The 72,089-nt window shown below is 36.0% G+C and overlaps 9 protein-coding genes across 9 annotated transcripts in view; 5 read left to right on the top strand and 4 right to left on the bottom strand.

The window, feature by feature from the left end:
• The window catches only part of LOC148215538 (olfactory receptor 14I1-like), a 912-nt gene extending 867 nt beyond the window's left edge, over positions 1 to 45 (top strand). The window contains exon 1 of the mRNA XM_088143051.1: positions 1 to 45. This exon is cut by the window's left edge and continues 867 nt beyond it. Within this exon, the coding sequence (XP_087999177.1) occupies positions 1 to 45 (45 nt within the window).
• Positions 46 to 3,770: 3,725 nt separating this feature from the next.
• On the top strand, positions 3,771 to 4,733 carry LOC148215537 (olfactory receptor 14A16-like). The gene has a single exon (XM_088142934.1). The coding sequence runs from the start codon at positions 3,771 to 3,773 to the stop codon at positions 4,731 to 4,733; it is 963 nt and encodes a 320-aa protein (XP_087999060.1).
• Positions 4,734 to 13,177: 8,444 nt separating this feature from the next.
• Positions 13,178 to 14,200, bottom strand: LOC148215536 (olfactory receptor 14A16-like). Its single transcript, XM_088142933.1, has one exon. It carries the CDS (start codon positions 14,198 to 14,200, stop codon positions 13,178 to 13,180), a length of 1,023 nt encoding a protein of 340 aa, XP_087999059.1.
• Positions 14,201 to 17,878: 3,678 nt separating this feature from the next.
• Positions 17,879 to 18,841, top strand: LOC148215535 (olfactory receptor 14A16-like). Its single transcript, XM_088142932.1, has one exon. The coding sequence runs from the start codon at positions 17,879 to 17,881 to the stop codon at positions 18,839 to 18,841; it is 963 nt and encodes a 320-aa protein (XP_087999058.1).
• A 7,405-nt stretch (positions 18,842 to 26,246) lies between these two features.
• LOC112543269 (olfactory receptor 14A16-like) lies at positions 26,247 to 27,179 on the bottom strand. The gene has a single exon (XM_025177509.2). The coding sequence runs from the start codon at positions 27,177 to 27,179 to the stop codon at positions 26,247 to 26,249; it is 933 nt and encodes a 310-aa protein (XP_025033277.2).
• A 4,492-nt stretch (positions 27,180 to 31,671) lies between these two features.
• On the top strand, positions 31,672 to 32,637 carry LOC148215534 (olfactory receptor 14A16-like). Its single transcript, XM_088142931.1, has one exon. It carries the CDS (start codon positions 31,672 to 31,674, stop codon positions 32,635 to 32,637), a length of 966 nt encoding a protein of 321 aa, XP_087999057.1.
• A 5,412-nt stretch (positions 32,638 to 38,049) lies between these two features.
• Positions 38,050 to 42,945, top strand: LOC148215533 (olfactory receptor 14A16-like). Its single transcript, XM_088142930.1, has 2 exons — positions 38,050 to 38,948; positions 42,862 to 42,945. The coding sequence occupies exons 1-2, from the start codon at positions 38,295 to 38,297 to the stop codon at positions 42,943 to 42,945; spliced, it is 738 nt and encodes a 245-aa protein (XP_087999056.1). The 5' UTR covers positions 38,050 to 38,294.
• A 3,776-nt stretch (positions 42,946 to 46,721) lies between these two features.
• LOC148215532 (olfactory receptor 14J1-like) lies at positions 46,722 to 48,607 on the bottom strand. Its single transcript, XM_088142929.1, has 2 exons — positions 47,640 to 48,607; positions 46,722 to 46,782 (listed from the first exon to the last, which is right to left on the bottom strand). Exons 1-2 carry the CDS (start codon positions 48,605 to 48,607, stop codon positions 46,722 to 46,724), a joined length of 1,029 nt encoding a protein of 342 aa, XP_087999055.1.
• A 7,449-nt stretch (positions 48,608 to 56,056) lies between these two features.
• LOC112543030 (olfactory receptor 14L1-like) lies at positions 56,057 to 56,980 on the bottom strand. Its single transcript, XM_025177112.1, has one exon. The coding sequence runs from the start codon at positions 56,978 to 56,980 to the stop codon at positions 56,057 to 56,059; it is 924 nt and encodes a 307-aa protein (XP_025032880.1).
• Positions 56,981 to 72,089: the final 15,109 nt, after the last annotated feature.

Below are 72,089 nucleotides of genomic sequence, written 5' to 3'. Positions count from 1 at the left end.
AAGCACATTAAAATAGTTCTTACAAGACTTCTTGGTTTGAAGTAATTCCTTTTTAAAGAAATATGAGTGGTATAAATATCTATGTATTTCAATGCAAAATTAAAAGAGCAGTAAGAGAGCTTAGATAAATTGTGCTATAACACATGTGTTCCCTTCATTTTGCATATTTTTTTCATTTAGAATACTACGCTTATCTATGTCAATATATTTATGGACCCAAAAATTGTCTGTTATGTGACTTTTCAGCCTTAGAGATAATCCTCAAGACACCAATATGTAGTTAAGTAACATAATAAGTTAAATAAAAGATAGTAAAATGTGTTTGAATGAGACTGATTTTTTTTTTATCCAAAACCAGCAGATAAAAATGTTGTATCAAAGCTGGTTTGTGATATGCTTCTTAGAATATTTATTCTTACTATTGTTCAAAAAAGACATATATTTGTATTTGGTGTATCATTATAATTTTGGGAAATCCATGTGACATGTTAACCACCAACAACTTACAGGTATGTATAGATTAGAAGACATGGACCCTCTCTGAAGACATTAAGAAAATCTTCCTAGTGCATTTATTATGTATTTTAAAGGTTTCGTTCTCTTATTTTGATTGAGTGATCTCCAAAGTATTTTTTTTTTAATCAATAGCAAATCATCTTCAGGAACTGTCCTTCTTGTAGGTGCCTTTATTCTATTGGATGATAAGGAAGATCTGAATACAACACATTCTGTTCTGCCATCCTAAATGAACTGGTCGCTCTGCCTTCTGGTGTCTCTGGATGAGGCAATGTTGCTTGGCACAGATGTCTTTCTTCCATAAACTTTTGGTTCATCACACAAAACAGATCTCCCTTTTCTTAATCCTCCCTCCCTCCCTCCCTCCCTCCCTCCCTCCCTCCCTTCCTTCCTTCCTTCCTTCCTTCCTTCCTTCCTTCCTTCCTTCCTTCCTTCCTTCCTTCCTTCCTTCCTTCCTTCCTTCCTTCCTTCCTTCCTTCCTTCCTTCCTTCCTTCCTTCCTTCCTTCCTTCCTTCCTTCCTTCCTTCCTTCCTTCCCATTTATATGCCACTGCTTTCCAAATGTTCCCTGAAAAATTAATTTTACAAATAGATAGTTCGTCTTCAGAATCACTACAATCTAGTGATGAAATATGGGGAAGATTTGGGGCTACTGTACATTGTAAACAGTTGAGAGGCATATTGGGCCACAGGATGTGCATTTCTAAAAACAGTAGAGTATCTAGACAAATATAATTTAATTTTATGGTTTTCAAATTTGGTAACTATATTGTGGTTTTGGTTTGCATTTCTCCTCTTTCTCTGCTCTAAGGATTCTACTTCTCAGAAAGGAAATCTTCAAGGGCTGAAGGCCACAATATTCATCTCTACCTGGATTTACAGAGAGAGTCTTCAATCTGCAAATTGTGTTAAGCCTAGTTTAGACTTGACTTTACATGAATTTGGGTGTACCTGGCTAATTTTTATTAATATTTACTTATTTTGTAATATTATATAGAGTGCAAACTAATCAAAATGTACTCTGGGCAGAGTAAAAGTATCTTGCTGATTCGGGTTTTTTTTGTTTGAGTGTGTGTGTGTGTGTGTGTGTGTGTGTGTGTTTAAAATACCTGTAAAATAGGGGTTAACCATACTGTCAAAGGGAATGTTCCATAAAATGGAGGCCATGACTGAGAAGTCTTGCTTCCTGGCCTACACCCTGAGCCTTACAAGGAGGGAGTCGTAACAGGCCATCTCTAGATGAAAGGACAAGGTGGGCCCATTAGCTATGCATTGCTAGAGGTACCCTAGTGCTGCACAAAGGGTTTTTAACAGTTATAGCCATTTGTACTGGGTTCAAAAGCCTACTGGCAACAATGAGGAGACTTCAGAATAGGTGTTCCTCTAATTTGATGTGGAGATCATCCATCAGGAATCTAGCTGCCACCTTTTGTATGGCAAAATATTGATGCCTGGGATCACATCTCTATCACAAGTCATCTTCAACTGCCCTGAATGTCTACAACACAGTGCTAAGAAGCCTTTACACCCGCCCCTTATCTTTTTCAGGAAACCAACACTGTTAGTTTGACCAAGCAGCTGGCAAAGGAAATGGTCCCTCAGGCCAGTATATCTATCCATATTGAAGAGGCAGAAGTTTTGTTAACATCATTATTAGCCTACTAACAAAAGCATTTCACTTTATTGGGGTTTCATTCTTCTTCTCATGCAGAGTTATGTTTCATGGAATGATGTAATGGTGCATTGAAAAACAAAACTTCCAAGATTTGTAGTCAATCCAAATTTTGGTAAAATCAAATGTTGGTAGAAATTTGGCAATGAGGATACATTAAATCATCGTGGGTGAGAGACTGTTGGATGGAAAAGATTAAATTATTTGCTAACAACTTTATATGTCCATGTATACAAAAAGAACTTAATGTTGATAAATGATACTTCAAACAGGATGCTAGTGGAGGCCCAACTCCGGGTCCTATGAACTATTTAATGCAGCCAAGGATTTGTACTCATCTAATAGACTACTTTTTTTTAAGAACACTCAACATCTTGCATCATGTCATAACAGAATGAAAGAAACAAAATGCTTTAAAAACTGTTCTCCATCTGATATACTTACAGATTTCAGAAACAAATTGAGCGTTCAAATTTATTAAATTTATTTATTTATGATATAAATAAATTTATTTATTTATAAAATAAACTGAAATTTTTTAAAAAATACTGTCTTTAACATAGACAACCTTGAGAGACAAACTGAGTCAGAAGCAACTGCAGTCAGGGGTGACAAAAGTCCAGATATGATTAAGGCTGTTCTCCTTTTGTGTATGTATCACACAATCATCTTCACTTTTTGCCTCCTGTGGATACTCCTGGTTAGATTTCTGGTGTTAATATGATCCAACTTTGTAGTGTCCTTCAAAACAATAATAATAGATTTTCAATTGCCTTCTTATCAAATTTTATTGATATGTCTACTTTCTGGGTGTGCATGTGGGTGATTTCTTTATGTATTGTACACTAGGGACAGTTTTTCTCAAACCTGGCAACTTTAAGATAGGTGGACTTCAACTCCCAGAATTCCCCAGCCAGCATTTTTGAGAAATACTGCTATAGAAATTGTGCAAAGGGGGCAATCTATGGTACTGTTAATAAAACAAGCAACTAAATTAACAAGTGTTTGACTTCCCTAATGGGCAACTCTGAAGCACTTTGCCTCTCCCTCACCCCACCCCACCCCCCAAAAATCTAGTTCTCACAGCCACTTTATCCTTGAAACAAAGGGAATCATAGAAATTATCTTGTGCTACAGTTATGACAATCTGAAGGCCATTATACTCCTTACTCTTTGGATTAAAGCCAATTTCAACAAAACTCCAAGGTCCTTCTCACACACATTTTTGTTGCAAAGATCCCATAGAGAAAAACTGTTTCTTTAAAACTTTTAAAAATGAGGTGAATTCTCTTGTGACCTAATTAAAACAATTTGAAGGCCCATAGAGTAACTGTTATTTAGATTAAAACCAATGTAAAGAAAGTTCCAACCCCATTCTCACCCATATAATTTGATTCAGTGCTGCTAAACTCAGAAGGTATAGTTATAAGCATCCCATAGATAAAACCTGTTCTTTCTCTCTGGCACTGTCAGGTCAGAGAAAATGTTTTTCAGAGTGTTCCAATCCATCTTGAATAATGGTGCATGGAAAAAGAGTCTGATTTTTTAGTTCTTTCTACAGACTGCAAAGCCTGAATAGCACTATGGAAAATCAATCAAGAGATGGTGAATTCCTTCTGCATGGATTCCCTCATACTGAGGAGCTACGGATAGCCCACATCCTTATTTTCCTACTAATTTATTTGATGGCTCTCATTGAAAATCTCATCATCATCACTGTCATTGTTTGTAGCCATCAGCTGCATTCACCTATGTATTTTTTTCTAGCCAACCTTTCCTTCCAAGATCTTGGGTCCATCTCTGTCACAGTTCCTAAGTCAATGTTGAATTCTTTGATGAACACTGAAACTATTTCTTACTCTGGATGTCTCTCCCAAGTTTTCTTCTTTGTTTTCTTTGTGATGTCTCATCTCTTCCTCCTTGTTGTCATGGCATATGATCGTTATGTAGCCATCTGCAATCCATTACATTATGAGATGGTAATGAACAAAAAAGTCTGCATCCAAATGGTTACCAATGCATGGATGGGTGGCCTTTTCTACTCAACACTATATACTGGAAATTTATTCACAGTGGAGTTCTGTTCCAGAATCATCAATCAGTTCTTCTGTGAAATTCCTCAATTACTCAAGATCTCCTGCTCTGATTCATATCTCATAGAAGTCTGGGCTCTCATCTTTGGCTCTTGTTTAGGGTTCATACAGTTTGCGCTAATTGCTTTTTCTTATGTTAAGATCTTCAGAGCAGTTTTGAGAATCCCATCCACCCAAGGGAAGCAAAAGGCCTTCTCCACTTGCCTACCCCATCTCATAGTCATTTGTCTGTTTACGGTAAGTGGCACCCTTGCCTATTTCAGTCCAACCTCTGCCTCTCCCTCACCATTAGATCCTTTTATATCGATATTTTATTGTGTAGTGCCACCACTCATGAACCCACTGATCTATAGCATGAGGAATAAGGAACTCAAAATGGCACTTAGAAAGCTAATTCTCAATATTTGTCCTAATTCCTTATGCAAAAATCATTCTCAGTTTCAGCTATTTTAGTAAATGGTTGTCAAATCATGTTCTTGTCTAAAACATTTCTTTTAATCAAAAATGTATAAATACCATGCCAATGAGTAAATTCATCATATGTTTCCATTCCTGTTCTATGCATGTTCTATCAAAATAAAAATTATTTTCACCGGGAATAATTCCTCAGTAAATCTGCCCAGAACTGCAACATGAATCTCTTCCATTACAAGTACTGTATGCTTTGATATAGATTGATTAATGCTGCAGCATGGAATGCAATAATTTTATGGATAATGAGATTATTAATATGTTTTATGCTTAAAAATATGCAAGTATTATTTTTTTCTGTTTACTTATTTTTTAATGCTTTGGGGAAAATACATATCATTTTTGATTATGATATATAAATGTAACACCAGGAATGGTATCAAATAGTTGGATTGTTTTGCTTTCCCCCCTGCCCCCCCCCCATAAACCTGCACCCATATTAACTAAGTGGCAATGAATTGCCATGATGTTTCATTTATTGTGGAGATATTTCAGAGGACTTAGGCTGCCAAGCACATTTCTTATGGCAGAACCTGGAATATAGCCATGGGACAAAAATGTGGGGGGGGGGGGGATGCCTGGGAATATCAGGCGCAGAATATTGTAATTTATTTATTTGAGCCCGAAGTTTTGGAAGTGTAGAGTTGAAATGTTTGAACTATATGTATTTAAGCAGTGGTCTCTGAATCCCTATTTAATGTACCCAGGACCCTCTTCAGTTTCAGATTTTAGGCAAGTAGTAAATCAAAATCATTTGTAAGTACATTATGACTCAATGAACCTTCAGTTCTACTGGAAAGAACTACACAGCATTATTTATAAATAAATAAGCACAAAACATGAATTGAAACCTTAATTCTTTCTACTAGGGGTCTTTCCAGAACAAGTAAAAACCAAAATGACAAATTATTAAGATATATGCTGATAGTCACAAAGACTTATTTGGCCCAACACTTTGCTGATAATATCAGACTGGGAAACCAAACTTGGGAAATAGGCAACAATGGCAAAATTAGCAGTATAAATCCAGAGCAGAAGTATGACCACATTTAAGTAAGAATGGCTTCCATACATGTTACATGTCACAAAATAAGGTAAACTCAGATATTTAAAGTACAGTTTTTAAGGGGGAAATATTTAATGTAATGATAGTAACCAAAAGCAACTTTATAAATATTTTGATGTAATCCCTAATTAGGTATAATGGAGGGAATTTAGAATTTAATACTATTTATACTGATTTTTAACTATTTGTTATTAATTTTTTCTCCTCCTCTTCCTCTTCCTCCTCCTCCTCCTCCTCCTCCTGAAGATCATGTGCATTTATTTTAAGAATAATGATTTAATAGTAATACATTTCTCAGCCACTGTATATATTTACTTTCTTGTGTTGTGTTTTTAATCCATTTGAATTGATTTTATAATTTTTGGCCTCCCAGAGTCACTTATTTGAAATGGGCAGCCATATAAATCAAATAAATAAATAAACAAACAAACAAACAAACAAACAAAGAGAAAGAAAGAAAGAAAGAAAGAAAGAAAGAAAGAAAGAAAGAAAGAAAGAAAGAAAGAAAGAAAGAAATGTGGTGACATTAATATTTATAGATTAGTGTTTTGTAGTGATTTCCAATTGTTTCTGAAGATGATATGAGGTTAGTTTTATAATTCAACTAATTATTACAGTTGTAAATTCTCTGATAATTTATTTACTGCCATTTTGCTTTCCATCTGCTATGTCCTGTAAGATGATTTGGGCTGAGAGAGAGTGACTGGCCCAAAGTCATCCAGCCATTCTTCATGTCTAAGGGGAGGGCTAAAAGTCATTCATCCAGCACCTTCACCACTTCACCAAACTGCTTCTTTGCATACTGTATCTCCACCTTTGTTGTACACTGCCCAGAATCTTTGTATTAAAAAACTTGTAAAATGTATAAAGAAAGGGGAGCATTGAGGTTGAAATGGATGCTTCTGCAGCTGTAGCATGATCCTGAAGAACAACACCTTTGGTTTAAAGGGTTGCCAACCAGTGCTAGGTGCACACTCATGCATACTTTGAAATACCTTTCAAAGCTGAAGTGTTGCTGAGCTCTGCTTACCACCCCTGGTCATGTACTGTTTCATGGTGGTCAATATAACTAATCTTGAAGAAAAAGGCAAGCAAACAACTTCCCTACCCTGAAGCTATACCACTGTTCTACAGTCACAATATTTTCATCTCATCCCAAGATGGCAAAAACAGTATCTATGCTCTAATTAAAAGTAAAAGAAAAAAAGTTGTATTTTACTCCTATCTCACAGTACAGAAGCAGCAGATTATGTTCAAGGAAGGATGATAAAATGTTACCTTTAGCTTTATACTAAAACACAATAAAATGTAGACAACAGTTCTCTCCACTACTGGAAACTCAAAAAAAATCCAAAACTGTTCTTTACTGTTTTCATGCATGTTCTCTAATGTGCAAGAGAACCAAAAAGAAAATAATTTCTTTGCAAGTAGTTTTTTTTTTCTGCTAAGCCTGCAGTGACAATTCTCTGTTTCCAATGGAGATAGACTTTATACTGTATGTTGGAAAACAAAAATTAAAAAAAGAAAGAAAGATAAATTCTGACAATATGTAGAGATGATGGAGAATAAATGAAAATAAATATGTATAAATAAATATAGTAACTCATTCATTTGTTTTAGTAGGAAACACTGGGGGTTTTTTCACTCCCAACTTTCCCCAATAAATATTAATCATAGACTTTCCCACACTCTTCTTAACTGAATATAAAGTCTGAAGAGTAATGCACAGAAACAGATGTTACTGAGTGCCAATATCTGGTAGTGTAGCATCAGCCAGATATAAATTTCAGTGCTCAGAGAAAAAGGACATGTTATACCAAGCTCTATGTCATCACTGTGCTAACAAACCTCAGTACAACTGAATTTACAGTTAGTTGTAACATACACACTGAGATGTATGTGTTAAATGACATTTAACCTTTTTACTGCTCTGTTTCTATGAATATACCAATTTACAAAAAAAAAGAACCCCAAATTATTTTATTAATACGCACACACACAAAAAAGGTAATATTAACCCAAGAAGAAGGCAAATTAGAGGAATACATTCAGAACATAAAATATGTCTTATATTCATTAGTAAATTGATAATTTTTGGATACAGAATCAGTGGATCAGGCTCATGCTCTTTAAAAAACCCACTCTAATGGAAAGAAAGAAAAAGTTCCAGTAGAGTTTAGTTCAGCATTGTGAACTCTGGCCATCCATATAAAATAATTTGGTTACAAACGTTCCCATTCATTAGTCATTCATCCCCAGCATAAGGAGGGACCTTTCTAGCGAAGGGACATTCTGTCACTCCGCCATTCCAGATATACTACTACTGCAGTAGTGGACAGAATGCAGAACATAGATATTGTACATGAAACATTTCTAATCTGACATGGGCATGGCTCTTTATACACTGCAATCTTTGTCAAAGTCAAATGTCATTTAACATGTACAAAATTGGATGGGTGCACTGTGAATGTGTATAATTCTCCCAGTAATTTAGAGGTATCTGTTGATGGCCTGGGTGGCGGGAGGGGAGGGAGGACATAAACAGCATTATGATGGCATGATGGAAGCTTCACTGTTTTTGTTTTTGCATCGTGACATCATGCATTCCTACATGAACTCACGTCACTATGGAATCACACTGCTTTAATCGTTTTCATGAAAGCTTTGGATCCTGTGGATGGGTTTGCTCCATTTTATTGCATATCCTGCTGCATTTGCTATGTCCATAACAGGACAGCAAATGATGCACTGGACATCTAAAGATAATTTCGAAAACTACAGTCTTCCAATCTTCATTTTTCCTTCTTACAAAAATCAGTGAGTTGATAGAAATTTAGTGTTGAAGTTACTTGAAATTATAATTCTGTAAGTGTCTGTGGATGGGCAGAAGGCAGTTTAAATGATTACTTGTCCAAATATACAGTAAGGAGTTGATCTGCCAAATAATAATTCAGAAAGGATGTTCGTGGACAGCAGCCAAGGATTGGGACTCATCCAGTGGATTATGGGATTTTTCCCCCCCAAAGCAATCAAAATCCTGCCTCACATCATTTGATGAGGAAAGAAAAAACAAATCTTAAAAAAGGGTTTTCCATATGACATGATAGTCATTTCATAACTAAATAGATCATCCAAAGTACTAAGAAAAAAATACTTGATTATCTTTTGAATAGTGGCTTTAAAACCCAATAAACCTCCAGACGCAAAGAGAGCTTGACTGAAGGGGATCTGCAGGAGCAGGGCAAAAAACCAAGATGCCAGCTGTTACCATGTAATCAAAGGCCCACCTTCTTTTGTGTGTGTTGCAAACACCGTCTGGAATTTTTGGGCCCCCTGCAAATGCCTTGGTTGAAGTTCTGATGATCACGTATCTCATGTCAGGTTCGGTCAGCACGGGGCTTCAGGGAAGCTCGCAGACAGACCACGCGGAATCCACCGGCGGTAGCTAGCGAGGGAAAGAGGAACTGAAAGTGCTGCTAATTAACGGGCCACCTGCGCCCAGCCAAACAGGAAAACCGCAGCGGAAGCTTTTAACTATAAACTTATAACAGCGCGAGCCAGCAATGAACGGGGCCGCAGGCAGAGAAACAAGATCGCAACGCAGCACAGAACCCGCGGGCTTGCACGTAACGGGGAGGAACCAACCCAGCTGGAGGGGGACTGGCAATCAAGGACAATGGACCCTGACCGAACCTGCCATCATGGACAATCAAGGGGGATTATTGGGGGGCCGATAATCCGCAGCGGCAACGCGATCGCGGGGCGGGAAAAAAGCGCGGGAAGGGGGGAATATAACAAGTGATGCAATTGTACCAAGCCAGTCCTGGCTTTGCTTGTGACTGCTACGTTACGCATGAGTAAACCTTCTTTGTGAACCACACGTGTCACGAGAGTTTCTCTGTCGAATGGGGCAAACCTTACATTTCATCCATGCAGTTTCCTGTGAACAAATATAAACGCAGTTTTCATTGCTGCCTTCTCTCTTATTCTTTCACACGATGCAGTCTCAATTACATCTTGAGTATTGCCTGGTGATCTTCCATCTGAGTACTAAGGAGTGCTTACACTGAATGGGGAATCATATATTGGCAAGCTCAACTTCAACCCTAAGCTGTTCTACCTCATGTATACCTTTCTTTCTCGGTAGAAGGGCATTTTTACTATAATATTTATGTTTGTAATTAATAATTTAATGGAAATAAATGATGATATTCATTTGTTCTGTTTTGCTACATTTGTGTAGATTGGGCTGTCTATGGTACTCTAAGTTAAATAAGTAAATTACTGAATGGAATGGATTTTTAACCATCCATGTACTCAACTAGTAATAAGAAGAGCTTAGCTTTTTAGAGATGTACTAAAAATTAGATGGGTGCTCCCGGGAGCATTAAGTGCAATTTATTGTAAAAAAAAGATGATGGTAAGCCTATTGTGGACTTAAACAAAGAAACAAATAAATGGCAAGCCGTTTGTGGGCTTAGGAGTTTTGAAAATAACAACAGCAGCAAAAAGTCTACCTTCCCATAGTAACTAAGATACATGTGGGGAAGGGCAGGAGAAAATTTCAGTCAAGACACATATATGATGCTTCCCAGGGACTTTGCATTATCACCTCTTCCATTACTGTGCTGGAGCTATTGCCACCATGATGATGGCATTCATCATCAAGATTACTTATCCATACTTTAAAAGATAGGAGGTAATCTTACTAGAATAATAATGATCATAATAATAATAACAAAAAATATTGTAAAAGTTTATATCACTTTCATCATCTATAACCTTGTCCTGCCTAAATTGCCCTATGACACAAACCCTTTCTCCCTCCCTCCCTCCCTTCCTAATTTATAGCATATAATACCTATAATAATATATTTTAAAAAGTTTTCTACAAAGTAGAAGTATCCAATGGAAATAATCATAGTAATAATAATAACAATAGCAACAGTTTGTATGTTCAAATGTGCAGATTTATCATATAAGTAGGTAATGCAGGGATGTTCACTTTTAGAATTTTTGGAGTGGGTCCTAGGTTTGTAAAAGATGTTAAAACTATTCTAGAGATTAATTTGCAAGTGTTCATAAATCTGGGGCTAATCTTCAGTCACCAAAGGGCATTTTAGGGGTCATAAAAAGGGGCTTGGAGCCTGGATTGAAAATAGGATTTACAAGGTAACTTCCCAAAGATGCCTAGTTAGGTGCTGGTATCTATCTAGGCTTGGCTGATCTCAGAACATGAAGCAGCAGGATTCAACCTGGGATGCCCTTGAAAGGAAACTACCAGGAAGTAGAAGAGAGGTCATCTGCATAGAAAAATTGATGTTAAGCCATAGAGAGGAAATACCAAAATGTCTGCACTTCTCTTCCAGCATTGTGGGGTGAAAATCATGGGATTTTAGGATGAAAAGAATAGGAAGATCTACTTTTCATGTCCTTGGCTGCTTTTAGAGTTTGAGCTGTGTGAAGGGACCACATTCCACAAAGGGAAAATGGCCAGGAGAAAAATGTAGACCAGATCAGATAACACTGTTTTTTAATGGTTATTTTTATTAAACATTATTTAAAAGAAAAAATAAGGAGAAATACAAAACTTATTAAAAGGTGGAAATATAAGTTACAGGCAGTAAATGCAGGTACTGTAGATATACAGTGCCTCTAAAGTATAATAAAGACCAATGTGTACTAGTGTTTCTTATTTGTGCTTTCACAATTATGGCACCTTTCTTTTAAATCCACATAAATACTAACATTTACTTTTCTCCAAGCTATCTCCCAGGACACAGTGTATGTTTTGTGAGCAATCTCCCTAAAATAAACACATTCACATTATTTTTAAATACATTTGATTTGTACTATCCCCTCATATACACATTAATTACATATTTTCCATAATTTTACTCATTCTTATTTAATTTTAAAGTTGGTGTCTTTAAGAATATCTCTGAAGCTGAAAAGTCACATAAAAGACCCAGAATAGAGTCGATACATCTTGATAGAATTATATCAAATTTTGCATCATTATTATCGGCAGCATCATAATTTTTTGTTTAAAATAATAAGGGTCTAACTTTGCAGATGTTAACCTTACGTTTATTCACCTTTTTCTTTTCTTTTTCCCATTAGCATAGACAAAGAGATAGATGCACAGTTCATAGCTGTTTTCAACAACAAATGACCCAGAGGTTTTGTACGAGCAACTTTCATGGGCTTGCATCTCATGTTATAGATTAATGGATTCAGTATGAGTGAAATAATGCAATACATTATTGCAGTTATGAAGTCAAGGTTGTCAGATATGGTCCTTATATAAGCAAAGCGAGCAGTAAACAAAAATATGAAGAAGTGTGGAAGGCAAATGGAGAAGGCCTTTTTTCTTCCCTGAACAGAAGGAATTCTGAGAACTACAAAGATCTCCACATAACTATAATGGGGAAGCAGAAAAAATGCCTGCAGATCCAAAAATTGAAGATGGACAGGAGAAAAATGTGCAAAACACCCAGTTATAAATTAAATCTGATCTCATTAAAGTTGAACTGAAATCAAATAATTATAGTGTTCTGTCCATATCAATATATCAATAAATACTTCAAAAGTGCACCTCAACAAATAACATATACACACAAAGTATTTAATTTCAATATCTTTATTCCAAAATTTAACCCAAATGAAACATTTTTATTTTTTTCCAATACATACACCCTGATTGAATTTTTTTTAAAAAGTATTTTGGGGTTTTCAACTTAATTTATCAAACATATTTCCTAAAATGATACTAGACACTGAGGGAAATATTCGATGGGTTTGAGGTGGTAAAATAGACAACAATGTATTATATAAATTGCATTAAATGTTCAAATATATTGCCATTTTGTTCTAAACACTTCTTTACTTTTTGATGCATGACATTTGAAGATTCCTAAATACAATAACATTTTCTCTGATCTCCACAAATTTTAATGTAATGGTCTCCTTTAGATCATCTGTTGACCTATGGGGCCTCATTTTGGCCCACCCTGTATAATTACAGGCTACATACAAATTCTGTACTGCTCCCATATATATGCGGATAATTACCAGCTGTAATTTGAAGAGGGATAATAAGCTGTTAAAGCAAGTTGTTGATAAATTATAAGTGAAGAAGCATCCCTGAAATCCTACAAAATGTAATGATCATTCACCATTTTCAGTATAAATGAGGCAATTTGGACAAACTCACATTTTACCATCTTTTCCTTACTTCAAAGTTGGTTAATTGAGGGTTATCACAGAACCTGAAACACCTGATAAGAACTAATCCTGGGTCATAAAATGATTGACAACCTCCAAATTAAAACAACTTACCTCCATGAAAATAAGTGCCTTAAAGTGGGGGATTCACTTCACCAAAGTCATTGTTGTTTACTGTGAATGTTTTTATTCCCTTTCCCATTGAAATAGAAAAATAGGTAAATACAGAGCTCACAGAAAGAAATAACCTCAGACCAGGAAATCTTGAAAGAGCAACTTTGATGTCCTTGTTTCTCACACTGTAGATTAATGGATTTAGCATGGAGGGGATGATGGAATACATTATTGTAGTTATCAAATCAAGGGGTGAAGGACTGTCAGATATGGGCCTTAGATAAGCAAACCAAGCAGTAAACAAAAATATGGTGATGACGATGAGGTGAGGTAGGCAAGTGAAGAAAGCTTTTTTCCTTCCTTGAACAGAAGGAATTCTCAGAACAATAAAGAAGATCTGCACATATGTAACAACAATAAATATGAAACAACCAAATCCTAACATAGCATTGAACAATAAAACTCCAATTTCAGTTATGTATGAACCAGAGCAGGCAATTTTAAGTAAATGGGGGATTTCACAATAGAACTGATTGATAATATTAGAGCAGAAAGGAATAGTGAATGTTTCAGTAGTGTTTACTACAGCATTGAGAAAGCTGGCAATCCACACAGAACTAATCATTTTGGTGCAGGCCTTCCTGTTCATTATCATTTCATATTGCAAAGGTTTGCAAATGGCAACATACCGATCATAGGCCATGACAGTCAGGAGGGCAACATCAGAGCCCAGAAAGGAGACAATCAAGAGGACTTGAGCAACACACCCAGAGAAAGAAATAGTCCTTGTATTCATCAGAGAATTAAAAACAGCTTTGGGGATAATGACTGAAACTGAACCAATGTCTTGGATAGCTAAATTCATCACAAAGAAGTACATGGGAGTGTGAAGGTGGTGATCAGAAATAACAGCACTGAAGATGAGAAGGTTCCCTATGACTGTTATTAAATAAAGGATTAGGAATAAAGCTATATACATTAACTGTTTTTCCCAAATTTTTGAGAATTCCAAGAGGAGAAACTCAGATGTGTGATTATCCATTATTAATCATGAATGATGATGTGCCTAGAAAAAATAAAATTTGAATAAATAAATACCTGAATAAAAGGAGACCTGCTAAAGATTTTCCAACTATGAAGAATTTGAGGAGCAATTTCAGATGTTCAGTCAAGATTACATCATATCATGGCTTTCCAAATTGAAATAAAAAACTAATAAATGTAGATTAGATTAATGTACTTCATTAAATACTGGCACTCTCTATGTTAAACCGTCTTCTTAAATGAAACTTCAACCTCTAGAAGCAGCTATCAATTTTATTATTTTCTTTTTTTTAATTATTTTCTTTTTTTTTTAACGAGCTGTAATTGAAAGGGAAAGAAGGCTTGGAAAAGAGCAATGGATCATTTGGGGTAAAATAAGTAAGTGACTCACCAGGTAGATTTCTTTCTAAAAATTCACATTGTCTTTGTTTAACCATCAGTGAGATTTTTATCATTTTTATCCAGTATCTCTTGCCCTTTTCCCCAAAGATTTTTAGAAAGTGGTCTCCATTGGGATTATAACATAGTTAGTGTGGATTGGATTTTATTCTGTACTCTATGGAATAATTATTTATACTGAAGAATCCTACGGGGGTGGGGGGGACTGATCCCCTAGTTTGTTGACTTTGAATGTGAGAAAATAGCTATTTTCTCTGTAACTCTGTCTCTGTTACTTCGATGTATTGTGTTTTACCTCAGTATAATATTTGAGGACATCAGCTGAATCTTGCATGACTGCCTTTTATTTTGTTTTGTGTTTTCCCATCAGTTTTTGGTAGGAAACACATAAAAATTATCTTTTTTTAAAATACCATTGATTGATTTTTAAAAAATTGCATATGAAAAGCATAACATAATCCCAATGAATTAGTTTGATCAATTTGACCACTGGAGTCACATTAGACCATGATAACACCATAAGCTCACCTCTACAATACATTGTTTAAGCATTTATTTTAAAAAAAAAAAGACACTGCAGCAGTGGCAACAGCATTCTCTTTAATGTTATATAAATGTAAAGATATGTAAACACCTATCCCACAACATAAAATAGGAAATTATGAGACAGAAGGGCTAACATCTGAAAAGGTCATACATTGGATGAATTTCAGAATTCTGCTACTTAAAAATTGGGGGGAAAGATGTACTTCTGGCTATCCTGATGTAAGCTGCCTTATCAGGTTTCAAATCAGGACATTAACATTTCTTTTCTTTTTTCTTTTCTTTTTTTCCTCTGTAGAATTCTTCAGCTAAACCAGTATAGACCTTTGAGTAAAGTCCCAAGGAGTCTGTGTATGTGTATATGTGTTTGTGTATCTGTGTACAGAATATACATGTATATACATGTATATGTATGTATATATAAATTTCCAATCCACAGGGTCTCTATTACACTGCCCATGGATATCAGCTTTTAATGTCTTTTGGAAAATGGGAAGACAAATTGGACTGAAGCTCACTGAAAGCTTGACAGAATAAAATATGATTGATGACTGCAGAAAGACAACTGACAAAAATAAAGCTGCAAAAATAAAGATGGTGAGTTATTCCTTTATATTTACCTCAGACAATCAATTCAGTTTCCCTTTCTTAAATCTGTAATGTTATATTATGTTTATGAGATGACCTTTACCAGGCTGGAGTTGCATGTGTGGAGGATTCTATTGTATCTGTGTGCTATCTAGTGGACCATAGAGACAAAACCTATATGCAGAAGATGTAGCTTTGTAAGTCTTTATTTTTCTGTGTCATTTGATTTCACAGGGTGAGTATCAGTTATTTCCTGAGTGGCTGCAAGCTAATTTATAATTACATACTCCTGCCAATGGAAATGAATATTCAGTGCCATACTACAGTTAAAAGTAGGATACAATTACAGCCACCTTTCCACCTTGTCTCACTGGTGTCCAGCCTGCTGCCCTCTGAACTTATTATGAGATCTGTCCTTACCATATCTGTTCCTGACATGGTACTGGTCCTCCTGTCCTGTTCTGTCGCCAACCTGACTTCTCAACAGCTGGTCAAATTGGAAGAGGCACTCCTGAACTCTCTAATTTTTACCGTCACCCATGTTTCCTCGGATAATCCCTCCTCTCATCTACCCCTGCTTCTTGAAAGCATAATTGCTTTCTTTTAACAGCTGCTTTAAAAACTTATATTCTGTGACAATACCTTTAACACCACTAAACAACAACATCTGCCTATCCCAGGTCTTTGGGAAGGACTTGATAAGTGGACAAAATTGCCAAATCCAGTCTAAACATCTGGCTGTGTGACTCATCATCATCATCATCATCATCATGGCTTTAAATCATATTCAATCTTCAGAGATCGACTGAGTTTGACTCAGGTGTTATCTGCATAAAAGGGTCCAAGAACTCAAAAAAGGAGATTGTGACTATGTAATTAAAGTCTTTCTTTTGTTCATGCATCACAATGACTATCTTGATTTTTTGGCCCCAAGTGGATACCACTGGTTTGATTTCTGATGACTATGTGACACATCCCTGAAGTATCTTTCAAAAGAATACAAAAAGTTGTTTGTTTGTTTTTTATCTATTTTATATTGCTGCATATCTCACATGTGTGACTCTTTCTGTTACCTTCTTCTCAACCAACCAACCAACCAACCTTCCTTCCTTCCTTCCTTCCTTCCTTCCTTCCTTCCTTCCTTCCTTCCTTCCTTCCTTCCTTCCTGCCTGCCTGCCTGCCTGCCTGCCTGCCTGCCTCCCTGCCTCCCTGCCTCCCTGCCTCCCTGCCTCCCTGCCTCCCTGCCTCCCTTCCTTCCTTCTGCATGTTAGAAGCTATCATAATTGTGATTCTTAGATTTAATAATCAGAGATTTGTGGAAATACTCATTTGGTTTGTTTGCTGGCTAAAAGCCATAATAAATTAAAATTGGATACATTAATATTGCTTTGCTTAAGTATACTACAGAAGTTGTGCAGAGCAGCATTGCATTGTACTGTTAACAAAATAAATAATGAATGTATGTAATGAATTTCTGTGATTCACTTTACTAAGAACTACTAATAAGTTCTGAACTTTTTAAAGACATGTCAAGGATGGGTGCTACCTGGAGCTTTATCTGGATTCTCTTATTTAAAAAATTCAATTGCTTTGTCCAGGCTCCTTGCCCAGTCTCTACTTCAGCTTCTCCTGGGAAATGTTGAAGTACTTTGTACTTCATGTATGTATGCATGCATGCATGCCTGTATGTATGTACAGGGGATTTAGATGATAGATGGATAGATGGATGGATGAAAAGATGGATGGATGGATGGATGGATGAATGGATCTCCATATGCCACAGGCATTTTACCTTTAAAACTGAGGTGAACATAGAAATTGTCTTGTGCTACAATTAAAACCATCTGAAAGATACGTCTACCCCTTGTTCTTTGGACTAAAGCCAGTGTAAACAACAGCTCCAAGCTCCTTCCTACATGCCTAATTTACCTCAGGGCTGCTGAACCAAACTAGGCTCCTGCAAAATGAGCCCCTTGAGGATAGTTACAAACATCCCATAGATAAACCTCTTCTTTCCGTCTCTCTAGCACTGTCAAGCCAGAGTAAATGGTTTTCAGAGTGTTCCAGTCCAGCTTGAATATGGGGACATGGAAAAGGAGTCTGATATTTGAGCTCGTTCCACAAACTACAAAGCCTGAACAGAACTATGGAAAATCAGTCAAGAATTGGTGGATTCTTTCTGCATGGATTCCCTGATACTGAGGAGCTACGAATGTTTCATGTCATAATTTTTTTAGTAATTTATTTGGTGGTCCTCATTGAAAATCTCATTATCGTCATTGTCATTTTTTATAGCCATCGACTTCATTCACCCATGTATTTTTTCCTAGTCAATCTCTCCTTCCAAGATCTTGGCTCCATCTCTGTCATAATTCCCAAGTCCATGTTGAATTCTGTGATGAACACTGAAACCATTTCTTACTCTGGATGCCTCTGCCAAGTTTTCTTCTTTGATTTCTTTATGATATCTCATCTCTTCCTCCTTGTTGTCATGGCCTATGATCGTTATGTAGCCATCTGCAATCCATTACATTATGAAACAGTAATGAACAAAAGAGCCTGTATCCGAATGGCAACCAGCGCATGGATTGGTGGTCTCTTTTACTCAACACTTTATATAGGAAATTTAGTCACGGTGGAGTTCTGTTCCAGAATCATCAATCAGTTCTTCTGCGAAATTCCTCAATTGCTCAAGATCTCCTGCTCTGATTCTTATGTTGCAGAAAAATGGGCACTCATCTTTGGCTCTTGTGTAGGGTTCATTCTTTTTGCTGTAATTGTGTTTTCATATGTTAAGATTTTTAGAGCAGTTTTTCAAATCCCATCTACCCAAGGGAAGCAAAAGGCCTTCTCTACGTGTTTACCTCATCTCATAGTCATTTGTCTGTATGTGCTAAGTGCTAGCCTTGCCTATTTCAATCCAACCTCTACCTTTTCTTCAGCATTAGATCCTTTTATATCCATATTTTACTGTGTGGTTCCACCACTCATGAACCCACTGATCTATAGCATGAGGAATAAGGAACTCAAAATGGCACTTAGAAAGCTAACTGTCAATATTTGCCCTAATTCCTTATGCAAAAATCATTCTCAGTTTCAGCTATTTTAGTAAATGGTTGTCTAGTCATGTTCTTGTCTAAAACATTTCTTTTAATCAAAAATGTATAAATACCATGCCAATGAGTAAATTCATCATATGTTTCCATTCCTGTTCTATGCATGTTCTATCAAAATAGAAATTATTTTCAACGGGAATAATTCCTCAGTAAATCTGCCCAGAATTGCAACATGAATCTCTTCCATTACAAGTACTGTATGCTTTGATATAGATTGATTAATGCTGCAGCATGGAATGTAATTATTTTGTGGATAATGAGATTATTAATATGTTTTATGCTCAAAAATATGCAAGTATTATTTTTTTCTGTTTACTTATTTTTTAATGCTTTGGGGAAAATACATATCATTTTTGATTATGATATATAAATGTAACACCAGGAATGGTATCAAATAGTTGGATTGTTTTGCTTTCCCCCCTCCCCCCCCCCATAAACCTGCACCCATATTAACTAAGTGGCAATGAATTGCCATGATGTTTCATTTATTGTGGAGATATTTCAGAGGACTTAGGCTGCCAAGCACATTTCTTATGGCAGAACCTGGAATATAGCCATGGGACAAAAAAGTGGGGGGGGGGGATGCCTGGGAATATCAGGCGCAGAATATTGTAATTTATTTATTTGAGCCCGAAGTTTTGGAAGTGTAGAGTTGAAATGTTTGAACTATATGTATTTAAGCAGTGGTCTCTGAATCCCTATTTAATGTACCCAGGACCCTCTTCAGTTTCAGATTTTAGGCAAGTAGTAAATCAAAATCATTTGTAAGTACATTATGACTCAATGAACCTTCAGTTCTACTGGAAAGAACTACACAGCATTATTTATAAATAAATAAGTACAAAACTTGAAATGAAACCTTAGTTCTTTCTACTAGGGGTCTTTCCAGAACAAGTAAAAACCAAAATGACAAATTATTAAGATATATGCTGATAGTCACAAAGACTTATTTGGCCCAACACTTTGCTGATAATATCAGACTGGGAAACCAAACTGGGGAAATAGGCAACAATGGCAAAATTAGCAGTATAAATCCAGAGCAGAAGTATGACCACATGTAAGTAAGAATGGCTTCCCTACATGTTACATGTCACAAAATAAGGTAAACTCAGATATTTAAAGTACAGTTTTTAAGGGGGAAATATTTAATGTAATGATAGTAACCAAAAGCAACTTTATAAATATTTTGATGTAATCCCTAATTAGGTATAATGGAGGGAATTTAGAATTTAATACTATTTATACTGATTTTTAACTATTTGTTATTAATTTTTTCTCCTCCTCTTCCTCTTCCTCCTCCTCCTCCTCCTGAAGTTCATGTGCATTTATTTTAAGAATAATGATTTAATAGTAATACATTTCTCAGCCACTGTATATATTTAATTTCTTGTGTTGTGTTTTTAATCCATTTGAATTGATTTTATAATTTTTGGCTACCCAGAGTCACTTATTTAAAATGGGCAGCCATATAAATCAAATAAATAAATAAATAAATAAGAAAGAAAGAAAGAAAGAAAGAAAGAAAGAAAGAAAGAAAGAAAGAAAGAAAGAAAGAAAGAAATGTGGTGACATTAATATTTATAGATTAGTGTTTTGTAGCGATTTCCAATTGTTTCTGAAGATGATAGGAGGTTAGTTTTATAATTCAACTAATTATTACAGTTGTAAATTCTCTGATAATTTATTTACTGCCATTTTGCTTTCCATCTGCTATGTCCTGTAAGATGATTTGGGCTGAGAGAGAGTGACTGGCCCAAAGTCATCCAGCCATTTTTCATGTCTAAGGGGAGGGCTAAAAGTCATTCATCCAGCACCTTCACCACTTCAGCAAACTGCTTCTTTGCATACTGTATCTCCATCTTTGTTGTACACTGCCCAGAATCTTTGTATTAAAAAACTTGTAAAATGTATAAAGAAATGGGAGCATTGAGGTTGAAATGGATGCTTCTGCAGCTGTAGCATGATCCTGAAGAACAACACCTTTGGTTTAAAGGGTTGCCAACCAGTGCTAGGTGCACACTCATGCATACTTTGAAATACCTTTCAAAGCTGAAGTGTTGCTGAGCTCTGCTTACCACCCCTGGTCATGTACTGTTTCATGGTGGTCAATATAACTAATCTTGAAGAAAAAGGCAAGCAAACAACTTCCCTACCCTGAAGCTATACCACTGTTCTACAGTCACAATATTTTCATCTCATCCCAAGATGGCAAAAACAGTATCTATGCTCTAATTAAAAGTAAAAGAAAAAAAGTTGTATTTTACTCCTATCTCACAGTACAGAAGCAGCAGATTATGTTCAAGGAAGGATGATAAAATGTTACCTTTAGCTTTATACTAAAACACAATAAAATGTAGACAACAGTTCTCTCCACTACTGGAAACTCAAAAAAAATCCAAAACTGTTCTTTACTGTTTTCATGCATGTTCTCTATTGTGCAAGAGAACCAAAAAGAAAATAATTTCTTTGCAAGTAGTTTTTTTTTTCTGCTAAGCCTGCAGTGACAATTCTCTGTTTCCAATGGAGATAGACTTTATACTGTCTGTTGGAAAACAAAAATTAAAAAAAGAAAGAAAGATAAATTCTGACAATATGTAGAGATGATGGAGAATAAATGAAAATAAATATGTATAAATAAATATAGTAACTCATTCATTTGTTTTAGTAGGAAACACTGGGGGTTTTTTCACTCCCAACTTTCCCCAATAAATATTAATCATAGACTTTCCCACACTCTTCTTAACTGAATATAAAGTCTGAAGAGTAATGCACAGAAACAGATGTTACTGAGTGCCAATATCTGGTAGTGTAGCATCAGCCAGATATAAATTTCAGTGCTCAGAGAAAAAGGACATGTTATACCAAGCTCTATGTCATCACTGTGCTAACAAACCTCAGTACAACTGAATTTACAGTTAGTTGTAACATACACACTGAGATGTATGTGTTAAATGACATTTAACCTTTTTACTGCTCTGTTTCTATGAATATACCAATTTACAAAAAAAAAAGAACCCCAAATTATTTTATTAATACGCACACACACAAAAATGTACTATTAACCCAAGAAGAAGGCAAATTAGAGGAATACATTCAGAACATAAAATATGTCTTATATTCATTAGTAAATTGATAATTTTTGGATACAGAATCAGTGGATCAGGCTCATGCTCTTTAAAAAACCCACTCTAATGGAAAGAAAGAAAAAGTTCCAGTAGAGTTTAGTTCAGCATTGTGAACTCTGGCCATCCATATAAAATAATTTGGTTACAAACGTTCCCATTCATTAGTCATTCATCCCCAGCATAAGGAGGGACCTTTCTAGCGAAGGGACATTCTGTCACTCCGCCATTCCAGATATACTACTACTGCAGTAGTGGACAGAATGCAGAACATAGATATTGTACATGAAACATTTCTAATCTGACATGGGCATGGCTCTTTATACACTGCAATCTTTGTCAAAGTCAAATGTCATTTAACATGTACAAAATTGGATGGGTGCACTGTGAATGTGTATAATTCTCCCAGTAATTTAGAGGTATCTGTTGATGGCCTGGGTGGCGGGAGGGGAGGGAGGACATAAACAGCATTATGATGGCATGATGGAAGCTTCACTGTTTTTGTTTTTGCATCGTGACATCATGCATTCCTACATGAACTCACGTCACTATGGAATCACACTGCTTTAATCGTTTTCATGAAAGCTTTGGATCCTGTGGATGGGTTTGCTCCATTTTATTGCATATCCTGCTGCATTTGCTATGTCCATAACAGGACAGCAAATGATGCACTGGACATCTAAAGATAATTTCGAAAACTACAGTCTTCCAATCTTCATTTTTCCTTCTTACAAAAATCAGTGAGTTGATAGAAATTTAGTATTGAAGTTACTTGAAATTATAATTCTGTAAGTGTCTGTGGATGGGCAGAAGGCAGTTTAAATGATTACTTGTCCAAATATACAGTAAGGAGTTGATCTGCCAAATAATAATTCAGAAAGGATGTTCGTGGACAGCAGCCAAGGATTGGGACTCATCCAGTGGATTATGGGATTTTTCCCCCCCAAAGCAATCAAAATCCTGCCTCACATCATTTGATGAGGAAAGAAAAAACAAATCTTAAAAAAGGGTTTTCCATATGACATGATAGTCATTTCATAACTAAATAGATCATCCAAAGTACTAAGAAAAAAATACTTGATTATCTTTTGAATAGTGGCTTTAAAACCCAATAAACTTCCAGAGGCAAAGAGAGCTTGACTCAAGGGGATCTGCAGGAGCAGGGCAAACAACCAAGATGCCAGCTGTTACCATGTGATCAAAGGCCCACCTTCTTTTGTGTGTGTTGCAAACACCATCTGGAATTTTTGGGCCCCCTGCAAATGCCTTGGTTGAAGTTCTGATGATCACGTATCTCATCCATGCAGTTTCCTGTGAACAAATATAAACGCAGTTTTCATTGCTGCCTTCTCTCTTATTCTTTCACACGATGCAGTCTCACTTACATCTTGAGTATTGCCTGGTGATCTTCCATCTGAGTACTAAGCAATGCTTACACTGAATGGTTATGGGGAATCATATATTGACGAACTCAACATCAGTCCTAAGCTATTCTGCCTCATGTGTATCTTTCTTTCTCTGTAGAAGGGCATTTTGACTACAATATATATGTTTGTATTTAATAATTTAATGGAAATAAATGGTGATATTCATTTGTTTTGGTTTGCTCATGTATATCATTTGTGTAGGTTGGGCTGTCTATGGTACCGTAAGTTAAATAAGTAAGTTACTGAATGGAATGGATTTTTAACCATCCATGTACTCAACTAGTAATAAGAAGAGCTTAGCTTTTTAGAGATGTACTAAAAATTAGATGGGTGCTCCCGGGAGCATGAAGTGCAATTTATTGTAAAAAAAAGATGATGGTAAGCCTATTGTGGACTTAAACAAAGAAACAAATAAATGGCAAGCCGTTTGTGGGCTTAGGAGTTTTGAAAATAACAACAGCAGCAAAAAGTCTACCTTCCCATAGTAACTAAGATACATGTGGGGAAGGGCAGGAGAAAATTTCAGTCAAGACACATATATGATGCTTCCCAGGGACTTTGCATTATCACCTCTTCCATTACTGTGCTGGAGCTATTGGCCACCATGATGATGGCATTCATCATCAAGATTACTTATCCATACTTTAAAAGATAGGAGGTAATCTTACTAGAATAATAATGATCATAATAATAATAACAAAAAATATTGTAAAAGTTTATATCACTTTCATCATCTATAACCTTGTCCTGCCTAAATTGCCCTATGACACAAACCCTTTCTCCCTCCCTTCCTAATTTATAGCATATAATACCTATAATAATATATTTTAAAAAGTTTTCTACAAAGTAGAAGTATCCAATGGAAATAATCATAGTAATAATAATAACAATAGCAACAGTTTGTGGGTTCAAATGTGCAGATTTATCATATAAGTAGGTAATGCAGGGATGTTCACTTTTAGGATTTTTGGAGTGGGTCCTAGGTTTGTAAAAGATGTTAAAACTATTCTAGAGATTAATTTGCAAGTGTTCATAAATCTGGGGCTAATCTTCAGTCACCAAAGGGCATTTTAGGGGTCACAAAAAGGGGCTTGGAGCCTGGATTGAAAATAGGATTTACAAGGTAAATTCCCAAAGATGCCTAGTTAGGTGCTGGTATCTATCTAGGCTTGGCTGATCTCAGAACATGAAGCAGCAGGATTCAACCTGGGATGCCCTTGAAAGGAAACTACCAGGAAGTAGAAGAGAAGTCATCTGCATAGAAAAATTGATGTTAAGCCATAGAGAGGAAATACCAAAATGTCTGCACTTCTCTTCCAGCATTGTGGGGTGAAAATCATGGGATTTTAGGATGAAAAGAATAGGAAGATCTACTTTTCATGTCCTTGGCTGCTTTTAGAGTTTGAGCTGTGTGAAGGGACCACATTCCACAAAGGGAAAATGGCCAGGAGAAAAATGTAGACCAGATCAGATAACACTGTTTTTTAATGGTTATTTTTATTAAACATTATTTAAAAGAAGAAATAAGGAGAAATACAAAACTTATTAAAAGGTGGAAATATAAGTTACAGGCAGTAAATACAGGTACTGTAGATATACAGTGGCTCTAAAGTATAATAAAGACCAATGTGTACTAGTGTTTCTTATTTGTGCTTTCACAATTATGGCATCTTTCTTTTAAATCCACATAAATACTAACATTTACTTTTCTCCAAGCAATCTCCCAGGACACAGTGTATGTTTTGTGAGCAATCTCCCTAAAACAAACACATTCACATTATTTTTAAATACATTTGATTTGTACTATCCCCTCATATACACATTAATTACATATTTTCCATAATTTTATTCATTCTTATTTATTTTTAAAGTTGGTGTCTTTAAGAATATCTCTGAAGCTGAAAAATCACATAAAAGACCCAGAATAGAGTCGATACATCTTGATAGAATTATATCAAATTTTGCATCATTATAATCGGCAGCATCATAAGTTTTTTGTTTAAAATAATAAGGGTGTAACTTTGCAGATGTTAACCTTACTTTTATTCACCTTTTTCTTTTCTTTTTCCCATTAGCATAGACAAAGAGATAGATACACAGTTCATAGCTGTTTTCAACAACAAATGACCACAGAGGTTTTGTACGAGCAACTTTCATGGGCTTGCATCTCATGTTATAGATTAATGGATTCAGTATGAGTGAAATAATGCAATACATTATTGCAGTTATGAAGTCAAGGTTGTCAGATATGGTCCTTATATAAGCAAAGCGAGCAGTAAACAAAAATATGAAGAAGTGTGGAAGGCAAATGGAGAAGGCCTTTTTTCTTCCCTGAACAGAAGGAATTCTGAGAACCACAAAGATCTCCACATAACTATAATGGGGAAGCAGAAAAATGCCTGCAGATCCAAAAATTGAAGATGGACAGGAGAAAAATGTGCAAAACACCCAGTTATAAATTAAATCTGATCTCATTAAAGTTGAACTGAAATCAAATAATTATAGTGTTCTGTCCATATCAATATATCAATAAATACTTCAAAAGTGCACCTCAACAAATAACATATACACACAAAGTATTTAATTTCAATATCTTTATTCCAAAATTTAACCCAAATGAAACATTTTTATTTTTTTCCAATACATACGCCCTGATTGAATTTTTTTAAAAACTATTTTGGGGTTTTCAACTTAATTTATCAAACATATTTCCTAAAATGATACCAACTTACCTCCATGAAAATAAGTGCCTTAAAGTGGGGGATGCACTTCATTGCAGTCACTGTTGTTTACTGTGCATGATTTTATTCCCTTTCCCATTGAAATAGAAAAATAGAAAAATACAGAGTTCACACTTCTTTAGAAAGAAATAACCTCAGACCAGGAAATCTTGAAAGAGCAACTTTGATGTCCTTGTTTCTCATACTGTAGATTAATGGATTTAGCATGGAGGGGATGATGGAATACATTATTGTAGTTATCAAATCAAGGGGTGAAGGACTGTCAGATATGGGCCTTAGATAAGCAAACCAAGCAGTAAACAAAAATATGGTGATGACAATGAGGTGAGGTAGGCAAGTGAAGAAAGCTTTTTTCCTTCCTTGAACAGAAGGAATTCTCAGAACAATAAAGAAGATCTTCACATATGTAACAACAATAAATATGAAACAACCAAATCCTAACGTAGCACTGAACAATACAAGTCCAATTTCAGTTATGTATGAACCAGAGCAGGCAATTTTAAGTAAATGGGGGATTTCACAATAGAACTGATTGATAATATTAGAGCAGAAAGGAATAGTGAATGTTTCAGTAGTGTTTACTACAGCATTGAGAAAGCTGGCAATCCACACAGAACTAATCATTTTGGTGCAGGCCTTCCTGTTCATTATCATTTCATATTGCAAAGGTTTGCAAATGGCCACATACCGATCATAGGCCATGACAGTCAGAAGGGCAACATCAGAGCCCGGAAAGAAGACAATCAAGAGGACTTGAACAACGCACCCAGAGAAAGAAATAGTCCTTGTATTCATCAGAGAATTAAAAACAGCTTTGGGGATAATGACTGAAACTGAACCAATGTCTTGGATAGCTAAATTCATCAGAAAGAAGTACATGGGAGTGTGAAGGTGGTGATCAGAAATAACAGCACTGAAGATGAGAAGGTTCCCTATGACTGTTATTAAATAAAGGATTAGGAATAAAGCTATATACATTAACTGTTTTTCCCGAATTTTTGAGAATTCCAAGAGGAGAAACTCAGATGTGTGATTATCCATTATTAATCATGAATGATGATGTGCCTAGAAAAAATAAAATTTGAATAAATATATACCTGAATAAAAGGAGACCTGCTTAAGATTTTCCAACTATGAAGAATTTGAGGAGCAATTTCAAATGTTCAGTCAAGATTACATCATATCATGGCTTTCCAAATTGAAATAAAAAACTAATAAATGTAGATTAGATTAATGTACTTCGTTAAATACTGGCACTCTCTATGTTAAACCGTCTTCTTAAATGAAACTTCAACCTCTAGAAGCAGCTATCAATTTTATTATTTTCTTTTTTTTATTATTTTCTTTTTTTTTTAACGAGCTGTAATTGAAAGGGAAAGAAGGCTTGGAAAAGAGCAATGGATCATTTGGGGTAAAATAAGTAAGTGACTCAACAGGTAGATTTCTTTCTAAAAATTCACATTGTCTTTGTTTAACCATCAGTGAGATTTTTATCATTTTTATCCAGTACCTCTTGCCCTTTTCCCCAAAGATTTTTAGAAAGTGGTCCCCATTGGGATTATAACATGGTTAGTGTGGATTGGATTTTATTCTGTACTCTATGGAATAATTATTTATACTGAAGAATCCTATGGGGGGGGGACTGATCCCCTATTTTGTTGACTTTGAATGTGAGAAAATAGCTATTTTCTCTGTAACTCTGTCTCTGTTACTTCGATGTATTGTGTTTTACCTCAGTATAATATTTGAGGACATCAGCTGAATCTTGCATGACTGCCTTTTATTTTGTTTTGTGTTTTCCCATCAGTTTTTGGTAGGAAACACTTAAAAATTATCTTTTTTTAAAATACCATTGATTGATTTTTAAAAAATTGCATATGAAAAGCATAACATAATCCCAATGAATTAGTTTGATCAATTTGACCACTGGAGTCACATTAGACCATGATAACACCATAAGGTCACGTCTACAATACATTGTTTAAGCATTTATTTAAAAAAAAAAATGACACTGCAGCAGTGGCAACAGCATTCTCTTTAATGTTATATAAATGTAAAGATATGTAAACACCCATCCCACAACATAAAATAGGAAATTATGAGACAGAAGGGCTAACATCTGAAAAGGTCATACATTGGATGAATTTTAGAATTCTGCTACTTAAAAATTGGGGGGAAAGATGTGCTTCTGGCTATCCTGATGTAAGCTGCCTTATCAGGTTTCAAATCAGGACATTAACATTTCTTTTCTTTTTTCTTTTCTTTTTTTCCTCTGTAGAATTCTTCAGCTAAAACAGTATAGACCTTTGAGCAAAGTACCAAGCAGTCTGTGTATGTGTATATGTGTTTGTGTATCTGTGTACACATGTATATATATGTATATGTATATACATACACATACATATACATATACTTGTGTATATACATGTATATACATGTATATGTATGTATATATAAATTCCCAATCCACAGGGTCTCTATTACACTGCCCATGGATATCAGCTTTTAATGTCTTTTGGAAAATGGGAAGACAAATTGGACTGAAGCTCACTGAAAGCTTGACAGAATAAAATATGATTGATGACTGCAGAAAGACAACTGACAAAAATAAAGCTGCAGAAATAAAGATGGTGAGTTATTCCTTTATATTTACCTCAGACAATCAATTCAGTTTCCCTTTCTTAAAGCTGTAATGTTATATTATGTTTATGAGATGACCTTTTCCAGGCTGGAGTTGCATGTGTGGAAGATTCTATTGTATCTGTGTGCTATCTAGTGGACCATAGAGACAAAACCTATATGCAGAAGATGTAGCTTTGTAAGTCTTTATTTTTCTGTGTCATTTGATTTCACAGGGTGAGTATCAATTATTTCCTGAATGGCTGCAAGCTAATTTGTAATTATGTACTCCTGCCAATGGAAATTTTATTTCTGAAATCTTCTGCTTCTTTGATTCAGAATGCTGACTTTGTTTCTACTTTACTTGATGCTGTTCTTCTGCCCTTTGCTGCTGTTAGCATTACAGTAAAAAGGCATTGTCATTTTAACTGTCCATGAACTTGCTAATTCTTATTTGTATTTTCTGTTCTCCAGCCTCCTAAGGTTTCTATACAGAATACTCTTTAACACTTTCTTTATCTGGATTCAATTTCGAAGAACTGCACTGAGATGTGAAGGGTGACATTCACTCCCATGGAACTTTTCAGGCTCCATATGGTCATTTAGTTCTTTTGTTTTTCCTCTTGCCCCCTTACCCCATTTTAATGGACACAAGGAGAAAAGGGGAATATGATCTGAAATTGAAAATATATATATATGTTGGTGAGCATATGGGATCACAAAAGTATTTCAAATTGATTTGGGGTTTTATTGTGCTTTTTAGGCAAAGAGTTCTGGCTTAGTGAGATGACAAAATGGTGTACTAAAATAGAACATCTTCAAGAATTATAGTCAATCCACATCTTTTTAAAAAAAAACAAAAATGAAACAGGTTCATAGAGATTTAGCAGTGAAGATACTTAAAATCATAAATATGTGTGTCTTTGGATAGGTACAAGTAGGATTAAGTTATTTGCTGATAGCCTTGCGTGTACATACGGTACTTAGTTGCTGCAAGAAGATTACACAGACTGACTACAAGCAACGGCATGACCAAGTAGCAACAATAGTGCATTGGAATATCTGCAAGAAATACCATCTGTCTGCAAGTAAGAACTGACAATGCAATAGAAAGTGAAGAAGCTAAAGTGCTCTGGGACTTTAGAATTCAAACAGACAAGCACCTGCCACGCAACAGTCCAGATTTAACAATTGTTGATAAGAAAGACAAAAAAATCTGGATAGTGGACATTCCAACACCTGGAGACAGCAGAACAGAAGAGAAAGAACTGGAGAAAATCACAAAATATAAAGCCCTACAAATAGCAGTAGAACGACTGGCAAAAGAAAGGAAAAATAGTACCAATAGTTGTAGGCACCTTAGATGCAATCCCAAAACATCTGGAGCACCACTTGAAGACCATCGGCATTGACAAAATCACCATTGGTCGATTGTTAGAGGCAGTTTACTTGGAAAAGCTTATATCCTGTGACAATACCTTTAACACAATCAAACAACAACATCTGCCTATCCCAGGTCCTTGGGAAGGACTTGATAAGTGGATAAAATTGGCAAATCCAGTCTAAACATCTGGCTGTGTGACTCATCATGATCATCATGATCATCATCGCTTTAAAATGTATTCAATCTTCAGAGATAGACTGAGTTTGACTCAGGTGTTATCTGCATGAAGGGGTCCAAGAATTCAAAAAATGAGATTGTGACTATGTAATTAAAGTATTTCTTTTGTTCATGCATCACAATAACTATCTTGATTTTTTGGCCCCAAGTGGATACCACTGGTTTGATTTCTGGTGACTATGTGACACATCCCTGAAGTATCTTTCAAAAGAATACAAAAAGTTTTTTTCTTTTTTATCTATTTTATATTGCTGCATATCTCACATTTGTGACTCTTTCTGTTACCTCCTTCTCAACCTTCCTTCCTTCCTTCCTTCCTTCCTTCCTTCCTTCCTTCCTTCCTTCCTTCCTTCCTTCCTTCCTTCCTTCCTTCCTTCCTTTCTTCCTTTTGCATGTTGGAAGCTATCATACTTATGATTCTTAGATTTAATAATCAGAGATTTGTGGAAATATTCATTTGGTTTGTTTGCTGGCTAAAAGCCATAATAAATTAAAATTGGATACATTAATATTGCTTTGCTTAAGTATACTACAGAAGTTGTGCAGAGCAGCACTGCATTGTACTGTTAATAAAATAAATAATGAATGTATGTAATGAATTTCTGTGATTCACTTTACTAAAAACTACTACTAAGTTCTGAACTTTTTAAAGACATGTCAAGGTTGGATGGGTGCTACCTGGAGCTTTATCTGGATTCTCTTATTTAAAAAATTCAATTGCTTTGTCCAGGCTCCTTGCCCAGTCTCTACTTCAGCTCCTCCTGGGAAACTTTGAAGTACTTTGTACTTCATGTATGTATGCATGCATACATACCTGTATATAGGGGATATAGGGGATATAGATGATAGATGGATAGATGGATGGATGAAAAGATGGATGGATGGATGGATGGATGGATGGATGGATGGATGGATCTCCATCTGCCACAGGCATTTTAACTTTAAAACTGAGGTGAACATAGAAATTGTCTTGTGCTACAATTAAAACCATCTGAAAGGTAAGTCTACCCCTTGTTCTTTGGACTAAAGCCAGTGTAAACAACAGCTCCAAGCTCCTTCCTACATGCCTAATTTACCTCAGGGCTGCTGAACCAAACTAGGCTCCTGCAAAATGAGCCCCTTGAGGATAGTTACAAACATCCCATAGATAAACCTCTTCTTTCCTTCTCTCTAGCACTGTCAAGCCAGAGTAAATGGTTTTCAGAGTGTTCCAGTCCAGCTTGAATACGGGGACATGGAAAAGGAATCTGATATTTGAGCTCGTTCCACAAACTACAAAGCCTGAACAGAACTATGGAAAATCAGTCAAGAATTGGTGGATTCTTTCTGCATGGATTCCCTGATACTGAGGAGCTACGAATGTTTCATGTCATAATTTTTTTAGTAATTTATTTGGTGGTCCTCATTGAAAATCTCATTATCGTCATTGTCATTTTTTATAGCCATCGACTTCATTCACCCATGTATTTTTTCCTAGTCAATCTCTCCTTCCAAGATCTTGGCTCCATCTCTGTCATAATTCCCAAGTCCATGCTGAATTCTGTGATGAACACTGAAACCATTTCTTACTCTGGATGCCTCTGCCAAGTTTTCTTCTTTGATTTCTTTATGATATCTCATCTCTTCCTCCTTGTTGTCATGGCCTATGATCGTTATGTAGCCATCTGCAATCCATTACATTATGAAACAGTAATGAACAAAAGAGCCTGTATCCGAATGGCAACCAGCGCATGGATTGGTGGTCTCTTTTACTCAACACTTTATACAGGAAATTTAGTCACGGTTGAGTTCTGTTCCAGAATCATCAATCAGTTCTTCTGTGAAATTCCTCAATTGCTCAAGATCTCCTGCTCTGATTCTTATGTTGCAGAAAAATGGGCACTCATCTTTGGCTTTTGTGTAGGCTTCATTCTTTTTGCTATAATTGTGTTTTCATATGTTAAGATTTTTAGAGCAGTTTTTCAAATCCCATCTACCCAAGGGAAGCAAAAGGCCTTCTCTACTTGTTTACCTCATCTCATAGTCATTTGTCTGTTTGTGGTAAGTGCTAGCCTTGCCTATTTCAGTCCAAGCTCTACCTCTTCTTCAGCATTAGATCCTTTTATATCTATATTTTACTGTGTGGTGCCACCACTCATGAATCCACTGATCTATAGCATGAGGAATAAGGAACTCAAAATAGCACTCTGGAAGCTAATTCTCCATATTTGTCCACATCCGTTATGCAAAAATCATATTCACTTTCATTTATCCTTATAAACAGTTCTAATTGTCAATACATTTTCTAGGGACAGTATAATAAGAATTTAAAAATATATTCCATGTTCAGTGTGTGAATTAAATATGCATGCTTTCTCAGAAATAAATATTATTTGATTCTGCAGGAATCATTCAGTAAATCTACCCAGAATTGCCACTTATGTGTCAATGGTACTTTATAACCATTGTAAGTAAGCATTAATATAAATTAATGCTTTGTGATATAGCATGGAACATAAATAAACATTATTATTTCATGTAATGTAATTATTTCCTTTAGCAATGTTGACTATACATTATTATTTTATTTTTTATTAATATGACATTAATTTTTGGTTTAAAAAGGTATGCAAGTTTTACATTTTTCTGCTTAATTTTAACATGATATGGTTATCCTATCTAAATATGATTTCAGAATGGAGTCATGTATTTTTCTTAGTTTTTTTCATAATCCTGCATCTATATCAATCTTTGGAAGATTTTAGCTGGCAAGCAAGTTTCTCATGGTAGAATGTGGAATAGGACCATGGGAGAAAATAATGACTAGTTACAAGATATTCTCAATTATTTGTGCCCTCAGATTTAGAAGTGTAGAGTTAAAATATTTTATCTGTATAATTTTAAGCAGTGGTCTTTGAACTTCTATTTCATGTACCCAGGAACTTTTCAGTTTTAGTTTTTAGGCAAGTAATAAACCAAAACCAAAGTGAGGTGTAAGATAAGTCCAATAAATTTAAATGATAATTATGACAAAATGAAGTGTTAGTCCTGAAATTTCATTTGTAGTCAATAACAATCCAGTCAGAATTAATGGTCCCTCCCTCCTGTCCCTCTCTCTCAATATTCTCTCTTTTTCTTTTCCCCTCAAAGCACTTTGGAAAATGCCCTTGAAATTTTCGAGTCATCAGTTTGGATTGAAATGTTACTCTGATTCAATTACAGCTGATTCTATACAGCCCTATATGAACTTTTAAGAAAGAGTAGGCAATCCTTATTCTGCCACATTCCTGGTCTGTTTCTATCCCCTTTGCATCATTGCTCATACAATTCTATCTTCTCCTTTAAAAATTCTATTAAAAAGGGTCTAGATGCTTTGAAGATGCACATCTCTACTTTTCAGATGGATAAGATAGTACAGCCAGCACAATTCACTGAAATGCAAATGTTCTTGAGAGGGTAAACATACAGTGTACAAATGAAGTTATTCCCAATGGAGTTGCTACACCATAGGATATCAGATACTGTATAAACACCTCAGATTTCCAAGCATTTTCAAAAGCCATTTTGCCCTGAAATAAAGAATGACAGAAATTCTTAAGGGTAACAGATATTGTACTCTTAGCCATAATTTATTGCTGTAGACATTCATTGAGGAATGGTTTGATTTGATCTGAACTTGTGTTTTAATGTCTATATCTTTTCTGTACACTGTACACTGATTAAAAATTTTATGAAATGAATATGCAGAAGTATTGAGATTCAAACTGATGTCTTCTGCAATTTGAACACATTCGGTTAAAGAGTTGCCAACTATTGCTACGGTGCACATTCATGTGTACTCTGAAATACCATTTCCTTTCAAATCCAAAATGTTGCTGAGCCCTACTTCAGTGTAACATCTTTCTACTATTTTCTGTGTAATATAATTGGGGCAACTCCGCTGTAGCACAAGAATAAAATAAAGAAAGCCTTGAGTAAACTTCAGCTCCTGATCACCACTTGGACACATCCATACATATTCTTCCAATATGTTCATCCCTCCCACCACCAACTAGGAATGCTTTCATCTTCCCAGTCAGGATTATAGTCTTGGTATTCTCTGATGGCCTGAAATGACTAACCAAATCATAGGATGATTTGCTGAGCTTCTAAATGTAGACAGGTTGGGACTGTTATCAATATCTCAGTAGTCTATAAGTTTTGCAAATTTCAGAAGAAACTCTTCTAATGTCTTGTTTCCAAACCATTTCCCCAGAACTTTTCAGTAAGTAGCAATTACATACAGAAAGATGGACAAAGACTTTTTTTAGGGTTTTTTTTATCCGCCTTTATTATTTTTATAAATAACTCAAAGTGGCAAACATATCTAATACTCCTTTCTCCTCCTATTTTCCCCACAACAACAGCCCTGTGAGGTGGGCTGAGAGAGAATGACTGGCCCAAAATCACCCTGATGGTTTTCATGCCTAAGGTGGGACTGGAACTCACAGTCTCCTGGTCTCTAGACTGGTGCCTTAACCACTAGACCAATCTTGTCTACTTATAATATCAGCTATAAGATGGACAATCATCCTATTTCCATTCTCCCCTCTTCTATCCCATTTTATTTTTCCATCTTTTTCTTGCATTTTTTACTTTTCCTGCCATTACGTTGCAACCATTGCCTTTACTACATTGTTTCCTTCCTTGATTTCCATGGCCAACACAGCATCCATGAAGTATCTCAACAATTCTGCTTGCAATTTATTGCAGAATTATTTGATGTTCTCAATTAACAGAGAACTTGAGCCAAAATTCAAAGATGAATGATTGATTCTCCTTTTTTTTTCATTAACTATAAGATGTATACTTGTTCATATGGAATAATAAAAACAGTAGTAAAATTAATACTTGAAATTTCAGCTCAATCTATAAACTTAGCTACTAATTTGTAACCGTGGAAAGGGGAAGGAAGGAAGGAAGGAAGGAAGGAAGGAAGGAAGGAAGGAAGGAAGGAAGGAAGGAAGGAAGGAAGGAAGGAAGGAAGGAAGGAAGGGTGGGCATCCACAGTTCCATCACAGTCACAAAACAAGTATTGTGATGTTGTAATGCAGCCTCCATCCATTACTGTACAGTGTAATTGCAACACAGAGGGAGTTTGTCTGGTGACCCATGGTTTTGATGAGACCAGCAATGTTGTAAAATTGTTTCGGATTAAATGGCATCTCTGTATGATATCTGAAGACATCTTGCAGATCTTATCTAAACACAAATGGAAGCATAATTTCCCTATATTTTGCAGTAGGAAACACAAGAAAATTGGATTTGAGCTTCATTGAAAAACATGACACTGTTCCACTGAATTTGCTATCCCATTGTGGCCTCCCCAAGTCCCAAAAAATCTGTATGCATTGTGAACTCCTTTTTTTACAGGATCATATAACAAAGATATTTGAATAAGGCTGATAAATCTCAAGGGATTATTCATATCACAGTGGACTCAGAATAGACCCTGATATATAAGGACACCTGTACACTACATTATATAGCCATCTATAAAAAATCATGACAATGCATAAATAACAAGAAAATCCACTTGAATTTTAAATAACATAAATGATATTTGGCCACCAGCTTTGCAACATAAATAAGATAATAATTATTAGAAGAGGCTAAAATGCCTTATTCTAAACAAATAAATGGAGGATATTTAGATTTCCATTATTTAAAAACTGGCAGAAAAAGATGATAAAGAAGTTTGGCTGTTTTGATGTAGTCTCTCCTCTTATCAGGCTTGCAAATTATTATCGTATTTTTTTTTTCGGTTGAATTCTTCAGCTACAGTAATACACACTCTTGGGAATATCCCAAGGAGTACACAGAACTTCTAGACTACAGTACCTGCTTTATACTGCAAATGGAGAGTGGCGTTTAATAACTTTTGGGAAATGGCAAGAGAAATTGGATAAAATGTCACTGATGGCTCTATAGCATAAAACACTGCTGTTGTATGTGGAAAGATCTTCATGAATAAGGGTGGTGAGTCACTCATTTACTTTTACCTCTAATGATCAGTTATTTCTCCTTTCTTCCTGCAAATATTCAAGATAGAATTCTCTGCCCTTTACCTTGTCATTATAATTCTGGTTAAAATAGATTATAACACTCAACTGCCTTCATAAGCATTAGTTTTCAGGTAGTTTTATTGAGAAAAAGAGGTGAAAATAATTTAAGTAGAATTCAATGAATTATGTTAATCTAAAAATAAAATATGAAGTGCTACCTCTACCCATACATTATTTCAAATTAGCATAGCAAACATAATTACTGGCTTGTTTGGATGCAATCTATGAAGCCTGAGATCAAGCTTTATTGCTTAGAAGATTCACCATGTTTTCATTCAACCTGGTTTCAGATCAATGGATATGAATCGATCTGGACATTTTGATTTGATCTAACATTCAACATCAGATCAAGAACTTATTTAATGATGGTTGATCGCTATGAAGGTTTGTGTGTGTGTGTGTGTGTGTGTGTGTGTGTGTGTAGTTTTTGTTTTGTAAAATAATACTTTTACAAGCAGCTGAAATAGGTTTAATATTGAAGTAGGTCTTCAGAATGTCCATTCTGTTTTTTACACAGGAAGGCTAAGTGGTACAGGTTATTTGGAAGTTTTCCATATTTATTCTTTGAGGAATTCCAAAATGTTAAAGATCATCCCTTAAATGAGAACTCCTACTGCCTTAATGATGTCTGGATTTTATTAAATGTGAATGTTCGAAGTTGCTGTAAAACTGGCCATTTATAATAATGGTGGAGAAAGCAGGCCATTTTTTTTTTTCTCAAGTCCTTTTAGGACATTACAGAAGGAACCTAACAAGAAACTTAAAAAAAAAATGATGCTAAAATGTTTATTCTATCTGCATTTACCAAACACATCTTATGTGGCTAATCCTAACATGGAAAGGAAAATGATGTTCCTAAGACTGTTAGAAATAGCAATCTGGCAGAAAATGAGAGGTTGATATTCACAGTAAGACTAAGTGCACAATTTTTCAAGCCACTGACATTTTACACCTGAATACCCTCTAGAGGAATGAATTTTCAAATTTCATTTCTTGAAACTCTGTCATTCTGTTTTTATGTTATATTGATAAGGAAACATTTTTGCATTATATTATAAGAATTCTCTTTCACAGACAAACCAGATTGCACCCCTCTGCGATGTATGAGACAAAGAAAAGGCTCCCAGGGATGTCATAGAGAATGAGGTTGGTGGCACCCCTACTTGTGTAACAATGACATGGTGGAATATATTGGGATGTATCTCTTTCAGGATTCTTCCCAATGAAAGCCTAATTTCTCTGCCCTAACATCCCAATCATGGAGACATTTCAGAGGATTTCTAAGTTAATTTTAAAGCTGGAAAAATAAATCATGGAGTTAGACTACACATTTCTGCCATAAGACATGCTGCTGCTAAATATATTTAAAAGATAGCACACAGAACTTTAAACTAAAGCGAGGAATTTGAACATGGATGAAGTTACTCTGTTGCTCAAAATATATGATGTAAATTTGCAGGCTAAATTTTAATGACATTTATTTGAAAGTTAATCAATTGTTCTTCAGATCTTTCCAACCTGAACTAATTTTTTTTAAATGTTTAACAGCATTCCTTCTCTTTCAGAGATGCCCTGATTCATGACTAAAATGGATAATCACACTTCTGGGTTTCTTCTCTTGGAATTCTCTAAGATTTGGGACTTACAGATTCTGTATGCAGCTCTCCTATTGTTACTGTACTTAATGACCATAACAGGGAACCTTCTTATCATCACTGCTGTTGTTTGTGACCACCACCTTCACACCCCCATGTACTTTTTCCTGATGAACTTAGCCCTGCAGGACATTGGGTCAGTTTCAGTCATTATTCCCAAAGCTATTTTAATTGTCTTATGAATATAAGGTATATATCTTATTCAGGGTGTGTTGCTCAGGTCTTCTTGTTTCTCTTCTTCCTGAGCTCTGATGTTCCCCTCCTTACTGTCATGGCATATGATCGATATGTTGCCATTTGCAATCCTTTACAATATGAATTAGTAATGAACAGGAAAGCTTGCACCAAAATGGTTGGCAGTGCATGGATTGCCAGTTTTCTCAATGCTATACTACACACTACTGAAACATTTATAACTCCTTTCTGTTCTAATATTATCAACCAATTCTACTGCGAAATCCCACATTTACTTATGATTGCCTGCTCTGATTCATATTTGATTCAAACTGGAGCTATAGTGTTGAGCGTTTCATTAGCAAGTGGTTGTTTTGTGTTCATCATTGTTACTTATGTGGAGATCTTCTCTGCTGTTCTGAGAATTCCTTCTGTTCGAAGCAGGAAGAAAGCCTTCTCTACTTGCCTTCCACACCTCATTGTCATCACCATATTTTTATTTACTGCTTGCTTTGCTTACCTAAGGCCCCTTTCTAACACACCATCCAACCTTGATTTCATAATTACAGTGATGTATTCCATTATTCCACCTGTACTGAATCCATTTATCTATAGCATGAAAAACAAGGACATCAAAATTGCTCTTTCAAAAATTCAGGTGTCATTTCTTTTGTAAAAAAACCCGGTGAACTTTGTATGTATCTAGATTAATGGTAAAGGGGACATTGGGGAATGAAACTAAAGTTAATATTCCCTCTTTTTTTTTTTTTGACAATTATTATCCTAAACTAAAAAGATGTCCTTGATCATGAACATGATCATGATCATAATCATGTACAGATGGTGACTATGTGAAATGTCACTCATTTCCTTCAAGAATCTTAGACTCTATTTTATCTTTTACATTTCAGCTAAAGAAAAAAGTCCTAAAGATGCTAACATTAGCATGAAATTGGAAGTAGAAGAATTAGAGAAAATTAGTAAACAATGTGTATATTAGGGGAAAGCCCCAATGAAATCACTTGAAAGTAATGTGAATGCATATTCGTTTCTTTAGGGTATATTTGCTGACAAAATGTATATAATAGGAGGTGCCTTTGAGAAAGTTACATGAAAATATATGTTTGCACTTACATTATATAACTTTATGGAAGGACAAGTAGACTGTACTATTTAGGATCCTATTGGACTAAGAAGTTTGGCAATAGGAACTCATATCCTGGTTGCAACCTGGCTGGCTGCTGCAATGTTCGATGCTGCCTTTAGAAATATCCAGGAAGCTACAACTGATAGAAAATGTGGCAGCTAGATTCCTGATTGCTCATTCTCCCTTCAAGTGAAGATAACACTTATTCTCAAGTCTCTGCACTGGTTGCCACTAGATTTCTGGGGCTATAAATTTTTTAAAGCCCTTTATTGTACAGTACCAGGATGAATCAGGCAACAATTTGCCAAAGTTGAGGATATGGAGAAAGAATATGTTGACCCCAATAGCCCCACAATTCTGTTTGCAAATTCATCCTCTGCCATGGCAGGCCAGCAGTGCACTGAGTGGGGTGTATCAAACTGTGGGCACATACTGTGAATATGATTGTGTTTTTCGATGTGTATGAAAGAAAAAAAAAATACCCATTAAGTGTGTATTTGAGAAAATATGTTTGTACATATCAATTTGTTTATGAGGTGCTCTGTATTGTTCTACTACTCAAGTATAATTCATCACACTTTATCCATTAATGTGGTTTATGCCCATGGATAAGATATATAAGGAGAAAAACTCACATAATCCCAGAGAAAGTGTTCAAGTGTTCCATATATGTCTAAATTGTGTTCACTACCAAACCATACATATGAACTGCTGAAAGTGCCCTTATAAGAAAACATTCACAGCAAGCTGAATGGACCCTGAGTGGTGACAGGGAGAAGACCCAGTCCGGAACCTGTGGCTCAAGGAACCAGATGGCTTCTATTCACCAAACATATCTCAAAGATAATATGGCTAGCATGCTGGCCTAGCAGGAAGGAATAAATAATAATAAGGTCACTCAGATGGGATTATCAAAAACACTCCAGCATCTCGCTGCAATTTACATTGTGTCTGCCTTTTTCTTTATCTTGTCTTTGCGTTGTAGTATGACAGAGGTGTATAAGCTGTGGTTCTGTTTTTGCTCAGGCTGCTCAGCAAGCTGGGAGCTCAGTGTATCCTGCAGTTGTTTGCATGCTTAATAAATATATGTTGTATCTCCAAAGTGAGTTGGGTGCTTTGTGTGAAGCAGGTTTTGGCCACAGCACAGTATCAGAAATAAGTAAGAACATATTACTTCCTTTCTACAGAACTCTTTCCCCAGGAAGATTTTTTTTTTTAAGTTATCTTTCAGAGCTAGTTTGGAAAACAGGGACAAATAGGAAGGAAGGAAGGAAGGAAGGAAGGAAGGAAGGAAGGAAGGAAGGAAGGAAGGAAGGAAGGAAGGAAGGGAGGGAGGGAGGGAGGGAGGGAGGGAGGGAGGGAGGGAGGGGATCAATCAAGAAAAGTGAGCTTTATTTTCTATGATGAGCCTGAAGATAAAGGAACTTCAGTCTCCAAGAAAGACATCTGTGCAAGTGAACATTGCCCCATCCATTGATTGCAGAAGGAGGACTTACCAGTTTCATTTAGTATGGAAGAACCAAATTTGTAGTATTTGCACCCTTTCTATGATCCACAAGAACAATCAAAACTGCATGCAGTAAAGTTTCTGATAATGATTTTGTAGTACTGATTTTTTAAATGACTTTGGGAATCACAGAATTATAACAATGGAGCAAAGCCTTATAACTCAATAATGAATGCAGACCCTTGGTTCAAAACTCAGTATGAGGCAACTTGGTTACAAGAATGGAAGGAGAGTCCTCTTCAGATGTGAGACATCCTGCACATCAAGGGGAAGATAAGGACATTTTTATACCCCCCCCCCATTTGACTGGAAACAGTAAAGGAAGGCTGTAATAATCTTTGAGTGTAAGCTATGAGTCTTTACCATGCCTCTCCATCTCCATCCATGAATAAGGTGTTTATGGTTTGTTTTCATTTGTTTTCTAGAGAAGCCTGGAAGTGATTGCTGGTATTAATATTTCTAATGAGTTTTCTAAATGAATTTGCATCTCATGTTTGCATAATAAGAAGGGAAAATATTATAAGAATCATCATAGTATTGTCAAATCCATGTAGGAATCTCACTGAGGTAAAGCCTAAGGTAAATAAAATGTAAAATAATTAAATTATAGATTTAAAAAAGGAGGTGAGGTAGGCAGGTGGAGGCGGCCTTTTGTCTTCTTTCTGTGGTCCTAAGTAGATAGGAACATCTGAATACTGACTATTAGTTGTTGGCCTATAGACATGATATGGCCAAGGACATGAAATATTATATTTCATGGTTGAAAGCAGGCAGTTGGGTGTAATGGGTTGGAACAGTCAGATATATATTGTAGGTAGTGCTATTAGGCATTTTGAAGTGCATCCTAATTTTAGAAATCATGTTACTCTGCAAGTGTTCGTTCTGTTTTTGTTTTTTGCTAATTTTCATTTGTCGGGAGATACTTCAGGGATCACATAAAGGGGGCTTGAAGCCCAATGGAAGATAGGCTTTGTAGGAGACAAGTCATTCAAGTTAATATACAATTTTATTGTTGTAACCACAGGTGATAACATATAGCATACCATAAAATACAATAAAATAAAGTAGAATAGTAAGATTACAAAATGAAATAATAAAAAGTTTATTGGATATAAGAAGGTTAAAACAAGAAAAAGCCAGAGCTACAACTAAACACTTAAGTACTTCTCTCTATGTTTACATGAAGCAGAGCAAAAGTAGCAACCTGACGGCCAACAAGTGAAAACACATCTACAAGAGGATAGCGCAGTTGTTCAAGATCCAAGCCCTTGAGTTCATTACTAAGCCATTATGGAACATGACTGGCTAGGTCAGTGTGGTCCAAGCTTGGCCACTTTAAGATCAGTAGACTTCAATTCCCAGAATTCCCCAGCCAGCATTCTGGGAGTTGAAGTCCACTCATCTTAAAGTGGTCAAGTTTGGACAACACTGGGCTAGGTGCAGCATCTCTCCAACCTTGGCTGATCTCAGAACATAAGGCAGGCAGGTTGGACCTGGGGTCTATTTGATGGGAGACCACCAGAAATACCAGGGCTGCAGCCTGCATGGAAAAGTCAGTTTTAGACTCTAGAGAGGAAGCACCAAACTGCCTGCAGTTGATTTTTTTTCTGGCATGAAGGGAAGAAAATAATTGAAGATGTGCTCTTGAGGACCTTACTGCTTTCAGATTTTGAGTTTCATGAAGAGACCACCTTCTAAAAAGTAAAAATGGCCAGGAAGAAAAGATCATCATTTTAAACACACATTGGAATCAAATATAATACAGTCTTTTGACATATCTATATCTATTTATATGAAGATGGAAAAAGATTTTAAAACTATTCCTCAGCAATGATCGGCATGCTTATGTGGCTTAAATGACTTGATTAAGGTAAGATATACACAGACACTTGAAATACACTCTTCAGATGCATTCAGATCCTGCTCTTCAGCTTTTCAGATATTAAAACATGCTTTTATTTATTATCTATATTGCCTTATATATTAATCAAACTAGATTGAAAAACCTTTTTTTCTTTATCTTGTGCAGTTGGAATGGAATGTATCGCAGGAGCTCAACCACTGAACTCTTGAGCTGTCCAGCATCCTTGAAAAGGAATCAGACTGGGGAACTTTTTATCATCTTTGGTGGATATGTAATAAAGGTAAAAAAAATTGGACTCAGATTTGCATACTAATTCAGAAAATTTTGAAGATTAAAATATAATCAAAACCAGAGACATTTCTTTTGGGGCTGCTGGAGAAACAATTGGAAAAATCTCATGGACCTTTGTTTTTATATATGATACCTGCAGTGAGACTTTTATATGCTCAAAGGTGGAAAGACTCAGTATTACCTATAATGGAAGAATGGATCGTAAAGTTGATGGAGTTAGCTGAGATGGTGAAATTGACAGCTTTGACTAGAGAAAAGACATTGGCTAATTTTAAACCTAATTGGAAACCCCTTTTGGACTTTTTGCAGGAAACAGAAAAAAATGAAATTATGATATATGGATTTGATGATTAGTAAAATTAATAGATTATAGAAAAAAATGATGTTATGTTGAAATCTTAGAATAAAAGTTTAATGTATGTTTTACTTATATCTGCTGTAAAAGAAGTTGAAAGTCATTCTTTCTATTTCTGTTTCTTTTTTTTACCTTTCTGCACTTTTGCTTTCTATTTTTTTTTTCTATTCTTCTTGATTTCTAGATCTTGTTGGTTTTTGTCTTTTTGTATTCAAAACTTTAATAACATAATTTAAAAAAGGGGGGATCAGACTGAGCTGAAATGTACCTCCTTGGCTTACATTGGCCTGGAAACCCAAGTAAGAGATATGGATTATTATTAGTCATATTAGGCAAGAATGGTAGGCAAAATGGAGTAATTATAGGCTGAATGTAGGCTTCTTTTCTCCCCCTTGCTGACTATTAGCAGCCATAAGACCTCTTTGGAGAGGGCTATTTATCTATGAAAGCAAACTGCTTTAAAGCCATTATTGAGTATTAAAGAAACATTCTTCCTGTTCTTCATATGTAAGAAATATTGGTCCCTGTGAACATTCCAAATGAAGAGGAGCAAAAATGTAGGCAAATGAACTTTAGCTATAAAGTTCAATTATACCTACTTTTTTTTTTCTAAATTAATTGGTTACTGTTTTAGAAACTACAATTGTCCTGGTGACTGTTATTAATTTCAGGTGATTGTTAGATCATAGTAGAGTATTCAGTTGCCATCTATTTCATACGTTTCCTTCCATAATGTTACATTTTTTTTAAAAATCCACATAAATGCAAATATATATTTTCTTGTATCTTTCTCGAAGACTTCTCCTTATATACATTTTGCCAGCAAATATACCATAAAGAAACAAATACAAGTTCATGTTATTTTCAAATATATTTCATTTGTGCTTTTTCCTTATATGCACATTGTTTATACATTTTCAAAAAAGAAATATCTAGTTCGCTAAGTGTCTTTAGGAATATCTCTGAAGCTGAAAAGTCACATATGTAAGGATCGCCACATTCAATGCTGAATAAAAACCTCATGAGACACAGGCTTGGACAAAAGTTACTTTACTCAGGTGTAATGCATAACGGTTACAGACAAAGCCAGGATCGGCTTGGCACTTTCCTTACAGTGTTTATATGGGATTTCCCCCCTTGACCAGGCAGTACTCCTGGCTTCCGCCTCTGCCCATACTTGGGTTGCCCTTCCATCATCGAGCTCCCCCTCCCTTCTCCTAATGGCAGATTCAGCCTGCTTGCTTTGTCTTGTAATCACTGTGCTCATGGAGCTTTTCTTCTGTGGGTAAACCAGAGGTTTTTAATTGGTTGTTGATCGTTGCTGGATTGCCGTGTTCCTTGAGTATTGTGGTTGCCATTGCCTAGGGCATTTGGGGAAGCCAGCTGTGTTACAAGGTATCTGTTTCCTCTTTGTTCTCATCCTGGGTTAATTGCCACCACCTCCTGGCAATTGACTTGCGGTTGCCTGTTTACCTTTCCCGGCCGCCTATGCCTGAGGCAGTGAAACTGACTAGCAGTGGTGAAACTGAAACAGGGCCACTACTTGGCCATGCTGGGCTGAATCTGACAACATAAAACAGTTACCAGAGTCTATCTTGATGGAAATGAATAAAATTTGATTATCATAATTGTTTATCTTAAGATAATGTGCCTAACACTTGGGCAAGTTACTTTATTCCCTGTATCTCCTTTTTTTGCTTTTGCATTGACATACATAAAGAGGGAGATACATACTTCAGGTTTTTTTCCCCAAAAAGAAATGCCATACAAGTTTTGAAAGAGCAACACTGATGTCCTTATCTCTCATATCATAGACTGTTATTCAGAAGTCAAGGTTTGATGGAGCATCAGAAGGGGGTCTCAGGTAACCAAAGCAAGCATTAAACAAATCTATGGAGAAGACAGTGAGGTATCTTAGCAAGTGGAGAAGGCCTTCCTTCTTTCTTGAACAAAAGCAACTTTTAGGTCTCCATTAAAACTAAATTTGGAAGCAACAAAATACCTGCAGTTCCAAAAAGTAAAGATGGACAGGAGAAAACTGTAGAAAAGACTAGGATCACTAAATTTGATTTCAATAAACTTGAACTGAAATTGAACACAGTACAGTATTCTTCCATATCTATATAATAAATAATAAATAAATAAATACAAATAAATAAATAAACTCCAACTTATAATCTACATCAGCAAAGATCAGGGAAAATTAATTAAAAGTGATATAAAAGATGGTATTACACCTCCCTATGAGTTGCTAAAATTATTGGGAGAGGCCCATGTAAATATTGGAAGTACGGTGAGGCAAAGTTAACTTTGTTCCACTATGGTGGTTCTATAGGCTTGCAGAAAGATTCTGGACCACAGTGATTAAAGAGATTAATATAACTGTCTCTGAATTCTGAAGAGCACTAACTTTAGCACAATTCAACATTCTCCCCACAGCAGTTTTGGAGGGCCTATAGAAAAAAGTTCCCTATGAATTAAGACTATGCCCCTGTGGAAAAGGGGCTACTGAAACTGTACCTCATGTCCTGTTCTATTGTACCCTCTGTAAGGATCCAAGGACCCTCCTTAAAGCTCCTGATCTGGGAAAACACTCAGGAAATTCTGATTGTTTTATGTACAGTTGCTGCTATTAGAGCTGTATGATTCAGTCTCTTTGAACGTAGCCAAACTTTGTTATACGCTCTGCATAGTTAGGCCTATTTAAATTGCCCACTGATAAACCCACCACCAAGTGTCATACTTTTATCCTATATTGTTTTTAAGGAATTATTACTCCTAAAGTGTTTCTATCGGTAAGTCTGGTCTGTGACAGTGATACAAATTCTACATCCTTGGAGGTTGTCACTGACTGTGCAATGATTGGCAGCTTCATAAAAGGGCAAGAGGCTATTTGCATGGGCTAGCCCCATGTGGTTTTGCTATGCAACTGGAACGTAAGGAAGAGAGAAAATAGGAATTGCGCTGAAGATATTGACTATTGACATCCATATATAACAGCCTTCATTTGAAATAAATAGGGAAGGTACGGCTAGTGAAAGTTTTATATTTCTTCTGCAGTGCTGATTCCTATGTTGCTCTCTTGATTAGGCCGTCATGAATTTTCTACTACAATGCTATAGCATTATTTCTGGAAAAAAATACAACATTTGGATTAAATTCCTTTTCAGTTATTTTTCTTAAAGTAATATATAGAAAGATTTGAGATAATGGAGTATTCATTTCCCCTGGGTTTCTGTTTTTTCTGTCAGAATCTTGTGGGTTTTTTTACCCCTGGAAGCCCACATAAATGCTAATATTTATTTTCTCATAGGCATCTCTTAGTATCCTAAAGAAACAAACACAAGCTTGCATTATTTTCAAATACATTTCATCTCCTCTTTCTCTTAATTTATAGATTATTTGCACATTTTTCTAAATGTTATAAAGTTGTTTTACAGTTGATGCCTTTATTTTACCATTGAAGCTGAAAAGTCAGATAAAACATGTATATTTTAGTATAAAATCTCTTTCTTGAAGAAAATGACTCAAATTTCCCATCATCATCATCTGCATAATCACAATCATTTAACCTTAAGATAGTAAGTGGGTAAAACTTGAGGAAGTTAATATTAGTCTTACTTCTATGTCACCTTTTTCTCTTTCCCATTAACATAGATAAAAAAGTAGATACACAGTTCACAGTGTCAGGTTCGGTCAGCACGGACGGGGCTTCGGGGAAGCTCGTAGCCAGCGAACTCCACCGGCGGTAGCTAGCGAGGAAAAGAGGAACTGAAAGCGCCGCTAATTAACGGGCCACCTGCGCCCAGCCAAACAGGAAAACCGCAGCGGAAGCTTTAACTATACACTGATAACGGCGCGAGCCAACAATGAATGGGGCCGCAGGCAGCGAAACAAGATCGCGCGCAGCACAGAACCCTCGGGCTTGCACGTAACGGGGAGGGACCAACCCAAGCCGGGGGGGACTGCCCATCAAGGACAATGGATCCTGACCGAACCTGCCATCATGGACAATCAAGAGGGATTATTGGGGGGCCGATAATCCGCAGCAGTAACGCGATCGCGCGGTGGGAAAAAGCGCGGGAAGGGGGGAATATAACGAGTGATGCAATTGTACCAAGCCAGTCCTGGCTTTGCTTGTGACTACTACGTTACTCATGAGTAAACCTTCTTTGTGAACCACACGTGTCACGAGAGTTTCTCTGTCGAACGGGGCAAACCTCACACACAGCTCTGTCAAAAAGAAATGACCACAGAAGTTTTGAAAGAACAGCTTTAAGGTCTTTGTTTCTCATGCTGTAGATTAATGGATTCAGCATGGATGGAATAATGGAATAGAGTATTGTAATTATAAAATCAAGATGTGATCGTTTGTCAGATATGGGCCTCAGATAAGCAAAGCAACCAGCACACAAAAATACAGAGAAAACAATGAGGTGAGGTAGGCAAGTGGAGAAAGCCTTTTTTCTTCCTTGAACAGAAGGAAATCTCAGAACAGCAGAGAAGATCTTCACATAGGTAACAACAATGAAGAGAAAACAAACAAATTCTAATGTAGCGTTGAACATTACAACTCCAATTTCAGTTATATCGGAATCAGAGCAGGCAATCTTAAGTAAATGTGGGATTTCACAATAGAATTGATTGATAATATTAGAGCAGAAAGGAATAATAAAAGTGAAAATAGTGTGTAATGCAGCATTAAGAAAACTAGCAATCCACACACTTTCAACCATTATGGAGCAAGCCTTCCTGTTCATTATCACTTCATATTGTAAAGGATTGCAAATGGCAACATACCGATCATAGGCCATGACAGTCAGGAGGGCAACATCAGAGGTCAGGAAGAAAACAAACAAGAGGACTTGAGCAACACACCCTGAATAAGAAATATGCCTTGTATTCATAAGGCAATTAAAAACAGCTTTGGGGATAATAACTGAAACTGAGCCAATGTCCTGCATGGCTAAGTTCATCAGGAAGAAGTACATTGGAGTGTGCAGGTGGTGATCAAAAACAACAGCAATGATGATGAGAAGGTTCCCGGTTACCATCATTAAATACAGTATCAGTAGTAAAGTTGCATACATAACCTGTAGCTTCCAAATCTTTGAGAATTCCAAGAGAAGGAACTCAGATGTGTGATTATCCATTCTTAATCATGAAATATGGCATCCCTAGAAGAAAAAAACACGGTAATTAAATATGTTCCGTTTAGTAAATTTGGAAAGATATGAATAGATTGTGTTCAATCTTCAGTAAACTTTCATTAAATCTTTTGGGGAAGAAAAGTGAAACAGACTGATCTTTTCATCATGACAGATTGCTGGTATTCCATAATACCAATATTACACTGTTATAGCTGTCAGCAATCCCTTTCTCTTCTGGGGAGAAATTTTCTGGGGAATTTTCCAATGTTTTTTTCTTCAAAAAACAGAGCAGAAAGAATTGTACAAGTTCCAAGAATAAAAATAAGAGAAACTGGAAACTTCATTCTTCTGGACGATGGTTATGTTTAATGTTCTTATGGTTTGGACATATTGGAATTCAGCCATCATGAGATACTTACACCCTCTAGATTTATGTCATGGTATGATCTCTTACAGCACTAGAAAGATCCTTTTCTTTTTTGGATTAGCCACAGAAAATGCATTTAGCAAATGATAATGGAGCTCATGATTTAGAATGCTTTGTTTTGTTTTGTTTTTTTTCCTGAAAACAACAACAGCACTAAAAGATGCTCTTTAACACTGTAGAAGTCTCCAAATAAAGGCAAAGGAAACCCTACAAATGACAATAACTTCTTAGTCCTATTCTGAGAAAAGTGGACATGAAATTCTGAGGACCTGCTTCAAATCAGAACCTACTTCAGCTGCTTATGACTATAAAAAAAAATCTTCAGAGACCCATATAAAAAAGTTCTAATCTGATTTAGACCATCATCCTAACTAGCTCTTGAGTCAATTAGATTGAAATTAAATCAGATGTCTGAATTGGTTCACATCCATGGATCTGAAACAAGGTTGAATGAAAACATGTTGCAGCTTCTAATAAAAGAGGTTAAGCTCAGTCTTTAAATTTTGTAGATTATGTCTGCCAAACTGATTAGAAACAAGGTGGGGGGAAAGGTAATGCTTAACACTTTATTTTTAGAATATTCTAACATCCGATGAAGTTCTACTTACATTCATTTCATATCCAAAATAAAACAGCTTGAAAAATAATGATTATAAAAGGCCTTAGTATTTCTAATCTGTTTTAACTAGAATTATAATTAGAAGAGAAAGGTTGGAAAGCAGGAAAAAGAGAGAAATAACTATAATTAAAGCTAAAAGAGAATAACTTACCATCTTTATTCATGCAGATTTCTTTGTATTTTTTTCCTTATTTTTTTTTCTGTGCAGCCATTTTTCAGATTGTATGCTGTGAAGCCATGAATGAGATCTTATCCAATTTCTCTACTCTTTTCCTCCAAATATAATAAGAGTTGGTCTCCATTGGCAGTATAATAAATCTTCAGTGGGTTGGAGGTTTTCTATGCTCCATGGGAGAATGCCCAAAGGTCTGCTTTATCTTAAGTGAAGAATTCAACAGGGGAAAAATGCTTATGTTCTGATTTTACAAACCTTATGAGAAGAGAGGGTACATCAAAATATCCCCAACATACATCTTTCTCATAATGGAAATCTAAAACCTCCATCTGAAGATATTTTAGAATGAGGCTAAGGGTAAAAAGTAAGCCCCTACCGACACACAGCTTCTATTTTATGTTTGAGCTGGGCGGCTGAGTATCATTACAGTTATTGAAAACTCGAAAGGATATTGTTATGACTTACACTTTTTAATAGATACTTACACCGAATTTTGGAATATTAGATGGTGGTATTAGGCACTATTTTGAGCAATCCCTTGAGATTTACCAATCCAAGATAATGTTGTCTAATAATATTGTCTAATCTGATCCGAGTGGAACAAGACTTTCATTGACAGCTTCTCCAAATGGCTGAGATTCCGGGTATGTGCAGGGTGTGATCTAGCACAGAGATTTTTAGATGAGGCTCAGGACATTGCCCAGGAAGAGGTGAGATTCTAAATTGTTAGAAACACAGTGTAAGGGGGAGGATTCAGAGGCACCATGCTTGCAGAGGAAATCAAAGAAGGAAATAATTGAGTTGAAAGGGCAAAGATTAGGAACTTTTTTTCCCCCTTTGTCTAGGAAAGGTCATGGCTGATTAAGGATTAAAGTCATGCTATTTTGGTGGCACAAGGTGGGAAAGTTCTGGAAGCTGTATGTGATCTTCTTCCCATTGTGCACCACTAAATGAAGCAGGATATTTACTAGGGTATAGAATAATGGTAACATTTCATCTGTTTCTTTTCACTTGTTCTTTTATTTTAGTGTGAGATGAACAATGCCAAGTTATTGGCCCCTTCCATTGTATATTCTCCTATTTTATACTGTGAAGTGGGAGATTGTTACTTAAACAATATATTGTACAGTTACCTGTAGTAAAAGAGACTTCCTTCCTTCCTTCCTTCCTTCCTTCCTTCCTTCCTTCCTTCCTTCCTTCCTTCCTTCCTTCCTTCCTTCCTTCCTTCCTTCCTTCCTTCCTTCCTTCCTTCCTTCAATATGTATAGCCACCAATCTCATATTTGTGATCCTGGTTGGCTCACATAATTAAACAGCCAAACCAATACAAAAATCAATAAAAACAACAACCCCTTTAAAACCAGAACAAAACCCAAATAAAACCAGAAATTAAAACCAGAAGACATAATAAGCAGGCAAGTCCAAGTCATGAGTCCATCAATACAGCCAACATGCAGGCTTCAGACCATAACTGGATCCCCAGGAATGTTGACAAAGTATTGAGAGCCTTCTGGAAGACCAGCTGAGTGGGGGCCACTCTAATTTATGGGGGGGGGGAATGATGTTTGAAAGGGTGGATGCTGCATCAGAAAATGCTCTCCCCCTAGATCCTATCAGATGTCACTCCTTTATAGATGGGACCTGTTACTTGTCCCTTCTGCTGGACATGATGGGAAAGGTAGATGTAATTGGGGACAGGTGGTCCCTCAAATAACCCAGCTGCATACCATTAGGGCTTTAGAAATTATAAACACCACTTTGAGTTGAACCTGGATGCAAAGTGGCAACCAATGTACCTCGTGGAGCAGAGATATAATGTGAGTTGATTGACAATCATGCATAACTGCTCACGCTACTGCATTTTGCACAAGCTGAAGTTTGCAGATTCTTTTTGAGGGCAGCCCCATGTAGACTGTGTTACAATAATCCATTTGGGAAGTGACAAGGGCATGAGTAAATGAAAGTACAACCTTCTTGTCCAGGAACAGGCACAACTGTTGCACAACACAAAGTTGTGCAAAGGCCCCCTGTCCACAACTGCCACCTGCTCTTTGAACAGGAAATGTGAGTCCAGAAGGATCCCCAGACAGGGTCTTTTTGAGGTAGTGCAACTCCATCCAGCACCAAAGTGGGTAGGGGCCCAAAACCCAAAGCCACTCAGTCTTGCTAGGGTTCAACTGAAGCCTATTGTTTCCCATCCAAACATCAAGATAGGACACCAACAGCATCACTTATTTCACCAGGGGCAGAGATGTACAACTGGGTATCATAGCATACTTATGATACCTACTCCATGGAGACAGATGATTTTACCCAGCAGCTACATGTAGATGTTAAACAGGAGCAGAGAGAGTACTGAACCCTGTGGGTCCCCAAAAAGCAGAGGCTGAGGGTGGGACCTCTCACTCCTGATCAGCACTGACTTGAAGTGGCCTTCGAGCAAGGAGGAAAACCAGCATAATGTAATGTCACCCATCCCAACCCCCATAGCTGGTCCAGAAGGATTCCAGATGGGACATCTATATCCTATCAACCAGGGAGTGTTGTCTGGTGAGACCCAGGAGGAGAGCCTTTTCTGCTGTGGTACCTGCCCTGTGGAACACCATCCTCCCCCACCCCAAGATAAGACAGGCCCCATCTCTGCTGGTTTTCCACAAGGCTGTGAAGACATGGTTCTGCAATGGGCATGGGCACATGAGAGTGTGTTGTGGCCAGTGCAGTGGCTCTTCTGATTGTTACAATGAAAGGGATTATGGGCTGTGAGCTTTTTGTATTGTATGGTGGTTTTTATATGATTTTGTTTTGTGTGTGTATGTTTTCTTTTGTTTTGTTTTTACATTGTTGTATTTTTGTTGCTTTTATATTTCTTTTAATTGTTGGTAAGCAACCCAGAGTCATCTATACATTTATTTATTTGTTTATTTATTTGTTTATTTATTTATTTATCTATCAGATTTATATCATTGCCCATCTCACAAAAATTGACTCTGGGCAGTGTACAACAATTAATAAAAAAAAATAAAACCATAAAAAAACAACCATCATTAAAATTTGAAGCAGTCATCATTACAAATAAAACCCATATGGCACATAAGAGAGTATCATCTACGGTGATGAAACCAGTGTAAGATTTCACTGGTCCTCTGGGACCCCCAGGCCTGGTGACAAAGCCAGGTCTCGAGCAACCTCCTGAATATCAACAGGAATGGTCTAACCTCATTTTGTGTGTGGGGTGGGGGAATAAGTCCCATAAGGCAGGGATCATGGCAGAGAAGGCCCACTTCCTGGGACTCACCAAGCATAGGTCCCTAATGGACAGAACCTGCAGCATACCTTCTCTGCCAGACCTGATAGGACAGGCAGACGTAATCAGGGAGAGGCAGTCCTTCAGATAACCTGGTCCTATGCCATGAAAGACTTTAAAGGGCTTTAATTTGAATAATAAATAAATATAAATAAATAAATAAACTCCCATTTATAATCTACATCAGCAAAGATGAGGGAAAATTACTTAAAAGTGATATGAAAGAAGTTATTACACATCCATATGAGTTGCTAAAATTATTGGAGAGGCCCATGTAAATGTAGGAAGTATGGTGAGGCAAAAGGTAACTATGTTCAGGTATGGTGGTTCTCTAGTTTTGCAGAAATATTCTGGACAGAAGCAATAAGACAGACTAACAGTGTGGATATCAGAAATTTAGTTATGGCTCCTAGATGTGTTTACTCTTGTTATTTAGTGAGACAGCTCAAAGAACTGAAAGTATAACTGTTCAAGTCATGATGGTTGCTGCAAGGTTGGCACAATATTGGAAAAATCCAGGGGCTCCATCATTAGAACTCGGGTATAAAAAAGTATACAGAAGTGATGTAATGGGGAAAAAAAGTGGCATACAAAAGATGAATGGTGTTCATATATACATTCCAGAAAAGTTACCTTTGATTCAACTGGGGAAAACTTTATCTTTTAAAAGAAAATAGGCCAAATACTTCTTCCTGTTTCCCCTATATACACAAAACATGTTGCTGGATTCTTGATTTGTTCTTAGATTTTTCAAATATGTTTGCTTTAAAATAAAGATTAAAAAAGAAAAAAAGTCTTTGAATGTGGGTCCTTCCTTATTGAGGGCAATTGCAAATCCATATAGAACAGGACTATTTGACAAAAATTCCAACATCTTGGCACTGTCATGAAGGGGTTCTTAGCAATGGGCTATGAGAAGGCACTCAGTGCATTTAAACAATGTACTAAAAACCTGGAAGCTCAACAGGACAGCCTGCTGTCCCCACAAACATTTTTTCTGAGGAGTGGAGCCTCTTTCAGAAACTAGCAAGATATTTACATCATATAATTGTCTCCAAATTCTGAAGAGCACTAATTTTAGCACAATTCAACATTGTCCCCACAGCAGTTTTAGAGGGCCTATAGAAAAAAGTTCCCTATGAGCTAAGACTGTGCCCCTGTGGAAAAGGGGCTATTGAAACTGCAGCTCATGTCCTGTTCTCCTATACCCTCTATAAGGATCCAAAGACCCTCCTTAAAGCTCCTGACCTGGGAAAACACTCAGGAAATTCTGATTGTTTTATGTACTGTTGATATTAGATCAGTATGATTCAGTCTCTTTGAACGTACCCAAATTTTGTTATACTGTCTGCATAATTAGGCCTATTTCGATTGCCCACTGATAAACCCACCACCAAGTGTTATACTTTTATCCTGTATTGTTTTTAAGGAATTATTATTTCTAAAGTGTTTCTATCGGTAACTCTGGTCTGTGATGGTGATACAGATTCTGCACCCTTGTAGGTTCTCACTGGCTGTGCAATGATTGGCAGCTTCATAAAAGGGCAAGAGGCTATTTGCATGGGCTAGCCCCATGTGGTTTTGGTATGCAACTGGAAAGGAAGGAAGAGAAAAAATAGGAATTGCGCTGAAGATATTGACTATTGACATCCATATATAATAGCCTTCATTTGAAATAAATAGGGAAGATACTGCTAGTGAAAGTTTTATATTTCTTCTGCAGTGCTGATTCCTATGTTGCTCTCTTGATTAGCCCGTCATGAATTTTCTACTACAATGCTATGGCATTATTTCTGAAAAAAACACTACATTTGGATTAAATTCCTTTTCAGTTATTTTTCTTAAAGTAATATATAAAAAGATTTGAGATAATGGAGTATTCATTTCCCCTGGGTTTTTGTTTTTTCTGTTAGATTTTTGTCCCCGCCCCCCGTCCCGGAAGCCCACATAAATGCTAATATTTATTTTCTCATAGGCATCTCTTAGTATCCTAAAGAAACAAACACAAGCTTGCATTATTTTCTAATACATTTCATCTCCTCTTTCTCTTAATATATATTTTTAAAAATTTTTCTAGTTCCAATGTCATTTTCCATTGGTGCCTTTATAATTACCTTTGAAGCTGAGTAGTCAGATAAAACATATATATTTTAGTGAAATTTCTCTTTCTTGAAGGAAATGACTCATATTTCCCATCATCGTCATCTGCATAATCTTAATAGTTTAACCTTGAGAAAGTAAGTGGGTAAAACCTGAGAAAGTTAATCTTAGTTTTATTTCCTATGTCACCTTTTTCTCTTTCCCATTAACATGGATAAAAAGGTGGATATACAGTTCAACGTTTTGTCAAAAAGAAATGTCCACAGAAGTTTTGAAAGCGCAGCTTTAATTTCTTTGGTTCTCATGCTGTAGCTTAATGGATTCAGCATGGATGCAATGATGGAATAGAGTATTGCAATCATAAAATCAAGATGTGATCGTTTGTCAGATATGGGCCTCAGATAAGCAAAGCAACCAGTAAACCAAAATACGGAGAAAACAATGAGGTGAGGTAGGCAAGCGGAGAAGGCCTTTTTCCTCCCTTCAACTGACGGAATTCTCAGAACGCAGAGAAGATCTTCACATACTGTTGGTAACAACAATGAAGAGAAAACAAACAAATCCTAATGTAGCACTGAACAATACAACTCCAATTTCACTTTCATTTCATACTCACAAAGAGTCAGGTCTGTCTTAGTGCACCATAACAACATTCAGGCTTAACAGAGATGAGTCCAATCTCATAAATCAATAAAACGAACTTTTTAACTTAACATAGTGTATTGGAAATTGGGAGACAGCTACACAGAGTAATTTTTTATAGTTTATGTCTGTTTTTCAGTTTCCTGTTGAAATTCAAGAATGGGAAGCTGCAAAGTTCATTCTTCTTTAAAAAAATAAAAGCCTTTGACCAAAAACTCTTGAAAGAGTGACTTTGATGTCTCTGTTTCTCATACTATAGATTAATGGATTCAACATAGCTGGAATAATGGAATACATTATTGTTATTATCAAGTCAAGGAATGAAGGACTGTCAGCTATAGGCTTTAGGTAAGCAATGGAACCAGTAAACACAAACATGGAAAAGACAATGAGGTGTGGTAGGCAAGTAGAGAAGGCTTTTTTCCTTCCTTGTACTGAAGGAATTCTCAGAACAGCAGAGAACACATGCACATAAGTCACAATGACAAAAACAAAACAACCAGCTATTAATGTAGCAGTGAACATTAGGACTCCAATTTCAGATACATATAAACCAGAACAGGCAATCTTAAATAAATATGGCGTTTCACAGTAAAACTGATTGATAATATTAGAGCAGAAAGGAGTAGTAAAAGTGACAATAGTGTGTAATGAAGCATTGAGAAGGCCGGCAGTCCATACACTGCCAATCATTTTGGTGCAAGCCTTTCTGTTCATTATCATTTCATATCGTAAAGGATTGCAAATGGCAACATATCGATCATAGGCCATGACAGTGAGGAGGGAAACATCACAGCTCACAAAAAACAAGAACAACATGACTTGGGCAACACATCCAGATTGAGAAATAGTCCTTCTCTTCATAAGGGTATTAAAAACAGCTTTGGGGATAGTAACTGAAACGGAACCAATGTCCTGCATGGCTAAATTCATCACGAAGAAGTACATGGGGGTGTGAAGGTGATGGTCAGAAATAACAGCAGTGATGATGAGAAGGTTCCCTGTTACTGTCATGAAATACAGTATCATTAATAAAGCTACATGCATAATCTGTAGCTCCCAAATCTTTGAGAATTCCCAGAGAAGAAACTCAGATGTCTCATTATGCATTCTTAATAAAGATATCCCTAGAAGAAAAAGGGAAAATAATTTTTAAAAAAATATTTCCATTTCAGTACTGTTTGGAGTGATTTCTAGAGTGATGGATCAACTTTTATTGAAAATTATGTTAAAACCTATAGTAATTCTCTGAATTTATGTAAAACAATCTGAGGAACAGTATCACATTGTTCTATTTTTTAAAAGTTCAGTGTGATGATTCTTAGAGATATTTTACCATTATCAAATTTGATGGCATTATTTATAGTCTTGATCTTAGAGACAATTGAGCTGTTTTTGTTTTGTTTGTTTTTAATAGCAGCTTCTAAGAATAATTTCTTCATTAGTGGGTCCAAAGAACCCAGGTTTTTTTGGGGGGGGGGTCAAGTTAGATAAAAGCTGGTGGAAGTTGGATTTGAATCCAGGTATATTCAACCATGTCAATCAGCAGTCTCTTCTTCAGTAACTGGAAATTACCTTTGGGGAGAGTGATGTTTTACGGTTGGTGGTAGATCATCTTCATGTGTTACTAAGTTTTAGTGCAGCTTATTTTCATCTGTTCCTAAATAACATTGCCTGAACAATCATGATTAAATGAATAATGGCTGACAGTATAATCTATTTGTTTTAACTGGAGCTGTAATTGGTGGAAAAGGGAAGGAATGCTTATGGTCAATAATGAAAAGATGAAAAGAGAAATAACTTATTCAAGATAAAATTACTCACTCTTTATTCATGCAGATTTCTTTATTTTTCCCATTGTGTTTATGCCTCTGTCAGTGAGATTTTATCCTCTGCGTCCATTTGTGGCTTTTTATTTAATTCCTCTTGTGATTTTCCACAAAGTTATTTACAAGTCAGTCCCCATTCGCAACACAGAACAGCCCCTGGGGATTGGAGGTTTTTCTGAACCCTCCAGGACCATTCCGTTTTAATAGAAGAATTCTACAGAGAAAAAGACTGATTTTCTGATTTGGAGACTCAATAATGGGAGAAGGTAGATTGTTGGGCACTAAATTTGGCTGTTGGTTTTAACATAATGAAGATGTCAAATTTCTCTATGGTATTGTTTTTTATTATAAATTTTAAAATGCCATTTTTCAATGTACATTGTCCTATTTTATATAGTGCTGGAATGTTCAACATCATTATTATTATTTAAAGCTCAGGAGGATGCTGTTGGTACTTGTGCAGAATAACGTACCCATTAGCAAATAAAAGCCTAAAGTGGACAGCGGACAACTATATTTTTAAAATGACAGAGGACAACAGTACTCCATAGTGATTGTCCATACATAATCTACAACTGTAAGGAATACCCTTACAAATGTATTTTTTTTCAATTTGCTGGGTGATCCTGTAAATCAGGGATTTGTAAACGTTTGCCGAGCAAGAGGGGCATTCAACACTTTTTCAAGGATTGAAGGTGGCACAAGTTGGTCATCGGCCTTCAGCAGCAACATCAGCATTATGACTATTTAAGGGATGATGATGATGATGATGATGATGATGATGATGATGATGATGATGATTTAGTAAGGCTAAGTCGAGTTGTTCTTAAGCCTTCTTTCAGACTACAATTTAGTTGTATTTCCTACCACAGAATAATGAGAATTGTGCTGCCATGTTTATTCACATCCCAGTTAAAGAGATGAACATGAGACAGGAAATGAGGATAGCACACAAATGCTTATAATCCATTCAATATCCATTGATCCATACTGTGAGAAATGCTTGCTTTCAGATATGCTTAGACTACTTTAACCCTTCTTATTCTGCAAAGACAATATGTAAATTTGTGAATATTTTTTATTTATTTTTTATTTATTATTACATTTGTATGTCGCCCATCTCCCCCCAGTGGGTGACTCTGGGCAGCTCACAGTTAAACTCAAAAACCCCATTAACAATTAAAATACCCCATAAATAATAAAATAAGTTAATTACTTAAAAATCAGGTATAGAAAACAAACCCTGTACATAATACTAAAAACAATCAAGACGATCGGGGGGGGGGGGGGAAAGGTCAATCAATCCACAAGCCACCTCCACTAGTGTGAGCCCCCATCCAGCCCCCAGGCCTTCTGGCACAGCCAGGATTTCACCTCCTTCCTGAAGGCCATGAGAGTGGTGGCACACCAGACCTCGGGAGGCAGGCTGTTCCAGAGGGCGGGGGCCACAGCAGAAAAGGCCCTCTGCCTAGAGCCCACTAGTCAAAATTCCTTGGCTGGTGGGGTCTGGAATGTGCCCCTTCCGCTGGACCAAGTGGGGCAGGCTGAAATAACCAGGGCAAGACGGCTCTTCAGATAACATGGTCTTGTGCCATGAAGGACTTTAAAGGTGATGACCAACACCTTTTATTGGACCTGGAATCAAACTGGCAACCAATGCAGCTCATGTAACAGTGGTGTTATATGTGCCCTCCTAGGGGCATTTAGAACTGTCCACACCACTGCATTCTGCACCAGCTGTAGCTTCCGGATACTCTTCAAGGGTAGCCCCATGTAGAAAGCATTATAGTAATCCAAGCAGGAGGTAACCAGGGCATGAGTAACTGTGCGGAGGGCCTCCTGATCACGGAAGGGGTGTAACTGCCGCACAACATGAAGTCGCACAAAGGCCCTCCTAGCCACAACTGCCACCTGGTCTTCAAACAGGAGTCGTAAATCCAGGAGGGCCCCCAGATTACACACCGAGTCTGTCTGGGGTACTGCAACCCCATCAAGAACCAAAGATGATAAAGTCCTAGATCTTGAGGCTCCTCATATCCACAGCCACTCTGACTTACCAGCGTTTAGCTGAAGCCTGTTGTCACCCATCTAGGCCCCCACACCCTCCAGGCATTGCGAGAGGGTAGTCAGAGCATCATTTAGATCACCCGGGATAGAAATGTATAATTGGGTATCATCAGCATATTGATGATATCTCACCCCATGGTCCAGGATGATCTTACCCAACATGTAGATGTTAAATAGGAGCGGTAAAAGCACTGAACCCTGAGGCATTCCACAGAGTAGGGGTAATTCCCTAATGGAATTAAAAAGGTGTGACAAGCAAGAAGTAAAAATAGGAAAAAGAAAATTAACTAAAGAAACAGAAAAATAAATGACTTTGCACCTTCTTTGTAACATAAAATAACAAATCCTTTTTCTAACCTCCCTTCTTAGTATTACAAAAATCCCTTCAGCCCCTCATTTAATTCTTTTTAAGTCTTCAAATCCATAAATCATCACTTCACTTTTCTCTGTTTTCAGCAAAAAGCCCATAAAAGGTCTCCAGTCTTTTAGAAAAGTACTTATCATTTTATCACTGTCCAAACAAGTCAGTTTTGCCATTTGTGCCAATTCTGATAGCTGCACAACCCTTTCCTCCATTTGGGGAATTTCAGAATTTCTCCATCATTCTGCATATAGGAATCTTGCTGCAGTTACTATATATAAAATCAATCTTACGTGAGATTTTTTTTCCCTTAACTGACTGTCCTTAAGTCCCAATAAAAAATTACTCTGTTTTTTCTCAATATTAGTCTTCGTTTTTTTATTTTTTATTTTTTATTTATTTATTTTCTATCCATGTATCTTTTTGTATGTATTTTTTTTATTTTTTTCACAATTCTACCATGCATGATGAAATATCCCTTCATGCTTTTCACATTTTCAACATTAATTGGAAGTACCTTTCTACATCCAGCAGTACATTGTTTTATAAAAGTTCTCTTAAATTATAATATGATGCGAATTTCAATCCATTCATGTATGTTAAGAAATAATTTTAGAGTAAGAGGTCACTATATGATTTATCTATATCTGCTATATAAGAAGTCAGAAGTCATTCTTTTTGTAATTTTTCCCTTCTTCACTTTTCTTTACTTTTCATCACTTTTGTATTCTCTCTATTTCTAACTCTCTCATTTTTTACTTCTCTCTTTGATTATTAGTCTATATGATATTCAGAGAAGGCATGCATTAATTTAAATGTAAGATTTGATTAAATAAATACCTATATTCTAATGGGGAAACATCAAAATGCCACTAGTCACTTCTTACTGTGAAATAATGGGATAAAAATAGAGGGACAGATAAGTTATTTAGGAACAGGACTGTTTGTTTTTTGTATTGTAATGTATTGTATTGTTCAAATTCCTTGGAAAGCACACTCCATAGATAAAGCAAAGTAAAATTAATTAATTAAAATCAAATGCTATACATTTGATATTATAGCAGAGGAATTAGAGATGGTACATGCTACATTCCAATTCACTTATTATATGCCAGTCATAATTAAGCTGATTGGGTTCAAACAGACCCTTAAGGTAACAGAACTGAGCTTGTTAACTTGTGGTAAGTACTTTTTAGGGACACACTGCAGTGCAGAGAAAATCAGCTAAGGAACAGATAGCTCATTTAGACAATATCTCTACTCTGCAAGAAAGGGGGAAAAGAAAAAAAAGGGTCAGGCACAGTACAGTTGTAAAGAAAATTGCACAGACTTGTCCCCATACTCACTATGAGTCAGGGCTGTCTCAGTGGACCATAACAATATTCAGTCTTAACTGAGATGCTTCCAATCTCATAAAGAAATAAAATAAACTTTCCACCTTAAGCTAATGTATTGGAAAGCGAGAGAGGGCTTCATAAGTATTTATTTATTTATTTATTTATTTATTTATTTATTTATTTATAACCTATGTCTGCTTTCTTACTTTCCTGTTGAAATTCGAAAATTTGTAGATACACAGCTCATTCTCCTTTAAAAGAAAACCAATAACTTCTGACCAAAAAGTCTTGAAAGAGCAACTTTGATGTCCTTGTTTCTCATGCTGTAGATTAATGGATTCATCATGGGGGGGATAATGGAATACATTATTGTTATTATGAAGTCAAGATGTGATGGACTATCAGCTCTAGGCTTTAGGTAACCAAAACAAGAAGGAAACAAAAATAAGGAGTAGACAATAAGGTGTGGTAGGCAAGTAGAGAAGGCCTTTTTCCTTCCTTGAACAGAAGGAATTTGCAGTACAGCAGAGAAGACATGCACATAAGTCGCAACAACAAAGGCGAAGCAACCACTTCCTAATGTAGCACCAAAGATTAGAACTCCAATTTCAGGTGCATATAAACCAGAGCAGGTAATCTTAAGTAAATATGGGATTTCACAGAAGAACTGGTTGATAATATTAGAGCAGAGAGGAGTAATAAAAGTGACAATAGTATGTAATGAAGCATTGAGAAGGCTGGAAATCCATACACTACCAATCATTTTGGTGCAGGCCTTCCTGTTCATTATCATTTCATATTGTAAAGGATTACAAATGGCAACATACCCATCATAGGCCATGACAGTAAGGAGGGAAACATCACAGCTCAGGAAAAAAAACAAGGACTTGGCATACACATCCAGAATGAAAAATAGTCCTTATCTTCATCAGAGAATTAAAAAGAGCTTTGGGGATAGTAACTGAAACGGAACCAATGTCCTGCATGGCTAAGTTCATCAAGAAGAAGTACATGGGGGTGTGAAGGTGGTGGTCAGAAATAACAGCAGTGATGATGATAAGGTTCCCTGTCAATGTCATTAAATACAGTATCAGTAATAAAGTTGTGTGAGTAAGTTGTAGCTCCCAAATATTTGAAAATTCCAAGAGAAGAAACTCAGATGTGTCATTATCCATCCCTAATAATTACAACCCTAGAAGAACAAGGAAAAAGAATTGTTAAAATATTTCCTATTCATTAATGTTTGGAGTGATATGGAGAGTACTGGATCACCAATTAGTGAGGACTACATTAAAACATTCTGACCAATAGCATTATGTACAGTAATTGTGTTTGCTTAAATTTCAGGGCGATGACTCTTACAGATGTTTCATCACGGGCAAGTCTTATGTCAAGCATTATTTTATAGTCTTGGACTTAGAGATATTTGAGTTTTCTTGTTTGTTTAATAGCATTTTCTAATGATAATTTCATCAGAACTGTGAGCATAAAGCAAACAGTTCTTTTTTACCAAGTCCAATAAAAGCTGCTGGAAGTTCGATTTGAATCCAAGTGCATTCAGCCATTTCAATGTGACATAATTGAGGTTTCTATCTCTTTCTCTTTCTCTTTCTCTTTCTCTTTCTCTTTCTCTTTCTCTTTCTCTTTCTCTTTCTCTTTCTCTTTCTCTTTCTCTTTCTCTTTCTCTTTCTCTTTCTCCCTCCCTCCCTCCCTCCCTCCCTCCCTCCCTTTCTTTTCCTTTTTTCCAAGCAGTTTCAGCTTCTTTAACTGGCACAGTTCTTGCAGGTATAATATGCTACTGTTATTGGTTGAAATGAATTCAATGTACTATAATACTCAAATATTTATATTCGTAGAATGGACCTTGATTTTTAACAGGAATGTATTTGAGTTTTCTAAATTCAGGCCAACTCAGCCCTCCCTCCCTTTCTTTTCCTTTTTTCCAAGCAGTTTCAGCTTCTTTAACTGGCACAGTTCTTGCAGGTATAATATGCTACTGTTATTGGTTGAAATGAATTCAATGTACTATAATACTCAAATATTTATATTCGTAGAATGGACCTTGATTTTTAACAGGAATGTATTTGAGTTTTCTAAATTCAGCCCAACTCAGAATTCCAATCTCTGCTAAACTCCTTTCTTTAATTTTTATGAAAACATCTTATTTGTGTTGGGATTAGCCCCACTAAATTATTTCGGCAAGCATGGATGGAAATAATTGTTCTTATTTCATTATTTTTTAAGTCATCCTTTTAAAGTTTCTTGAACTGCAGTGTTTGAATTATGGCATTCATTTTTGTTTTTGTTTTTTGTTTTTGTTTTTTGTTTCAAAAAAAAATCCTTTGAATGACCTGATCTCTACCTTGTTCTACACAAATTGAAGATTCTGAAGAATGGTTTCAAATCAGAGCTTTTAATTTTAATTGACAACCTAATTTGAGTGAATGAAAATGTTTTCAAAGAGTCCAATTTAAATATTGATAAAGCCCTAAGTTTTAAGGATATAATAGTGAGAATAAGGGCATATTTAAAGTGATTAAAGGAAAATAAATTGAAATTAAATTACAGGAAGCCATGGTAAACCTTCATACTCAGCCAAATCTCAGCCTTTAACCTGAATAAGTGAAGAATGTCTGTACAGTAACTGAATGTGGGGTTACTGTGGGGAAAGGGATTCCTTTCGTTGTTGTCACTTGATTAATTTAAGATGTATTAAGTTCTAGTGCTGCTTATTTTCATCTCTCTCCATAATTAAAAGTGCCTGAACAATCATTTCTCCATAGGAAGCTAACATTTATTTAATAATCTGTATTTTATTGGAGGTGTAATTGCAAAAGAGAGTGAAGGAAAGGCTTACGACTAAAGGAAGAAAGGGAGAAATAATGAATAATTCAAAATAAAAATCAGTGAATGACTTACCATCTTTATCCATGTTTATTCATGCAGATGTCTTTCTTTCTTTCTTTCTTTCTTTCTTTCTTTCTTTCTTTCTTTCTTTCTTTCTTTCTTTTTTTTTTTGCTTATTCTCTTTCTAAAGCCATCAGGGAGATTTTATGCTGTGCTGGATTTCCATGAGATTTTATCTAATTTTTCTTGCCATTTCCCAAAAGGCTTCCCCCCACCCAAGGAGGAATAGACTATCTCCGTTGATAGTATAAAAAAGCTACTGTGGAGTAGATTTTTTTTTTAAAAAAGCAAAACTCCTTAAGTCATTGCCCAAGTGTCTTTATTATTATAATAAGGGGGGGGGGAGAGAAGAGAGTGAGAGAGAGAGAGAAAACAAATTTGCAGGCTCAATGATGAAAAATAGATGAGCAGTAAACCTGAGTATTAGAAAACCTAAGCTGTCTCAAGTTTATACTATTTGATTTATAGATTAAGATTGGCATGTTATCAATTCCTTCTATCATTTACTTGGGTTTTATGGGGTGGGAGATTGAACTTCAGCATAATTATTGTTCCTTAATCCTGAGAAGTATGTTGTTCTGAGCACATTGTCCAGTTGTCCTTAGAAAATAAGTTGCTTTGGACTCTTCTTTAAATAAAGACAGCTGTCGTTCGTGAGATGCAGCTGTATTCTAAGTTCTTTGTGGTATAAGTAATCCCTAAAAGTACCTGTCAGCCCTTTTCAAACATATTTGCTCTGTATTATCTTGAAAATCAGAGTGGCAAACATTTTACTGGGTAGGAGATGTTCCCAGCCATCTTCTGGAGAGGTGGCAATCACCATAGGAAGATTGATCATGAAAATACATTGGGAATGCTTGTAGGTGATGTAATATATTGATCTATCTATATCTATCATCTATCTATCTCTTACATTTCAAGAAAGGTTTTTCAGAGTTTGTCCTTCACACTACAAAATCTCAGGAAATTGTGCAACACACCATTTGTATGAAATCATTATTTTATGTTAAGTCTAGTTGATGTCTGTAGAATAATAAATATAGGTTTAGTTGCCAGAAATGCTGAACAGGCTTCCAAACTGAAGAAATATGAAGTAAGCCTTTTAGATGAACTCAATCATATTGAAAATAGGGGGATTTATGGTGCCACATACAATCTATCGGCCGAACTCCTAAGATTCTTGATAGGGCAAACTTTTGATGGCCAGGTAGATAGGACAATAATGTATAATGGGCTGGACCACATCATTTATTTATGTATGTATGTATGTATGTATGTATGTATGTATTTATTTATTTATTTATTTATTTAATTTATTCTATTTATATACCCATCCATCTCATCTTTGTGACTCTTGGATGCCTTACAATTAAAACATAAACAGTACCACCACCACCCCAGGATGGGGACTGCCATACAAACAATACAAACATTAAAAACTATTAAATAATTAAAAGCCATACGGTACAGTCACCAGGACAGCACAGACATTCAACAACAGTGCAGCCATTTTAAGGGCTCCACACCACTTTCTGATCTCCAGGCCAGATGACAAAGCCAAGTCTTTAGGAGGCCATCAAGGTTGAGATCAGCCTGACCTTGGCGGGAATGATGTTCTATTCTAATCTTCATTTGACAGGAAAACAAGACTGAAAACCTTTTTCTCTAGACTATTTGAGGATTTCCAATTCAACCTCTGAAGGAATATATCTCCTGATCTGCCCCCAGCCAAAGAACAGAATATTGTGTGGATACCTTCTGGAAGTAGAATGGTGTGTATTTGAAGAGTTCAATCTTTGAACTCTTGGACTCTATCAGACTCCCTGAAATGGAATCAGAGTGACCTCAAATCTATTCCCATTGAGATTCACACAACAAGCAAGCAATATTTTGAAATTGAGCAATAGATGTGGAATTAAGATAGGAGTCAGATGATGAGTATTGGACTAATTTACAAGCTGAATGTACCCCATGCCTTCCTGTCTAACTATTACCATCTATAAGAATTCTTTGGACATGTGAATTATCTATGAAAGCAAACTGTTTTAAAACCATAAGTGAAGATACATTGTTCGAATCCTTTAAAATTTAAGAAAGTACTGATCACTGTAAGTATTTTCAAAAAGACTAAGAAACTAAGGAATCTAACTATGCATATTATTTCTAAGTTGATTATTTCCAGTATGGAAAATAGAACTCTCCTGATCATCTTATTGTTAATGCTTAGGTAATTATTAATGTCAAGTAATATACAGGAAGATTAGAGATAATGAAATATTAATTTCCCCACAGTTTCTTATTTGTTTTTTCAGATTTTTGGTGATTTTTCTTAATGACCACACAAATATTTTTATTTTTCTCAAAAGCATTTTCTAACATCCTAAAGAAACAAATACTAGTTTACATTATTTTCAACTGTACTTCATCTCTACTTTATACTAATATATATATCTTTTTACACATTTCTCTAATTTTTCAACTTTCATTTCATTTTAAAATTGCTGTCTTCAGGATTACATGTGAAGCAAAAAAAAAAGTGTTTAGTTTAAATCTCTTCTGGAAATGACTCAAATTTCACATCATCATCAGGTGCATAATCACAATCTTTTGACCTGTGAAAATGTTGAGTAAGTTAACCATACTCTTATTTTCTATATCTCCTTTTTTCTCTTTCCCATTAACATAGATGAATAGGTAGATGCATAGTTCCAGGTTTTCCAAAAGCAAATGACCACAGAAGTTTAGAAAGAGTACCTTTGAGGTCTTTGTTTCTCATGCTGTAGATTAATGGATTCAGCATGGATGGAATTATGGAATAGAGTATTGTAATTATAAAATCAAGATGTGATGGTTTGTTAGAAGGGGGCCTTAGATAAGCAAATGAAACAGTAAACAAAAATAGGGAGAAAACAATGAGGTGAGGTAGGCAAGTGGAGAAGGACTTTTTCCTCCCTTGAACAGAAGGAATTCTCAGAACAGCTAAGAAGATCTTCACATAGGTAACAAGGATGAAGGCAAAACATACAAATTCTAATGTAGCATTGAAATTTACAACTCCAATTTCAGCTATATCTGAATCAGAGCAGGCAATCTTAAGTAAATGTGGGATATCACAGTAGAACTGATTGATAATATCAGAGCAGAAAGGAATAATAAAAGTGAAAATAGTGTGTACTGCAGCATTAAGAAAACTAGCAATCCACACACTTTCAACCATTATGGAGCAAGTTTTCCTGTTCATTATCACTTCATATTGCAAAGGACTGCAAATGGCAACAAACCGATCATAGGCCATGACAGTCAGGAGGGCAACTTCAGAGCTTAGGAAGAAAACAAACAAGAGGACTTGAGCAACACACCCTGAATAAGAAATATGCCTTGTATTCATAAGGCAGTTAAAAACAGCTTTGGGGATAATAACTGAAACTGAGCCAATGTCCTGCATGGCTAAGTTCATCAGGAAGAAGTACATGGGAGTGTGCAGGTGGTGATCAAAAACAACAGCAATGATGATGAGAAGGTTCCCTGTTACCATCATTAAATACAGTATCAGTAATAAAGTTACATAGATAACCTGTAGCTCCCAAATCTTTGAGAATTCCAAGAGAAGAAACTCAGTTGTGTGATTATCCATTCTTAATCATGAAATATGGCATCCCTAGAAGAAAAAATACAGTAGTTAAATATGTTCTGTTTAGTGAGTTTGGAAAGATATGAATAGCATCTGTTCAATCGTCAGTAAATTTCCATTAAATGTTTTGGTGAAACAGACTGATCTTTTTATCCAGCAGATTGCTGGATATTCCATAACATTAATATTACATTGTTATAGCTGTCAGCAATCCCTTTCTCTTCATCATTTCTGGGGAATTTTGCAATGATTTTTCTTCAAAAAACAGAGCACAAAGAATTGTACAAGTTCAGGTATTGTGGTTCTATAGGCTTGTAGAAAGATTCTGGACCACAGTGATTAAAGAGATTAATATAACTGTCTCTGAATTCTGAAGAGCACTAACTTTAGCACAATTCAACATTCTCCCCACAGCAGTTTTGGAGGGCCTATAGAAAAAAGTTCCCTATGAATTAAGACTATGCCCCTTTGGAAAAGGGGCTACTGAAACTGTACCTCATGTCCTGTTCTATTGTACCCTCTGTAAGGATCCAAGGACCCTCCTTAAAGCTCCTGACCTGGGAAAACACTCAGGAAATTCTGATTGTTTTATGTACAGTTGCTGCTATTAGAGCTGTATGATTCAGTCTCTTTGAACGTAGCCAAACTTTGTTATACTCTCTGCATAGTTAGGCCTATTTAGATTGCCCACTGATAAACCCACCACCAAGTGTCATACTTTTATCCTATATTGCTTTTAAGGAATTATTACTCCTAAAGCGTTTCTATCGGTAAGTCTGGTCTGTGACAGTGATACAAATTCTACATCCTTGGAGGTTGTCACTGACTGTGCAATGATTGGCAGCTTCATAAAAGGGCAAGAGGCTATTTGCATGGGCTAGCCCCATGTGGTTTTGCTATGCAATTGGAACGTAAGGAAGAGAGAAAATAGGAATTGCGCTGAAGATATTGACTATTGACATCCATATATAACAGCCTTCATTTGAAATAAATAGGGAAGGTACAGCTAGTGAAAGTTTTATATTTCTTCTGCAGTGCTGATTCCTATGTTGCTCTCTTGATTAGCCCGTCATGAATTTTCTACTACAATGCTATAGCATTATTTCTGGAAAAAAATACAACATTTGGATTAAATTCCTTTTCAGTTATTTTTCTTAAAGTAATATATAGAAAGATTTGAGATAATGGAGTATTCATTTCCCCTGGGTTTCTGCTTTTTCTGTCAGAATCTTGTGGGGTTTTTCCCCCCCGGAAGCCCACATAAATGCTAATATTTATTTTCTCATAGGCATCTCTTAGTATCCTAAAGAAACAAACACAAGCTTGCATTATTTTCAAATACATTTCATCTCCTCTTTCTCTTAATATATATATATATTTTAAATTCTAGTTACAGTGTCATTTTCCAGTTGGTGCCTTTATAATTACCTATGAAGCTGAGTAGTCAGATAAAATATGTATATTTTAGGGAAAAATCTTTTTCTTGAAGGAAATGACTCAAATTTCCCATCATTGTCATCTGCATAATCATAATTGTTTAACCTTGAGAAAGTAACTGGGTAGAACCTGAGAAAGTTAATCTTAGTTTTATTTCCTATGTCACCTTTTTCTCTTTCCCATTAACATAGATAAAAAGGTGGATATACAGTTCAACGTTTTGTCAAAAAGAAATGTCCACAGAAGTTTTGAAAGAGCAGCTTTAAGGTCTTTGTTTCTCATGCCATAGATTAATGGATTCAGCATGGATGCAATGATGGAATAGAGTATTGCAATTATAAAATCAAGATGTGATCGTTTGTCAGATATGGGCCTCAGATAAGCAAAGCAACCAGTAAACCAAAATACGGAGAAAACAATGAGGTGAGGTAGGCAAGTGGAGAAAGCCTTTTTCCTTCCTTGAACAGAAGGAATTCTCAGAACAGCAGAGAAGATCTTCACATACTGTAGGTAACAACAATGAAGAGAAAACAAACAAATCCTAATGTAGCGTTGAACATTACAACTCCAATTTCACTTATATATGAATCAGAGCAGGCAATCTTAAGAAAATGTGGGATTTCACAGTAAAACTCATTGATAATATTAGAGCAGAAAGGAGTAGTAAATGTTCCCATAGTGCGTAATGCAGCATTATGAAAACTAGCAATCCACACACTGTCAACCATTGTGGAGCAAGCCTTCTTGTTCATTATCACTTCATATTGCAAAGGATTGCAAATGGCAACAAACCGATCATAGGCCATGACAGTCAGGAAGCCAACATCAGAGGTCAGGAAGAAAACAAACATGAAGACTTGATCAACACACCCTGAATAAGATATATGCCTTATATCCATAAGGCAATTGGAAACAGCTTTGGGAATAATAACTGAAATTGAACCAATGTCCTGCATGGCTAAGTTCATCAGGAAGAAGTACATGGGAGTGTGCAGGTAGTGATAAAAAACAACAGCAAAGATGATGAGAAAGTTCCCGGTTATCATCATTAAATACAGTATCAGTAGTAAAGTTGCATACATAACCTGTAGCTCCCAAATCTTTGAGAATTCCAAGAGAAGAAACTCAGTTGTGTGATTATCCATTCTTAATCATGAAATATGGCATCCCTAGAAGAAAAAACATGGTAGTTAAATATTTTCTGTTTAGTGAGTTTGGAAAGATATGAGTAGTTACTGTTCAATCTTCAGTAAAGTTCCATTAAATCTTTTGGTGAAGAAAAGTGAAACAGACTAATCTTTTTATCCAGACAGACTCTCGCTATTCCATAATATCAATATTACACTGTTATAGTTGTTAGCAAGCCCTTTCTCTTCATCATTTCTGGGGAATTTTCCAATGTTTTTCTTCAAGAAACAGAGACCAGAGAATTGTACAAGGTCCAAAAATAAAAAGGGGAAGAGATATTGGAAAATTCATTCCTTTAGAGGATGATTGTCTTTAATGTTCCTGGTTTGAACAAGTTGGAATTCCGCCATCATGAGATACACCCCCTAGGTTTATGTCACGGTGTTCTCTCTTATAGCACTAGAAAGATCCTTTTCTTTTTCAGATTAGCCACATAAAATGCATTTGGGAAATATTGATGGAGGCCATGGTTTAGCATGATTTGTTTTGTTTTCTTTCATTTTTTTCTCAAAACAACAACACTAAATGGTTCTCTTTAACACTGTGGAAGTTTCCACATAATGCATCAGGAAACCCTCCAAATGACAATAACTTCCTAGTCCTATTGTGAGCAATGTAGAAATGAATTTCTGAACACCTGCTTCAAATGAGGACGTACTTCAGCTACTTATGACTGTAAAAAAAAATCTTCAGAGACCCATGTCAAAAAAGTTGTAATCTGATTTAGACCATCATCCAAACTAGCTGTTGAGATTGAAATTGAATAAGATGTCTGAATTGGTTCACATCCATTGATCTGAAACAAGGTTGAATGAAAACATATTGCATCTTCTAATAATAGAGGTTAAGCTCAATCTTTAAATTTAGTAGATCATGTCTGCCAAGCTAATTAGAAACAAGGTGGGGGAAAAGGTAATGCTTAACACTTTATTTTTAGAGTATTCTAACATCCGATGAAGTTCTACTTACATTCATTTCATATCCAAAATAAAACAGCTTGAAAAATAATGACTCTAAAAGTTCTTAATATTTCTAATCTGTTTTAACTAGAATTATAATTAGAAGAGAAAAGGTTGGAAAGCCTAGGTTGAATATTTGCAAGGAAAAAGGGAGAAATAACTATAATTCAAGCTAAAAGAGAATAACTTACCATCTTTATTCATGCAGATTTCTTTGTACTTTTTTTCCTTAATTTTTTTTCCCCATGCAGCCATTGTTCAGATTGTATGCCGTGGGGCCATGAATGAGATCTTATCCAACTTCTCTAGCCTTTTCCTCCAAATATCATAAGAGTTGATCTCCATTGGCCATATAATAAAGCTTTAGTGGGTTGGAGGTTTTCTATGCTCTGTGGGAAAATGCCCAAGGGTCTGTATTATTTTAAGTGAAGAATTTTGCAGGGGAAAAATGCTGATGCTCTGATTTTACAAAGCTTATGTTGGAGGTGGGTGGTTAAGTATCA

Source organism: Python bivittatus, unplaced genomic scaffold (genome assembly GCF_059951505.1).
Source record: "Python bivittatus isolate LINGU-HERP-01145 unplaced genomic scaffold, Pbiv_v1 ctg000470_np1212, whole genome shotgun sequence".
NCBI classification, from domain to species: Eukaryota; Metazoa; Chordata; class Lepidosauria; order Squamata; family Pythonidae; genus Python; species Python bivittatus.
This window is presented reverse-complemented; position numbering and strand designations above follow the sequence as displayed.

Coding starts and splice junctions, on each gene's coding strand:
- LOC148215533 (XM_088142930.1), top strand. CDS start 38,295: ATGAATATAAGGTATATATCTTATTCAGGGTGTGTTGCTCAGGTCTTC. Junction 38,949..42,861: donor TTGCTCTTTCAAAAATTCAG/GTGTCATTTCTT, acceptor AGATGCATTCAG/ATCCTGCTCTTCAGCTTTTC.
- LOC112543030 (XM_025177112.1), bottom strand. CDS start 56,980: ATGCATAATGAGACATCTGAGTTTCTTCTCTGGGAATTCTCAAAGATT.
- LOC148215536 (XM_088142933.1), bottom strand. CDS start 14,200: ATGGATAATCACACATCTGAGTTTCTCCTCTTGGAATTCTCAAAAATT.
- LOC148215534 (XM_088142931.1), top strand. CDS start 31,672: ATGGAAAATCAGTCAAGAATTGGTGGATTCTTTCTGCATGGATTCCCT.
- LOC148215537 (XM_088142934.1), top strand. CDS start 3,771: ATGGAAAATCAATCAAGAGATGGTGAATTCCTTCTGCATGGATTCCCT.
- LOC148215532 (XM_088142929.1), bottom strand. CDS start 48,607: ATGGATAATCACACATCTGAGTTCCTTCTCTTGGAATTCTCAAAGATT. Junction 46,783..47,639: donor CAGAGAAACTCTCGTGACAC/GTGTGGTTCACA, acceptor TTGTTTCTTTAG/GATACTAAGAGATGCCTATG.
- LOC112543269 (XM_025177509.2), bottom strand. CDS start 27,179: ATGGATAATCACACATCTGAGTTTCTCCTCTTGGAATTCTCAAAAATT.
- LOC148215535 (XM_088142932.1), top strand. CDS start 17,879: ATGGAAAATCAGTCAAGAATTGGTGGATTCTTTCTGCATGGATTCCCT.